The following is a 72089-nucleotide window of genomic DNA, read 5'->3' as shown; positions in this document are numbered from 1 at the left end:
TCTATGGATGAGTGGCATAGTGTAACAGGATGTATAGGTGTATGAGTACATATGATGAGTGAGTACATGTATGAGTGACTGTATAGGACTGTTGGTGAATGAGTGGATGTGTATGTGGTTCTTAGAATTACTGAAGAGGTTGTTGTAACTGGTATTGGTATGTCCATTGTTTTGAAAATGTTTGTCTCTATTTTTGAATGTGTGTATCAAAGGTTATATTAGGGTGAGAGGAGGTCTGCCACTCTATCACATGGATGACGTCATCAGTGATGTCATCAGTGATGTCATTTGAGATGTCATCAGTGATGTCATGAGTGATGTCACTGACCATGTCATGAGTGATGTAATATGTGACGTCATCAGCAGTGCATTGCGGGGCCGCGAGTTATAGTTAGCTGAACTAACTATAACGGGGGAATTTCATTGTTTTTTTACGAGTGAAATGTCCAGCTAACTATAACATGTGTGAAACCTTTGGTTTTTTCATTGAATACATATATATATATATATATATCCACACAAAAAGAAAATTAGTTTGTGCGCTCTCAGTAATGAACAGGTAAATCACGAGGTAAATAATCCAAGAGTTTAATGCACACTACGCGTTTCGGCGACAAGCCTTGATCACGTGTGACAATGTGTTACAAAACAGTCCTTGATAAAGCATTGAAAAATACGAGGTCATCACAATGAAGAAGGGACTACGTTCAAACATCGGTAGCGGCCATCTTTGAATGGTAAAATCAGTAAATCACATTGATATGAACGTAAACATTGCATACTCAGAGTAAATTCGAAAATCAAAATTACAATTTATAATAAATGATGCAATAAGGACCTAGCGCTACACTGCTGAACCAAATAAATTGTAAGGGTAGCATACAAGGTGAAGAGTAGTTGCCATAGTAATGATGCCCCACACTAATAACACGAAAAATGCGTGAACTAAAAAATGGGTCATGTGAATAACAATGTCCGGGCAAGTGCCCAGGCAACCTCCTGGTTATGCATTTGTCTCGGGCTAAATAACGAGAACGCATAATACTAAAATAGTACTGCTCTAACACATGAAATGTGCAGGTGATGACTTAGGTCAATATGACTTATCTTAAATCAAGAACGTGCTCATATGCTCTACCAAGGAACCGTCAGTGAAGAGGATTGAAGTGATGAGCTAGTGAAGGGTGAAATCATGGAGGAAAAGGGTAGGATGCCCATGCCGGTGAGTCAATGTGAAGGGCTCCTTCCTTCTCTCCTGTAAATGATACAAAAAGAATGAACATGTCAGTGCAACGAATAACATAGCTCATAATAGTAACACACTAAAAAAGTTATGTAGCATAACATACACATGGAATAAGAGACTGTTGAAATACAAAGAGGCAAAAACAGCTAAAAATTGCTGTAAATAGGTGAGCATGAAAACACTGTATGCTGGAAGAGTGACACAGCAGCTAAGCCAATGCGGCTAAGGATATACCAATACTAGCCTGCTGCAAATACAATTACATGGTTATTCATTGTTTTAGGTGGATTGACATTTCTTCGTCCATGTTCAATCCACCTGGGCACTTTGTTTGAAAATCAATGATATACCTAGATTCCCGTTGTCTGAGGTTAAGAGTTCTGTCCCCACCTCTGGGATTCCTAGGTATATGCTCCAAGATAAAATAGCTCATGTCGTTGATGTTGGAACCATGTTTTGCGAAAAAGTGACGGGCAACGGGGTATTTGGGGTCATTGTTGGTAATAGCCCTCAGATGTTCCATCACCCTCTTTTTGGCAGGACATGTGGTACTGCCTATATACCAGAGTCCGCACGTACATTCAATGGCATAAATCACGAAACAGGTGCTACATGTGAGAAATTGTTTGATCCTCTTGGACACTCCACCATATGTCAGATTGTCTTTGAATGTGCTGTTTCTGCAGGCTTTACAGTGGCCACATGGGAAAAATCCCATGAGGCCATGGCCAGTATTAGTGGTGCGATCAGTGATATCATTTCTGACTACTATGTCCCTTATGTTCCTATCCCTCTTGTAGGTTATGCTGGGCCTGTCAGGAACCAAATTGCCAACCACCCCATCTGACTTCAGGATATCCCAATGTTTGTCGAAGATGCGTTGGATTCTATGCGCATCAGAATTGTATGTGAGAATCACACGGACTGCATCAGCAGTATCTTCAGTAGTTTTCTCTACTTTGTCTTTGAGGGTATCTGCCCTATTATTCCCTTCTGCGCGTTCTTTCGCTTTCTTGAGAACCCAGTTAGGATAGCCTCTGGCTAGGAAACGGCTGACAATGTTATCCCTCTCAGCTAAGTAGGCATCGAGATTGTTGCAATTTCTCTTTGCCCTCAGCAGCTCCCCGTAGGGTATACTCCATTTGAGAGTATCAGGGTGGCTGCTGAGGGCATGCAGGATGCTGTTGCCCGCTGTCGCTTTCCGAAAAAGAGTGGTGCATACCTTGTTCTGTATTACTTCCAGTCCTACATCTAGAAAGTCAGTTTTGATGTCATTGATACTCCCAGACAAAACAATGTTGTAGCTGTTGGTATTCAGTTTCGTGATAAATTCCTCAGCTTCACCTCTGGTACCATTCCAGACGATGAACAAGTCATCAATGTAGCGACGCCACATGACAACTTTTTGGAGATCGGTTTCCAGGGTCCTGCTAGCTGTTATTTCTTGCTCCCAGTAGCCCATGAATAGATTGGCGAAACTGGGAGCAAAGCAGGAACCCATGGCAGTACCGTTCACCTGCCTGTAGAGGGCGCCATTGAAGGAAAAAATATTGTTCTTGAGACAAAAATCGATCATTTCCATTATCATACGGCTATGTTCCCTGTATCTGATCGGTCTTTGTATCTTTGTTATTCACATGACCCATTTTTTAGTTCACGCATTTTTCGTGTTATTAGTGTGGGGCATCATTACTATGGCAACTACTCTTCACCTTGTATGCTACCCTTACAATTTATTTGGTTCAGCAGTGTAGCGCTAGGTCCTTATTGCATCATTTATTATAAATTGTAATTTTGATTTTCGAATTTACTCTGAGTATGCAATGTTTACGTTCATATCAATGTGATTTACTGATTTTACCATTCAAAGATGGCCGCTACCGATGTTTGAACGTAGTCCCTTCTTCATTGTGATGACCTCGTATTTTTCAATGCTTTATCAAGGACTGTTTTGTAACACATTGTCACACGTGATCAAGGCTTGTCGCCGAAACGCGTAGTCTGCATTAAACTCTTGGATTATTTACCTCGTGATTTACCTGTTCATTACTGAGAGCGCACAAACTAATTTTCTTTTTGTGTGGATATTATCTTTGCTGGCGTGCTCCGCTGGCGTGTGCGCCACCTCTCTAGGGTCCCAGCAGATCCGGAAGGAGCTTTTCTGTTTGTGGATATATATATATATATATATATATATATATATATATATATATATATATATATATATATATATTCACTGAAAAAACCATAGGTTTCATACATGTTATAGTTAGCTGTACATTTCACTCGTAAAAAACCAATGAAATTCCCCCGTTATAGTTAGTGCAGGCAACTATAACTCACGCGACCGCAATCCTCTGCTGATGCTAATACTGTATTTAGACACTTATTTGCCCATGTCTTCTTCCATTAAATTTTAGCTATACATATATTACAAATATTTTTTTTTCATAAAGACACATATGTCATCAGCAGAAGATTGCGGTCGCGTGAGTTATAGTTGCCTGCACTAACTATAACGGGGGAATTTCATTGGTTTTTTACGAGTGAAATGTACAGCTAACTATAACATGTATGAAACCTATGGTTTTTTCAGTGAATTTGCAAGGTTTTTTAAATGCTAATTCCTAACTATAACGTGGGTGAAACCTATGGTTTTTTCAGTGAATTTGTACGGTTTTTTAAATGCTAAGTTACTTTACGCCATTCGTGGCGTGCGCGCCCAGTTAACGCAGTTCGTTCCGTGCGCGCACGGTGGTCACGCGGTGCGCTGCGCGCACCGCGTGCCCACGTTATGCGGGATGGGCCATGTACGCACGATGCGCTTCGCGCACCGTGCGCACATGGGGGACATATTATGCGCATCTTTGTGAAATGTATTTTTTGTTAATTTCATAGTTGTGATAGGCCATGCACAAATCCATTTGCACACGGGGTGGGGAGAATGTGGATAATTTATTTTTTAAAAAATTTTTACCGTACGCGTACGGTAAGCGTAATCGGCGAATTTCCGAAAAAAAAAAATTTTTTTTTTTGGGCTTGGGGGTTGTTTGGGGACCCCTATATCAATCCTGGGTGGTTAGGATCTCAAGAAACTGCCTCTTTACACATTTTTGGGCTTCGTTTTTGCTGCCCAACTCAGAGAGCGAGAGAGAAAATGGCGGCCGCCGCTTCCTGGTTTCGACCGATTCGAATGTTTACTAAGATCTAACAGCCAATCAGAATCGCGCTCGTGCACGCCACCGTACGCGTACGGTAAGCGCACCGTAAGCGCACCGTAAGCTGGCTCAGATATATATATTGGTTTAAAGGCTATTTTCTCAGAATCTACTGAACAGATTTACACCAAACCTACAAAAGGCACTTCCTTGACCTGAGGACTACCTCTCTGCCAAATTTCAAGTAATTCTGTTCAGCCGTTCGGGCTGTAGCTGTGTCTAAAGGTCCTATGGAAAAATGCATGGGAAAAACGCGTTTTGGGACCCCCCTTTTATCTCAGCCCCCGCTTGACGAATCCCCCCGAGACTTTCAGGGTAGGAGCGTAGCGTAGCGCCCCACCTATTTTGAAAAATTCGCGAGGATTCGTCGACCGGCGCCAAAGTTATTCAAAATAGAATGTTGCGGATTTCCTATGGAAACGTGGTCCTAACTATAACTACCTACTGGCGACCGCCAGTAGGTAATATATATATATATATATATATATATATATATATATATATATATATATATATATATATATATATATATATATATATATATATATATATATATATATATATAATACCTACTGGCGGTCGCCAGTAGGTAGTTATAGTTAGGACCTATTTTCCATTTGAAATCCGCAACATTCTATTTGGAATAAGGTTGGCGCCGATTGACGAATCTTCGCGAAATTGTCCAAACTTTTGGCCAGCTCCGGTCCGCTCCTATTCTGAATATTTCACGGTGATTCGTCAAGCGGGGGCCGAGAAAGAAGGGGGGTCCCAAAACACGTTTTCCCCATGCATTTTCCCATGGGACCTGTTGACTCAGCTACAGCTCAAACTGCTGAACGGAATTACACCAAATTTGGCAAAGAGGTAGTCCTCAGTTCAGACTCGTGCCTTTTGCTTAAATGGTGTAAATCTGTTTAGTAGTTCCTGAGAAAATTAGAGTTAAAAAGATAGATATATCTGGGCGGAGCCTAACCACACATCTCATCGTGAGATCTGATTGGCTGTCAGTACTTCATCCACGAAGTGTTGGCAGCCATCTTGGAACCAATATACATGATAGCACCTCATTAAAAAGCATTGCAGTTAATAGAAGGTTTTAAGACTTTAGTTTCATTATAAATCATTTGTTGATGGTACCATACTCATTTTAGGAATTGTGGTGTGTTCTAAGGTGATTTTACCATGTGAAAAAGCCTTCTGCTGTGATATCATGAAGCATGTTTGAGAGAAAACTATTTTCTCATGCTTTTCCCACAGAGGTTTGGAAGGTGATCTATAAGCTAAACTGAGAGCATATTTTCTGTAAATTCACATTATCTTTCTCAGTTATGTGAGAATGAAGTCTGACATTCTCACTAAAACATGCACATCCAACAAGGGCAGAGACTGTCAGTTGATTCCTTTGTGTTCTACTGCAGCTTCCCAGAGTGTTCTAAAGAACAACTAGAGCGCTAATAGTCCTACTTATAACAAACGTATTGCACACCTGAAGCCATCTTGATTGGAATAAAGTGGTAACTCTTAAAACATTTAATTTAAAAAGGAACAAAATGAGGAAGTTCATTTTGCATAGAAAGTATGATTAGTGCTGCAGAAAGAAAAATTAGGGCACATTTTGAGTGACTTCACAAATCCTCTTCTATTTCATTAAAAAATTCTGACATGCAGACTGAAACATGCACTTTCAATACCAGCAGCAGACTTCCCTGGTGAGCAGTAGCTTTACTACAGTGATCTAATAAGCAACTAGAGTGCTAACATTCTGAATTTATGGCAAATGTGTGACACATCTGAATGCCTTCTTGATGGAATCAAAGTAAAAAACTGAAAGTATTTCCTACTGAGGAGACTGTAGTAAATGAGGAAATTAGGAAACTTCATAACAAATAAGTCTCCCAAAATGGCCACCAGAGACAAAAGAGCCCAAATGTAGCACAAATATCACCCAGATGTAGCCCAAGTATAGCCCAATGACAGAATGTCCCAGAGTGTTCTAATGAACAACTAGAGCGCTAACAGTCTTACTTATGACAAAAGTATGACACACCTGAAGCCATCTTGATTGGAATAAAGTGGTAACACTTAAAACATTTAATTTACCAAGGAACAAAATGAGGGGGTTCATTTTGCCGTAGAAATTATGATTAGTGCTGCAGAAAGAAAAATTAGGGCACATTTTGACTTCTCAAATCCTCTTCTATTTCATAAAAAACATATTGACATTTAGACTGAAACATGCACTTTTAATACCAGCAGCAGACTTCCCTGGTGAGAAGTAGCTTTACTACAGTGATCTAATGAGCAACTAGAGTGCTAACATTCAGAATGTATGGCAAATGTGTGACACATCTGAATGCCTTCTTGATGGAACCAAAGTAAAAAACTGAAAGTATTCCCTACTGAGGAGACTGCAGTAAATGAGGAAATTAGGAAACTTCATAACAAATAAATCTCCCAAGATGGCCACCAGAGGCAAAAGAGCCCAAATGCAGCACAAATATCACCCAGATGTAGCCCACATGTAGCTCAATGACAGAAGTGTGCAAAACACTTATTTTTTGTGTATTTGCAGTTTTATATAGTGCAGACTTGTCAGGTATTGGAGTGCTTTACATGAGCATTGGTTACATCACACAAGATCAAATTCATTTTGGTTGTAAACATGGGGAGATTACGTAATTTGACCAGAATCACAGAATGTTGAGCTGAAGCAGAAACTCCAACCTGGTTCCCCAGTTGCAAAGTCTGCAGCTCTGGAAGTAACACCACATCCTCTCCCCTATGTGTGTTAAAAGGTAGGGGCAGTTGCAGTCGATAACCTTCTAAGTATTGCCCGGCGATAATCGCCTCTTATACCATCCGGTAATTAACCAACAAAGAGACAGGCGCCGGAGACTGGAAGGCAGGAAACAAAGTTTTATTCCGTCGGAGAACAACACATCAGATCAGACAGCAAGGTATCGTCACGAGGTGCTCTAACTGCATCTCTGAGGCCTGGCCTCTTATACACAGCTTTATGACTTTATTGCAGGTTTATCATACATGGCACATTCTTGAGATCGCTTTGATACATGAAAGAACATCCTCAGAATCCCCACTTCAAGCTCGTTCCCACGCATATCTACAGTGGAAGTCCCCACCCCACCCACAGTAGGAGATGGCTATCACACAGCTGGACATTCCGCCAATTCCCGGGGGTGTGTGCGACCGGTCGGGTCTCAGGGGGTGAGGGGCCTTGATCTACTGTAATCCCTTTGATGTGGGGTGTTTCCCTTACAGTAGGGGCAATAAACTGCATCCGCAGGGCTAGGTGATGGCCTGGGATCGGCCCGGACAATCGGGCGAAGAGGAAGGGGATTATCAAAGAGGTGTATGACCATATATGGAATGTCGGTCAGGCGTGGGATGTGGTTCCATGGCAGGGTCGCACAGAAGGAGAGGGTTTATGGCCCGTGTATGAGAGAGCGGGGGTGGCCGGCGTGCGGGGGGGATGTTCGCAGCGCCAGAGGGACGCGTTGGCGATCGACAATGAGCAGGGAGAGAGGCCATGGTGCCTAAAATGGCTGCCGTGTGTTTTTGCGTGTGGTGCTGGGGAAAGACAAGATGGCGCAGATAATGATCAGATGCAAACTAAATTTCCACAGTCCTCCCTTTTAACATATCTCGCCAGCTTGCTTAGTTCGGATCTATCCCCATAATATTACGCATTTCTACTTCATACAAAGCTTTCATACATTCGGCTTCAAAGTCCAGAGTCTTAGGACAGATACAGTTTGTAAAAAGTGAACACAGAGGTCGCAAGCATTGAATACCCAGGCAGCATCCACATAGTATCACGATTGGTATCAGGATAAACGTAAAAAACCTCCACCCCCAACATTTAATAGTGTCCCAAAACCAACTCCCAAGCGACCATCCTTCTTGCTCCTGATGAACCTCTGCGGAAAGTCTGTGGAGGTGTTCAATCGCCTTGTAGACTGAGGGTGAGTTATCCGGTACGTAGGTACAACAGCTGGATCCAATGATGCGGCATGCTCCTCCACGATCGGCCAGAACTACATCTAGAACGAGGCGGTTCTGAAGAGCTACCAGGCGGACGGCCTGAAGCTCAGCGGTGTTGTTGGTGAGGATGCCGGCTGTAATGTTCATTGTTGTTTCGACTGCCTGGGTTAAGTGGCGGAGGGCACGGCTGTTTGCCATTGGGCCCCAAAGTGGAACAAGTCCTTTTACTGCGTCCATGAACTGTGCTCCGGTGGAGTCGGCTTGCACAATGTCTTTGGCGCGTTTCTGTTGGTAATGGTTTGCTGGAGACACATATGTTGGAGGAAGGACAAAAGCGATGTAGCAGGTGCCTCCCCAACCTTTCGGAAGCCAGGTGTAGGCCTTAGTACCACAGACGAAGTACGTATTTGGGGAGGTAACAAAGGAGGGTGGATCAACTGAGTCCAATGTTCGGGTGATGAGGCAGGAGCTGTGGCCCACCAGCTGCGCCCCCAGGCCTTCGAGGCACACAAGTCCAGTGATGTTGATGACGGATAGGGCCACTGTTAGGGTGGCGGCCGTTCGTTTCCGGAGGTAAGAGAAGGTGGGTCTGGCTGGGTTGTTGAACACCTGCATTTCAACTAGGCCTGGGCGAAGCACTACGCTACGCTCGCGTAGTTTGCGAAGTTCGCGCTACTTCACGCTACGCGAACTGCACGTAGCACAGTGCGAACACGCGTAGCGTAGTGTTGCGTAGTGCTGCGGTCATTTTTTGCTTGCTCGCGGTCCTCAACGTCAAGTTGGCGACCGCGAGCAAGCAAAATGACATCCTGGCGAGACTTTTTCCTTGTTCGCGATCGCGAGCATGGAAAATAAACCTCCCGGCGAGATTCCCAACGCGAGAAGGTCAGGTTTCTCATTGCGAGGGGTCGCGTATGCTCGCGACCGCTCGCGATGAGAAACTACCAGTTCGCGTTGAGAAAGCTGCAGCTCGAGTAAAAATCTACTCGAGCAGCAGAAAACTACAGCTCGCACTGTGCAAGATGCCATTTTCAATGATTGCACAGTGCCGGTTGCTTGTCCGCACTGTGCAATCATTGAAAACAACATCTTGCACAGTGCGAACATGTTACTTCGCAGTTCGCGAAGTGCTACGCGTAGCTCGCGTAGTGCGAACTTCACTTTGCGTAGCTTCGCGAAGTGCTACTTCGCGAACTACGCCCACCCTTAATTTCAACTCGTTCTTTGGCAGGGATGTCCATGTGAAAGGAAGTGTTTGATCTCAGAGGACAGAAGGGGGCAGAAGTTTTTCCAGTTTTGTTCAGCCAGACCCCATGGTAGAAGTGTGACACAGTTTTGCCGGAAGTGGCATTGTCCCTGTAGCTTTCTTGCAGGAGGATTAGCCAGGCAAGGCAGGAGCCATGGACAGAAAAAGGTGAAGGGATAAAAGGGATTGAGTGTCCAGTGGCATGTGGTAGCAATCCACAGATCCAGCAATTAGTGGCATTGGCGGCAAGATTGTGTTGGTGGAGCAACTGCACAAAAGAGTTATTCCAGAACTCCTTATGCCTTTCTCGGAGTTGGGGTGAAAGTGAGATCAGATGGTGTTCTTTCATGGTGATAGGTTGAACAGTGGTCAGCAATGTCTTATGAGCGGGTGCGCTCTCCTCCATGATCCAGAAGGTGACCATGAGGAGAAGGCAAAAGAGAAGGGTAATAAAAAGTGCAATAGCCTTTGAGCTGTGCATTTTGTCAGTCTTTGGGTTTTTGTAGTGGATCTTCGGACGTCCGGTTGCTTCCATCATCTTCATGTCAGGTGCTTCCATCATCTTCAAGGGACTCGGTAGCTGGCAGAACCACAGACTTCTTTTAATTTCTCTTCTGGAGGCCTTTGGGGTGATTAGGCTACCGTTTTGAGATGTCGACTTAGTTTGTGGTCTGCTTAGCCGAGGTCTCCTCCTTTCATCGCAGGTTATACCGTTCCTTGGATGGCACAGTGGGATCGGGATATTTCATTAATTCAAGTGTCGCTGTATCCGGGTAGTAGCTCAGGGATGGTCGGTCTTTGTCCAGGGGTTCCTCTTGGGCGGTGATGTTGTCGGTTGCCGTCAGGGTCGGTAATATCTTCTTACAATGGTGTGCGTGCAGCCAATTACGCTTCCCCTCCACTCGAAGAGCTGTTCAGGTGGTGATTAGGACTTGTAGGGGGCCTGTCCAGTGGGGCTCCAGACTCTTGGTGCGCTGGAAGTTACGCACTAAGACAAAGTCACCGGGTTGGATGTCGTGCCCGGGGCCCCTGGAAGCATCGGGAATGGCTTGCAGCACCTGCTGATGGATAACAGACAACGTTTTAGTTAGGTTGTACAAATAGTCAGACATGAGGACGTCCGGGACGTCGTGGATGGATGTCGGTTTCGGTGCGGTCCAGAGGTTCATGGGCCGCCCGAAGACGACCTTGTGGTAATGAAAGTGACAAGACCAGAGGAAGTTCAACTGTCACTTTATTCAAGTCATCTGCTCTCTGACATGAGCAGGTTGTCAACATTCTAAGGAGAGCTTCGGGAGATACCAAGGTAAGAGGGACGGAGGGGGTGGACGGAAGGTACCAAGGAGGGGAGAAAAAGGGGAAGATACAACACATCTCCTTACCCAACATAACCAATGAACATGGAGGGAGCATTACCTAGCTACTCTATCCCCACTCCAAACTTGACCATCCTCCAATTCCACCACATTCTTCCCCCTCCCTTTGACGTTCTGAGAAGGGAAAAATTTACTCTGTCCCACTTTAACCCTAGTGGGTTTCTTTATCAGCACAGCATCATTAGCCAAAGGTTCCAACTCCTTCACCCCATGTTTCTTGTCATACCAGCCTTTGTAGCGGGATTGATGTTGCTGCACCTTAATCTGACTTTCAGACCTGTCATAGACAACCTTCTTACCCCCTTCTAGCCAGAGAGGGTTCAACTTGGTGCCTGGTTCTCTCCCTCTTAACATTACAAAGGGAGAGATTCCTGTTACAAGGTTGGGTGCAGTGTGGTAGGCCCACAAACAGTCTTTAAGCGAATCATTTACATTGAATCCGTTAGACATTGCCAGTTGAATATGTTCCTTAATCATACGGTTCATCCTTTCTACTAAGCCATTGGCCTTAGGGCAGTAGAGGGCCGTTTTCTCATGCTTGATGTTGTGTTCCTTTAGGAAGGTCATCATTTCATCTGATGTAAACTGCACCCCATTGTCAGTTACTAAAGTAGATGGAATACCTTCAAATGAGAACACAGATTCCAAAAATGCCACAAGATTCTTGGTCGTGGTGGAAGGGGTGAACTTGACATTGACCCAATGGGAGGTGTAGTCCACCAATACAAACATGAACCTTCTCAGTGGGCCTAGTGCATCCATGGGGCCAATAATGTCCATGGCCAATTTGGTCCATGGAACAACAGGTACCTCCACCGGTGAAAGGGGGACCTTACGTAAGGACTTGGATTTATCACTCTTAGCACAGCTAAGACAGTCTTTTACCTTTAACTCCACTCTAGAGTCCATCCTCGGGAACCAAAAGTTGTTCCTTACTTTGCTTTTGGTGATACTTCTTCCCAAATGGCCTTCATGGGCAAGGTCTACTATTCTGTCTCTCAAGGTCTCGGGTGGCACAACTTTAAAATTGCGGTAGATTCTGTCCTCCTGAATGGTAAGCTCATTCCTGACTTCCCAGAATTCTTTCAACTCTTCTGCCACATCCCCACATTTATCTGGCCACCCCTTTATGATTAAATTCTTTAGTGCCTCCATTATTGGATCTTTGCTCATTTCGTTATTCCATTCTTCTTTGGAAAAGGAAGGCAGATGAATCGCGAGAATGGGGGAATCCAAAAGGTCTTCCTCGGTGTTAGTTTCTACCGGGGACCTGGATAAATAGTCTGCTAGGACATTGTCCTTCCCCGGCAAGTATTCAATTCTGAAACTGAATTTCTCCAGCCCCAAGACCCATTTGGCTATCCTGGGTGATTCACAGAGGGATTTCTTGGCTGAAAAAATGTGCGTTAGGGGTTTGTGGTCCGTGCGGACTGTAAATTTACTGCCCCACAGGAAAAACTTGAAATGGTTGATGGCCCAGTAGCAGGCCAACGCCTCCCTCTCAATTACGGAGTAGTTCCGTTCAGGTGGACTCAAGGTACGGGAGGCGAAGGCAATGATGGTCTCCCCACCTTCCCCTTTTTGAGATAGGGTGGCTCCAAGCCCTTTGTTGGATGCATCCGTGCATAGGATGGTCCTCTTCCTATGGTCAAACGGTCCCAATGCACGTGAACCCACAATCTCCTTTTTTAGGGCATTTACAGAGTGAGAATGTATCTCTTTCCATATGAATTCACTCTTTTTCTTTAATAGTTCCCGTAGGGGCTCGCATTTTTCTGAAAACTTGGGTATGAACTTGGCCATATACTCCACCAACCCTAAAAAGGATTTTAGCTCCTCCTTGTTTCAGGGAAGAGGAGCGTTTTCCACTGCTTGAACTAAGCTCATTTTGGGTTTTATCCCTTCAAAGGAAAGATTGTGTCCCAGATAGTCCAACTCCATGACTTTGATCCTGCATTTTTCCTTTTTAACCGATAACCCTGCATTCGATAGCCTGGAACATACTTTTCTGAAAATGAGGTCATGCTCCTCCCCATCGGCACCATAGACTAGAACATCGTCTTGAAAACACATGCAGTTAGGGATGTCCTCCAATACCTTTTGCATCATTTTCTGGAAGACAGCAGCCGCTGATGCCAGGCCAAAAGGCATCCTTAGGAACATATAGGTGCCAAATGGTGTTGCAAATGCAGTAAGAGGTCTAGACTCAGGGTGAAGGTCTACTTGGTAATATGCCATTGAAAGGTCTATGACTGAAAAGAACTTGGCCTTCCCCATGGTACTCAACATTTCATTGATGTTGGGAAGCGGGAACCGTTCGACCCAGATGTTTTCGTTGAGACTGCGTAAGTCGATGCAAAGGCGAATGCCCTGACCATTGGCCTTAGATGCTATCACGATGGGGGATACCCACTCTGAAGCGTCAATGGGTATAATGACGCCAAGTTGGCAGAGTTTATCGAGTTCTTCTTTGAGAGGCTGTCTTAACAGTAAGGGAACTTGGCGAGTCTTATGTACCACAGGTTTCGCCCCCTGTCTGATCTTTATTTTATGCTGAAAATGTTTCAAAATCCCCAGCTCATTGGAGAATAGGTGGGGGAATTCGTCACATAGAGGTGACCCCCCCGTGGCGCCATTGACTACGTTGACTTGTTCCTTACCATTAGGATCCAGAATTACCCCCAGTTCTCTCTGGTGACGCCACCCAAGGAGGTTAGAACCCGAGCTGACCAGGTAGATCTTGCCCACTGTGGATCTCCCTTTGAAATTTATTACGGTCTCCACCATGCCTACCAATGGAATAGGGTCTTTGGTGTACCCCTGGGGTGTGATGTCAGGTTTAGAAATTTGCATACCTGAATCCCCTTTGATTTTCCTGTAATCTTCCATATTTAATAGGGTGAATGGAGAGCATGAGTCTGCGAACATTTCAATACAAGTATCGTTAATTGTAATGCTGCATTTAGGGTATTCAAAGGGAATACTACCACACGTACTTTTTACTTGGAATGTAAATCTTGGCTGCTCAACGTTGGTTTCATTGACGGCTTTGACTTGGGTGCTGTCACTGTCCCTGCACACCCTGGCTAAATGTCCTCTTCTGTTACATTTCTTACAGTGGGCATTGCGAGCTGTGCAAATGGGATTGTTGGCCAAATGATTGCTGCTCCCACATCTGTAGCATTTGAGGTCCGAGTGATCTTTTTGAGACTTACTGGATGACTCACCCTTACTTCTGACTTTAGAGACATTCCTATTAGGAGGTTCTGCCTGAACTGCCGCAACCACTTCTTCTGACACTTTTATTTCTCTCATGCACTTTGCCGTATGTTCAATAGACTGGGCAATAGACACCGCTTCCTCCAACGACGGGTTTTTGGATAGCAACTTCTCTTGGATTTTACTGTTGCTTGTGCACCTGACTAACTGGTCACGTATCAAGGAGTCATTGAGCTCCCCAAAATCACACCTTTGAGTAAGACCTCTCAAATTGGCAATGTAGTTTTTTACCGATTCATTTTTCCCTTGTGATCTACTGAAAAACTTATGACGTTCCAGAACTACATTTATTTTATCCCCAAAATGATTACCTAATTTTAGCATGGTAACCTCATACACATCAAGGTCCTCTTCTTCCTCCAACTCCGGTTCTGGGAGAGTCTCATATACCTTGCGACCATGTACCCCCATGTTGTGAAGGAGAATATGCTGTTTCCGTAATGCAGAAAATCTTTCCCCCCCCATAGCTATCAAATATGACTCAAACAGCTTTGTCCATTCCTTCCAATGGATATCAGGATCGCCACATTCATTGAGAAATGAGGGAGGTTGACATATTCCCGGGGTACCCATAATGAAAGGAGTAATAGACCCCCCCCCAAATGCAAAAAGAGGAGAACTATGGGAGTAGAATCTGGTAAGGTGCCTGGTAAAGTTGGTAGCCCCCAAGAGTTCAATTCAGCTTACTAGGACCAGGAACCTCTATAACGTAGAAAAGGCTTGAAATCCTGGTATTTTCGCAAGCACTCCGCCCACAAGTACAGTTCCCAAGGAGCACAGTAATGCCTTACAGGGCTGGAGCACCTTACAGGGCAGACGCAAAGTACTGTATGAATAACGCCGAGTACAACACTAATTGGCCCATGAGGAAGAAGTCACAGAATGCCCAACATGAGCAGAGGTTAACGTGAGGTAAAAAGTCAACCAGGTGGCCTTCTGTCCCTTTTTGCTACCTCTTTCTGACTGGATTTAACCCCAAAAACGAAAGGAACTCGCTGGGACCACCACTTGACGTACCTCGGTGATCCAGTCGTTTATCTGCTGAAGATCTCCCGGATGTTGCTGTCGATCCTGCCTTCCCCGGATGCGAGCTCAGCGCCTGCAGCTTGATGAAACCTGACGAAAACCGCCAGGAGCGACAGGACCCAGCGGAACACTTCTGCTTCCCGCCCTCTTGTGGGCGTGAGGAGGCGCGTCGACTATCAACCCCCCCGTCAGCTGAGGGAGCACAGGAGACTTCAAAGAGCTGACGCGGAAGAATTGCCAAGGAATCCTGACGAAACTTGCAGGGAGCGGCAGGACCCAGCAGAGCACTTCTGCTTCCCGCCCTCTTGTGGGCGTGAGGAGGCGTGTCGACCATCAGTCCCTCGTCAGCTGAGGGAGCGCTGGAGTCCACCAGGAAACTGCCGCGTAAGAATGGCCAAATGAGGTGCCCCACAGGAGGCTTATGACGCTGCAGTGCCGGGATCGCCGTCTGCCAGCCAACGATGAACACCAACCAGGGACAGACCTCGCTGGAGAGGAGAATCCAGACAACCGGCTCACTCGCGCAAAGCCCCTGGAACACCAGCGATGCGCCTCCGATGGGCGGTAGAGGCGTGGACACTCGCGTCACTGTCGAGGGAAGCACTTCAAAGACGCCAACCGGCTGCAGTCTTCGTTGGTTCGGGGAGTACCTTCACACGAAGGGAGTCGCCACCCAGCCACAGACCTCGCTGGAGAGGAAGTCCTGACAACCGGCTCACTTGCGCAGAGCCCCCGGAACACCAGCGATGCGCCTCAAATGGGCGGTAGAGGCGTGGACACTGTCGAGGGAAACCCTTCACAGGCGCCAACCGGCTACAGACTTCGTAGGTACGAGGAGTTTCTTCACACAAAGGGAGTCGGAACAGCCACAGCAACTTGCAATAACCGCTGACACAGCAACGCCGGCACGTAGACTGTCTTCCTAAAACCCTTGAATTTACGGAGTCCAGGAGGTACCCAGCTCGTCCCGCACAGTTTGAGAGCTTAAACGTAAAAGGGGAGATGACTTGTCCTGCCCCCCTCACAGGATCGTCGCCAGTGTGGTAATGAAAGTGACAAGACCAGAGGAAGTTCAACTGTCACTTTATTCAAGTCATCTGCTCTCTGACATGAGCAGGTTGTCAACATTCTAAGGAGAGCTTCGGGAGATACCAAGGTAAGAGGGACGGAGGGGGTGGATGGAAGGTACCAAGGAGGGGAGAAAAAGGGGAAGATACAACAGACCTCATAGGGGGTTAAGTGGTGTTTGGTAGGAGTGGAACGCATTGATAGCAATGCTAGCGGGAGGGCGTCTGGCCATTTCAGTCCTGTGGTGGCAACTATTTTGGCTATTTTGAGCTTCAATGTGGCATTATGTCGCTCAACCAAGCCTGCAGATTGGGGGTGGAAGACCGCATGGAACTTTTGTTTTACACCCAACCCCTTTAGGATGAGTTGGATAACTTCGGCTACGAAGTGGGGGCCGTTGTCGCTCCACAGAATTCGACAAAGGCCGTAATGGGGGAAGAATTCTTTCAGCAATACTTTTGCGGTAGTCATAGCAGTGTTGTCGCGGGTTGGGTAGGCTTCCACCCACTTGCTGAAGGCACACACGACGACAAGTACGTACTTCAAACCTTGGCACCTTTCTAATTGGATGTAGTCCATTTGTAGGACTTCAAAGGGGTGATTAGGGACCCCAAACCCTCCCCGGGGTACAGCAGTTCCTTTCCCAGGGTTGTGTTGGAGGCATACCAGGCATTGTTGGACCAGACGTTTGGCTGAGTCTGGGATCTTGTCATTGTGCCAAACTTTGGAGATGATTTCGATCATGGGGGCAGACCCTATGTGTGCGGGGGAGTGTGCCATGGTCAGCATGGGGATCAGGTATGAGTCAGGTAGCAACCATTTGTTCGAGTCTTTAGTTCGCCAGCAACCGTCATCATCCTTCAATCCCACCCGTGCCCATTCAGTCAATTCGTGTGGTGAGCTGGCTAATTGGATGTCCCTAATCGTTTCTCTAGCATCCTTCCACTTCTCAGTTTGTGACCTGGTCACGTATATGCGGGTCGTGGACCTATTTTCGGCTGTGGTTCGGGCAGTAATGTCAGCCAGAGCATTTCCCTGTCCTATAATGTCTGTCACCTTCTTGTGTGCCTGGCATTTGATCACAGCCAGCCGTGTGGGGAGGAGGACTGCCTCGGTCAAAGCGGAGACTAGATCTCCATGTAAGATGGGTGTGCCATGTGAAGTTAGGAATCCTCGCTCTTTCCATAGGAGCCCAAAGTGGTGAACTACCCCGAAGGCATACTGGCTGTCAGTGTAAATGTTTGCGGTTGTCCCTGCTGCTAGGATGCATGCTCGGGTGAGAGCAATCAGTTCAGCCGCCTGTGCGGATCGCTGTGTGATGCGGGCTGTCTAAACAACTGTTCGGGCCGTGGTAACTGCATAGGTGGCTGAGGTGGTGCCATCGGGGAGCTTGATGCATGAGCCATCTACCCACAGTTCTCCGTCAGGGTCCGGGAAGGCAGTATCTCGGAGGTCAACCCTACTCTTGGTCTGTTCGTCAGTGAGGGTCACACAGTCATGTATAGGGGACGCATTGGGGTCAGTGTCAGGGAGAGGTAGTAGAGTAGCTGGATTCAGAGTGGTGCATCGTTTCAATGTGATGTGGGGTGCAAGCAGAGTCAGTTCATAACCAGTCAGTCGTGCGCTAGTCAGGTGCTGAGTCTTGGTCTGGTTCAGGAGGGTGTCAACCGCATGGGGTACTAACACAGTGAGGGGGTTCGAGAGCACGATCCCCTCACTTTGCCGGATAGAGACAGCAGCGGCGGCTACTGCTCGAAGGCAGGCGGGCAAAGCTCTGGCTACAGGGTCAAGAGTGGCAGAGAAGTAGGCACAAGGGCATTGTTTAGGACCTATGGACTGGGTTAGAACAGACAACGCGCATCCCTCCCTTTCGTGGGTGAAGAGGGAGAAAGGTTTAGTGTAGTCTGGGGTTCCTAGGACTGGTGCTAAACAAAGGGCATCTCGCAATTCTTTGAAGGAGGACTGGCATTCGGGTGTCCAGGGGAGGGGGAAGGGGACGTCTTTAGCCAGCAGGGAAAGCAGAGGTTTTACAATGAGGCTGAAGTTTGGCAACCACTGTCGACAGAAGGAGGTGAGACCAACCAGGGACCGCACTTGCTTCTGAGTTTTGGGGACAGGGGTTTCTAAGATGGTCTGAATCCGGTCAGGTGTAAGTTTCCTCCCGTCTTTGGATAGGAGGTGGCCTAGGTATGTCACTTGAGGTTGGCAGAATTGTAACTTCTTCCTGGAGACCTTGTGACCGTTCTCCGCAAGGAAGTGGAGGAGGTGAATGGTGGCTGTAATTGCAAGTGGAGTGGTGTCGGCCGCCAGAAGAATGTCATCGACGTACTGTATTAACACCACTCCATCTGGTAGTTGGACTGCATCTAGTTGTCTCTTGAGGGCTTGGCTATAGATGCTGGGGCTCTCAGTGTAGCCTTGGGGTGCCCTACAGAATCTGTATGAACGGGCTTTTAGGGTGAAGCCGAACAGGTAGCGGCTGTCTGGGTGGATGGGGATGGAAAAGAATGCGTTCTTGAGATCAATAACGGTAAAGGTGGTGGCAGTGGACGGAATCAGGGTGAGGATGGAGGTGATGTCCGAGACCACGGGGTACTGGGGTATGACTACTTTGTTAACCTCTCGCAAGTCAACAATGAAGCGGTATGCTTTCTCGTCTCCCTCGCCTTGCTTCTTTACAATAGGTAGGATAGGGCTGTTGCAAACATTACTGACTACTTCTTCTACCACTCCTGCATCGACTAGGGACTGGATGATTTCCACCAATGCCTTCTCGCCTTCGGGCGATATCCGATACTGTGGAAGCTTTGGGAGCACTGCGTCCGGTCGGACGGTTATGTGTACAGGGTCGATCACCATGCGTCCTACATCTGAGTCGGTTTTAGCCCATAGATGTGAGGGTAACGTGTCGAGTAGAGACAGGTCAGCATCGGTTATAGAGAACATACGTCGTGTGAGGCAAGGCCTGAACAGATCTGGGTTATCGTGCAGGATGACTCGAACTCCGTCTGGGGAACATCTGATGGTAGCTCGGAAATGTTTTAGTAAATCAAGTCCCATGATAGCATCGGGGGTGTTGGAGGAGAGCAGGAATGTCGTGTCAGTGGTGTTATCTTCTAAGTCAAAGGAGATTGGTGCTGACAAGGGGTTAGGGGAGGGCGTTCCATCGAAGCCTATTGAGGTTACGTGTGAGCCAGACAAGGGTGCCCTAGGAATCAGTCGTTTAGATAACGCACTACGTGTTGCCCCAGTATCTACCAGAAAAGGAGACTTTGTGCCCAAGACCTTAGCAGTGACGTAAGGACCTTGCTGGTCAACACGGAGTTCGACTGGATCCCTCCCTTGCCCCTGGCGGTCCTATGCAAAGTCATGGGTGTTTTCGTAGTCGGACTGCTGGCATTGGTTCTGTCGGGGGCGATCAAAGGTGTTTGGTCTGCCTGGTCTATCGTTGGCGGTGTCGTTCGTGTACCCTCGTCCCTGTCCTCTACTTCTGGGGTCATGTACTATGTTTCTGGTGTCTCTATTCCTGTTCATTTCCAGAAGGACCGGGCACTGAGATTTCCAGTGCCCGAACCCTCTACAGAACGCACATTGGTTCCCGTCTAAGTCTCTTCGTCCAGCATAGGGTGCAGGTGTATGGTCTCTAGGGGGTAGCTGTCTAGGAGCGGTCTGTTGGTAATTTCCTTTAGGGGGCTCCCTTCCTATGGTCACCCCTTGTAACTGAGCTATCATTACTCTTTCCTTCAGTTCCTTTTTCTTTCTTTCGGACGCCCTATCGCTCTCATTCTTTTGGTGTTCGTAGTATTGGGCCATCTGAAGGATAGCTGCGGGTTTTGAGGCTGCCCAACTACTCTCGCTGGTCTGTAGCTTCTGGGAGACTTCTTGTGACAGACCCTTCACGTAATTCTGGACAAAGAGGTGGTGTCCGGTTGCAGTGGTCATGTCCTGGCCACTATAATCGGAAAACACTGTCTCGAATCGAGAGAAGTATTCAGACACATCCTCCTGGGGTTTTTGGCGACAAGCCGTCACTATCGACCAGTCTACCTTTCTTTCTGGGATTAGAGTCTTCAATTTCTGTACGATCTTGTCTGGGAGCTCCAATATGGCTTTTGGGGGTTTTTGTCCCGGTTCTCGCTGTTTATCTATGGTATCGAGTTGTACCCAGGTATATCCGAACGGCTCAGCGTGGTCGACTTTCCGGATTTGCTTCCACACATCAGCCGGCAGACATAACCCGAAGAACAAGTCGATATCTGCTAAGGTCATTATTGTTGAACCTAAGGCTGTACCTAGTTCGGTGTAGAAGGCAGTTGGGTTCTTTCTTAAGTCGGGTAGGGTTTTTCTAAAGGTCAAAATGTCTTGTCGGTCCCATGGCTGGTAGACCCAGTTATATACAACCCTTCCTTTTGCATCTTGGTGGTTGATGTCGTCGTGTGTTCCCTGTCCTCGTGGGGGGACCCAGTAGGGGGCGGCTTCTTTGATGGGCATCATGGTATCAGCCCTTCCTGCCTGGGGTTCAGTCGCTATGGGGGTCTCTGCTTTGGTTGTCTGTCTGTGTTCGTTAAGATGCCGGGAGACCTCGAGTGTACGAGTGAAGAGGTCCGTCACATCGCCCTCTCCTCCTTCCCCAATGTCTACCTTCCTATATAGGGTCGCTAAGCCTTCTGGACCCTTATCGTGGTACCTATCCTCATATGTATTCAGGGCGTGATGATGACAAAGTCGTACGACGAAGTGTCGTCTGTGGTTATCGGCATACGAGTTATACATGTCTGTTATATACTCCTCACTTTCCTTTCGCCCTACTAGTGTCCTTACTATCTTATCGAGTCCGGCTCGTTCATCCTTTGTTAGTCGATTTACTCTGGCGGAATCTTTTTTTCTCATTTCAGGGTCATCTGACGTTATTGCTAACGTTGTGTTCAGTACAAGAGGCTCGGCTGGCGCGGAGGCCGTGAGGACCGAGGCCCTGGTACTGCTTTCACTTGCGTTTGGGGTTTGTGGGTGCTGCACTATAGGTTGGGAGGGAGCGTATGGAGGGGGCATGTAGATGATCGGGGGACCCAATAGTAATTCGTCATTTGTTTGTTGCCTGGAAGGTAACTCAGGATAGAGCGCAGAGGAGGTCCTAACAGGGCACTGGCCTGATGTTTCAGACTCTTGTTTTAGTTTAGCTTCCTTTCTCTCCTTTATCTCTTCCTCTAACTTTCTAGCGGCAAGGTGAGCTGCCTTTCGTAATTCCCTTTCTGCTTTTACTTCTTCCCTCTTTTTCCGTTGCGTTGCTTCTTTGCGCCACATGCCGATACTGTCAAGCATAGTAGGCGTTGTTTTATTACTACGTAGAGCTGTTTCTAGTGTTTCTAGTTTGTGATCATCGAAGGATCCCATCAGTGGCCACTGACTCTCGGGGTCCCCCTTTGTATATTTATGCCATAGCTTGCTATAAGCTACGGCGACTAGTCCATATTTAGTGAACATGTCCTTATTAGGGGTGCCTTCCAGTGGAGCCGGATGGTTCACCTCTAATAAGCGGTCCGGGCAGAACCAACTACCAATCAGTGGGGAGAAGACAGGCATGACGGGTTACAACGGGGACAAAAGTCTGCACTACCTATCTTTTCACTGCTTGCAAAGACTAGACAGAATATCTCTATTCCACGTTATTTGCAAGCAGAGAATACCTCCAAAGAACCAATATCGAACAACTAGTGTTCGGACAATCAATCAATCAATGGGGAGATAAAAATAGGCACGACGGGTTACAATGGGGACAAAAGTCTGCGTTACCTACCCTTCACTATTTGCAAAGACTAGACAGAATATTTCTATTCTACGTTATTTGCAAACAGAGAATATCTCAAAGAGCACTATTCTTCAAAACAATCAATGTTCGGACAATCAATCAGTGGGGAGATAAAGATAGGCACGACGGGTTACAATGGGGACAAAAGTCTGCGTAACCTACCCTTCACTATCTGCAAAGGAAGAGAGAGTATTTCTACTTTTCTCCGTTTGTAGACAGCGAATATCTCAAAGAGAACAATCAATAAGCAATACTAGTATTTTCAATCAATCAATCAATCGTTTCGCAATTTGTCGTGTTTCACGACCTTACCCGGACCGCATGGACAGTTTCTCTTCCGCCTCCAGCGCCCGATCGTCCTCTACTCTCGGTATTTGCCGCGGCACTCCTGATGGTTCCCAGTCAGGACCGTAGATCACTCGAGAGAGGTCTGCTCGGAACCAGTGAAGTTCGGATGATCGGCTGCCAGACGAGGGTCTATCGGGCAGGAGCTCTCCCGATCGCTGCAGTCGTTCACTCTGTCGTTGGGACCTCTCTCACTGGATCCACGTGTCGCTGATGGGCCCCACGCTTGGGACGCCAATTGTTAAAAGGTAGGGGCAGTTGCAGTCGATAACCTTCTAAGTATTGCCCGGCGATAATCGCCTCTTATACCATCCGGTAGGCGCCGGAGACTGGAAGGCAGGAAACAAAGTTTTATTCCGTGGGAGAAGAACACATCAGATCAGACAGCAAGGTATCGTCACGAGGTGCTCTAACTGCATCTCTGAGGCCTGGCCTCTTATACACAGGTTTATGACTTTATTGCAGGTTTATCATACATGGCACATTCTTGAGATCGCTTTGATACATGAAAGAACATCCTCAGAATCCCCACTTCAAGCTCGTTCCCACGCATATCTACAGTGGAAGTCCCCACCCCACCCACAGTAGGAGATGGCTATCACACAGCTGGACATTCCGCCAATTCCCGGGGGTGTGTGCGACCGGTCGGGTCTCAGGGGGTGGGGGGCCTTGATCTACTGTAATCCCTTTGATGTGGGGTGTTTCCCTTACAGTAGGGGCAATAAACTGCATCTGCAGGGCTAGGTGATGGCCTGGGATCGGCCCGGACAATCGGGCGATGAGGAAGGGGGTTATCAAAGAGGTGTATGACCATATATGGAATGTCGGTCAGGCGTGGGATGTGGTTCCATGGCAGGGTCGCGCAGAAGGAGAGGGTTTATGGCCCGTGTATGAGAGAGCGGGGGTGGCCGGCTCGCGGGGGGGATGTTCGCAGCGCCAGAGGGACGCGTTGGCGATCGACAATGAGCAGGGAGAGAGGCCATGGTGCCTAAAATGGCTGCCGTGTGTTTTTGCCTGTGGTGCTGGGGAAAGACAAGATGGCGCAGATAATGTTCAGATACGAACTAAATTTCCACATGTGCAACATTTAATCAAGTGGTCAACTGCATAAAAAAACATAAAGATTACAAATAATTTAAAAGTTCTTTGTCGCTTTTTGAAAACCCAGAAAATATGTCCTCATTTTAGTTTTTTAGAGCACTAACCATAATTGTGATGCAAATAAGACCCTCTCATATATGTGATTTCTAAAGGAAATGCTCTAGGTATTACAGTTTTGATTACATCAAGATGACATCAGGCGTTCCACACTTTTGTAATAAATATAGAATGATAGCAATCTAGTTGTTCATTGGGATACTTTTGAGAGGCAGAGGCCAGGGGCACGGACTCTGAAAATTGTAGGCAGGTAGGAGAGTGCAGAGGCAACAATTTGACCACACTGGGCAGGCAGGAAGGGCAGTGGCAGCACAACAGACTATGGAGGGCAGTGGAAAGGGGGGCAGGGGCAACAAACCAACAATACAGGACTGGCAAGAGAGGCTGTGGCAATATAATAGACCATTGTGGGCAGAAGGAAGAGGCAGTGGTAGTACAACCATACATGCCAACAGACCTGTTTCAGCCAGGAAACGTCCAATGTTTTTAAGCTCAAATGGGTTTTATTTGATCTGTCTCCTGTCTACAATCTCCTCTTTTTCAATGTAACTCAAAGGGGAAAATCAATACCCCAGTTTTTTTTTAAAATCTCCCTCCTACCAAGTTCAAAATGTTTGCAAGTATGGTACATTGGATCATGGTAGGCAGGAGGAATTGGGGTAGGGACATGGACTCGGATAACAGAGGACAGGAGGGACATGGAGAGGTGCACCAAACTGACCCCACAGGGCAGGCATCAGGGTTTGCAGCAGCACAATACACCATACAGGGCATGCGGGAAGGGAGTGCAGCACAACAATCCATAGAAAGCAATAGGGAGGGGACAGGACCATGCACATGGACAACAGAGAACAGAGGGGAAAGAGGCAATGGTAGCTAGCTGACCATAATGGACAGACAGGAGAGAAAGCTGCAGCATAACAGACCATAAAGGGCAGGAGGGACGGATCAGGGGCATTACAATGGATCAGACAAGCCAGGAGAGAGGGAATAGGGGTCTGCACATGGAAACAGAGGGCTGGGGAAAAGGGGGCAGGGCAGGAGCAGCAAGATGACCATGGAGGTCAGGCAGGATGGGCACTAGAAACAAGACACACCATGGAGAGCAACAGTGACACTATGATGGCATACACACAGACCATGGAGGGAAGGTGGGAGGGGGTCAGGGGCAGCTAGCTGACCACACAGGGAAGGTGGGAGGGGCCATGGCAGCACAGAAGACCATGCATGGCAAGAGGGAGGGTTAGTGGCAGCACAATGGCTATGATGGGCAAGAAGGAGGGTGCAGGGTCATGCACAAAGGACCATGGAGGATAGAAGGGAGGGTCAGGACCTGGGCACAGACAAGAGAGTTCAGGGGAAGGGGCCTCACAACAGACCGCGTGGGGCAGGCAGGAGGAGCAGTTGCAGCACAACAGACCTGGGAGGGCAGAAGGGTGTGGCAGTAAAATGGACCATGGAGGACAGGAGTAAGGGGATAGGGGCATGGCATGTGGACAGGCAGGGTGGAGGTGGCAGGGACAGGTTACAGTCATCTGACAATGCTAGGCAGGTGGGAGGGGAGTGGCAGCTCAACAGAACACTCAGAGTAGATAGGAGTGGCAGGTCCATGGAACATGGTAGGCAAAAAGGATGGAGCAGGGGCATGCACAAAGACATCGGAGGGCAGGGGGAAGGAGAATAGGGGCAGCAAGCTAAGCACAGAGACTAAGCAGGAGGTCAATGATGGGCCATAGAATTGGGCAATGGAGGGCAGGAGGAGTGGACTGGTACATCATGCTAAATGGAGGGCAGTGGCAGCACATCAGACCATGTATGGCAGGAGGGAGGAGGCTAGTCCATGGATTCAGACAACAGAGGATAGGGAGGAGGTAATGTAAATGTGGGTGTACTTGTAAAGCGCACTGTGACTCCATGGAGTATCCTGGCGCTGAAGACCGCTGGGGAACCCGTCCTGGATTTCCCTGTGAGATGGTCCCTTTCTGGGTATCTTCAAAGTGAAACCAGGCATCCCTGGCGTCTGTGGGGGGCCGTTGTAGAGATGCGGCAAGCTTAATGCCCAGAGTTGCCAAGTGTGTTCCTGGTTAGAGTAGGTACCGAGGCGAGAATTATCGAGTCTGTTTTGACCCTGGTCCATGACCCTGCCGCGTTGGGAATTGAACCCTGGTCCCTGGCCTATTCTCTGCTTTCGGGTCTGCCGCCTCTAACCAGTGAGCCACACCTCTCCACTAAGGAGGTGGATGGGGCAGCAAGCTAACTGTTCAGAGAAGGTGGGTATTAAGAACTTTATTGTTTTTAAAATGTGTGTCTGTGCGAACTACTTAAAATATGAACAAGTATGCAGCATAATCTCACTTTTATTCAGGAAGAAGAGGACGTTTGTGACTGTGACTCTGGGCTCACTTGGCAGAAACACCCCCTGACCCTCCACCCCCCATCGCAAAATGTAATGCCCGTGAAAAGGGTAGGTGGACGCAGTGTTATATAGAACATAGTCCTGAGAGCACGATTGAAAATGAAAACTAGATATAGTATATGGTATAAACTATGCACCAAAAAGTGTGATATAAGATGAACTGGGGCGTGAAATATAATATGCAATACATTGTGCGCAATGACAGATTCATTGGAGAGCGCGAGATAGCACAGGTACTAGCGCGTGCTATCCGATATGCACCTTGGAGTGTAATATGCACAGGGCAGTGTTGTGTAACCTAGCTAGTATCTAAAGTTGTAATATAAAATATGTGCTGGGGAGTGTAACGTTGCATATGCACTGTGACAAAGATATGGATCCCAGATTGTAATATGTATGGCATAGCGCTGTGCGTTATAACATAGGCATCGAGTAAGGCATGTTAGATGGGGCAATATAACCCGTGCGAAGGCAAGTGTGGCATGACATATTCATGGGGTGGTGTTTCAATGCACATGGGCTAGAGAGTGTCATAGCATACGCACTAGCTGGTGGAATACAACACAGAGGTGTGTGGCACTCGGCGGGCACTGGTGGGTGTAACACAGCATTGGTCTCAGCCAGGAGCACGCTGTGACCCTCAAGTGAGGTTCGTCTCCTTTCCAGAGAGTAAAATAAAAAGTATTACACATCCAGCGGTGGATGTGTGTTTTATTAACAGTGAGGGGGGTTTCTTGTATAGTTTGGTCGAATTTTTGTTAAATCCCCTTTGAATGGCTTGGTGTGCGTGTGTATTAAATGTGCCCGTCAATAGCTACCCATGTTTGTATAAATAAACGACAAGAGTGTCTACTTGGAGAGTACCTACCGGCAGGGGCGCCGGGATTAGGCACGTTAGGGCGTCAGACACGTCAGAGCTTCACTAGCGGTGTAAATACATTCCACGTGGATTCATTGTATGCATAGTCGCCTTTTAATGAATATCATGCAAATCGTCATGATGATAGGTACATACAGTTTGTCTAGGACGTCCTAGGTGTTTCTATAAATATATATTTTTAAAAAATAATAAAAAACAAGGGCTGGGGGATGGGGTCTCCGGGGCCATAAGTGGCCTGAGGAGGGGGGCAACGCAGCCCCCCTCCTAAAGAATAAAAAAAAAAAAAGGCCATGACCCAGGGGTTCGGGTCCTCGGGTCCGATTAAGGCCTTGGGAGGGGGGCCACGTGGCCCCCTTCCAAATTTATTTCTTTCAACAAAAAAAATTAGGGTGCAGGCCCTGGGGGATGGGGTTCCCAGGGCCAATAAATTAGAAAAAGAAGGGGGGCCACACAGCCCTCCTTCTTAAAAAAATAAAAGACCGGCATCGCGCCGGAGGCCACGCCCCTTCCTTGCAGCACTCTGCAAACGCGCCCCCTGGCGAGTTGTAAATTGGGGATTTAAGTCCCCTTCAATACTGAGGGTCCCTGAGGGCCAAGTAGCCCAACAGGTATCTCCAGTATGCGCCAGGGAGCTGCGTTGCAGACAGGTGTTCTGAGGCCACCATTTTACACCTCTATGCAACGCAGCTCTGTGGTGCTTACTGGAAGTACCTAGTGGGCTAGTTTGACCCTAGGACCCTTAGGATTCAAGGGGACTTAATCTCTCAACTTAGAACGGCCACAGGGTGCATTTACACAGTGGTGGAGGGAGGGGACGGGACCTGAGTTGAGGGGTGCAAACACGCCCTGTGGCGCATTTTAAGTTGGGGAAATAATTCCCTTTGAATCTTGAGGGACCCTGGGGGCTAACTAGCCCACCAGGAGCTTCCAGTAAGCGCCACTGCTCTGCGTTGCAGAGAGGAGGTGCAGGCCGTGCCCCTTTTTACACCTCTCTGCAATGGCGCTTACTGGACGTACCTAGTGGGCTATTTTGCCCCTAGGGACCCTCAGGATTCAAGGGGACTTAATCTCCCAACTTAAAACGGCCACAGGGCGTGTTTACACAGTTGGGAAGGGAGGGTCGGGGCCTGAGGTGACGTTTGCAAACATGCCCTATGACAAGTTTTAAGTTGGAGAAATAATTTCCCTTCAATCCTGAGGGCCCCTGGGGGCTAACTAGCCCACCAGGTGCTTCCAGTAAGCGCCACTGAGCTGCGTTGCAGAGAGGTGGTCCAGGCCGTGCCACTTTTTACACCTCTCTGCAACGCAGCTCTGTGGCGCTTACTGGAGAAACCTAGTGGGCTAGTTGGACCCTAGGGACCCTCAGGATTCAAATGAACTTAATCTCCCAACTAAAAACGGCCACAAGGCGTGTTTACACAGTGGTGAAGGGAAGGGACGGGGCCTGAGTTAATGTGTGCAAACATGCCCTGTGGCGCGTTTTAAGTTGGGGAAATAATTCCCCTTCAATCCTGAGGGACCCTGGGAGCCAACTAGCCCACCAGGTGCTTCCAGTAAGCGCCACTGCGCTGCGTTGCAGAGAGGTGGTCTTGGCCGTGCCCCTTTTTACATCTCACTGCAACGCAGCTCTGTGGCGCTTACTGGAGGTACCTAGTGGTCTAGTTGGACCCTAGGGACCCTCAGGATTCAAGGGGACTTAATCTCCCAACTTAAAACGGCCACAGGGCGTGTTTACACAGTGGGGAAGGGAGGGGACGGGGCCTGAGGTGTCATGTGCAAACACGTCCTGTGGCACGTTTTAAGAGGTAGTTTTAATCCCCTGCCCTATTATATACTAGGGGCTTACAGAGGAGGTCATGCTAATCACAGGGGGACCCCAATGCATAGTGTTCCCTAGTGTATGTAGGTGTTTTCACTGTATTCTGAGTGTCTTTTAACATAGCACTGGCTCTAGGACTGGTTAGTCAGACTCAGTTACCACCAGTATCCGTCTGAAAAAGTTGAGGGTACAGGATGATTTTGCAACAAGGCTTCTTTCTGCTCTTCTGTTTGTTCTTTCTGAACGTTATCCTTCTTCTTGCACTTTACACAACGCCACTCATCCATAGAGTTACTCACACACATAGTCACTCATGCTAATAAAGAATCAAACATCCATTTACTTGCAAATACAGTTATACACACACCACCACACTTACTTCTACGGAAACTTACACATACTTAGTCTTTTAAACAATCACTTATAGAAACACATACTTATTTATACAGGAACTCTTCCAATCTCTCACTCTCACATATACTCACTTATATACACCAATAGTCACATATACTAGTTTAAAACATATGTAGTTACTCATAAAGACACTATTGAGACAGTCATTCACTCACTAACACACCCATGCTCACACTCATCCACCCATACAGTCCTGAACACATGCTGTCTTCAACACATACAAACAGTGAGTCACTCATTCATGCACCTATGCACTACGTAATACCCCCACCGAACTATACAGACACTCAGACACTCATACTGATGCTCAAAAAACCAACTAATAACCTATATAGACACTCATGTAGCTACTCACCAACCCATGCAGCCACTTATACACAAAGTGAGAGACTGATACAGATATTTACATATTTAAACATTACTAGCTAAGCCATGTATTCACTAAGATACACTTAATCAGTCAGTTATACAATCAATTTTTCAAAAACAAATCATCCATTTAGACACTTATATATCCATTTATTATTCCATCGACCTTGAGATATACATATATATATACATATATAAAACATATGTAATTTTCAGAAAAACACACATTCACTGGAAGATGTCATCAGTGATGTCATGACTGATGTCAATTGAGATGTCATCAGTGATGTCATGAGTGATGTCACTGACCAGGTCATGAGTGATGTAATATGTGACGTCATCAGCAGTGCATTGCGGGTGCACGAGTTATAGTTAGCTGAACTGACTATAACGGGGGAATTTCAATGGTTTTGTACGAGTGAAAAGTCCAGCTAACTATAATGCCCCTGAAACCTATGGTTTTTTAAGTGAATTTCGAAGGTTTTTTTAAATGCTAATTCCTAACTATAACGTACCTGAAACCTATGGTTTTTTCAGTGAATTATATATATATATATATAGAGAGAGAGAGAGAGCGAGAGATAAAGAGACAGAGAGAGAGAGAAAGAGAAAGAGAGAGAGAGAGAGAGAGATGTATTTGTGGTCAGGTTATTTCTATTATAGGAGTTTAGTGTGTATATTCAGTGCTAGCAAGTCCCAGAGTCTCAACCACCTGTAGAGAGTCGGCAATACAGAGTTTGCTACAAGATGTGTCATATGTCAGTTTTACAATGATTATTTGTGATTCAGCTGATGAAATTCTGTTTCTTATTTTACTTATCTACACTTCTGCAGCACAGGGTGATCCCAGCTGTTATAAGTCTCTCTCTTGTCCTATGTCCCTTTCCCCAAGACTACTGCTGATCAGCATAATGTCATTTCCTTTGTTGACAGTGAGTTCAGGAAATTACGAAATTAGCATTGCTCCTGTTGGAACCATATCAATTTCATACAAATTGTGGTTTCTACAGGTAACACGTCTTTTGGATTCTGTAATGACTTGGTTGCTTTTAAAACTCCATAAATAGGATTTTTCTTCTTTGGATATCTAAATGGTTGTCCATATTGACATATTGAGGACATCCTGATCTATTCCTAGTCAGACATAGATGTTCAGCATGTGCAAGAGGTATTGAAACAACTTAAAAAATCACCTTTATGCTAAACTGTTGTTCAGCTGGACAGTCAAAACTGTGTTCTGAATTGCAAAACTCTAAAAATAAAAGACATGCATAGATTTCTTGGGTTTGCTTACTTCTGCAGGCACTTAGTTTTGTGATTTTCAAACACCATCTTTGCTATAACATGACAGTGTAATAAGCAAGTGGATTTCCATTGGACCTAAGAAGCTGAAAGGAAGCCAAAATTGCTTAAGCCGCGCTCCGTCACTTTAGAAAGGCAGGGATGAGCCATATTTCCAATCATACGGCAGTTCCCTCTGTTTCTTCCTGACTGGCGCTAAATTCAGCTGCCTAGCGCCAACGCAGGCACCCTTGCACCATAGTGCAAGGGTGCCTGCGTTGAGGGAATGTGTATTCATGTGCAGGAAGGTGTCCCTTCCTGCACATAAACCATCCAGAATGGCGATTTGTGTGCTGCATTGTGCGGCACACATAGAAGTTGCAAATCGTCATGTCTTTAATGATTGTTTATGTGCCGGATGGGGCACCTTCCTGCACATGAACAACCATTCATGGCAATTTACTGTTTCTATGTGTACTGCACAGTGCAGCACACATAGAAACAGCAAAATGAGGAGAAATAAAGCATTTCTCCTTGTTTCACCATGTTCATTTTGGCACTGCTTCCCATTCACGCCACCCTTGTAAATAGGGGGCAGTGTCAAAATCAATGGGTGTTGTGGCAGAACGCCAACTACAATACCCATTACCCACCCCTTTCACACTAAGTGTAGCGTGAAAGGAAGCCTTATTTACAAGGCGGCATTAAGCCACGTTAAGCGGCTTAACGTCGAGTTGTAAATAAGGTGAAGCCCCAATCGCAACGGGAATGTCACAAAAAGTGATGCTCCTGTGGCGGAAAGGGCATGTAACTATGCCCCCAAGTGTTTTTCACAGCTCCACTGTTATGCTACCTGGACCCCATGTTGCTATACATTGTTGAGGCTGATGCCTCACATTTCATGGTAGACGAGTGACTGTGTGGCTGCACATTGCACATGTGACAGTTCAAATGTTAGAAATTAAGGGGTTTATTTACAAGCCTCTGTCCCCGCCGGTACGTCACTTTTTCCCATATTAAAAATGACGCACTGGCAGCGCAAGGGGCTTGTAAATAAGCCCCTAAGGGTTCTTGACAGCATATTCTTTTCTTTGAATCTTCTTGATCAGCCTCTGCAGATACCAGGACAGACGTATTCCCTTTATCTGCAACAGGATGGATAGTACAAGTGTGCTGGATTAGTAATCCTGCATTGTCCTGATGTTGACCATGAAAGGCAATATATATGAGTTAAAACATGTTGGTTTACTTCTGTAGGTGGGGCCTGTATGGAAACGGGTAGGATATTACAATGGGAGCCTTACTTCATACAAATAATTGTAACTCTCTCTTAAGCTTCCTCTCAAGCCTGTAAGGTATATTGAAGAAATATAACTTAATATGGATCTTAATCAATATCAATACAAATAACGGAAATTTGCAACCACATGTATATCTCTAAGCACTGGAATAAAAACAGATGCAAGTGCAAATGCATGTACGCTTCACTTAAATATTTTGGGGAAATGTGAAAATTGCAAGTGTAACACATTGATTCTCATCTGAAACATGTAAGACTTACACGATATTTTTAAAAACATTGTTTTTAGTCTTTTAAACATTGTGTGATATTGTGTTCATTTTAGTAAATCCACTTTTAACCTCACATTCTATCGTACCGCACCCTTACCGCTGTCAGACGCACATTCTCCCCGGTCCACCACCGATTTTTCGGATTGTGTGGAGGGAGTCACGTGCAACAAAAGGGGGCCGGCACTTCCGGTCCAACCCCCCAATCAGTTTCAAGCAAAACAAGTTAAAAGACGATGCCCAGCGCAACGCGCAGCAGACGCGCTTAAAGCAACGGTGAGAGCGAGAGCAAGAGCGCCTGCTGGTTACGTTAGAGGAGCGCCTGGCAAAGGGCCCTCTGTGTTATTTAAACCACTGTTTGACTGCTAGTTGGAGCGCCTGGTAAAGGGCTCCCAACGTCGCTTTCAGTAAGACTTACACGATATTTTTAAAAACATTGTTTTTAGTCTTTTAAACATTGTGTGATATTGTGTTCATTTTAGTAAATCCACTTTTAACCTCACATTCTATCGTACCGCACCCTTACCGCTGTCAGACGCACATTCTCCCCGGTCCACCACCGATTTTTCGGATTGTGTGGAGGGAGTCACGTGCAACAAAAGGGGGCCGGCACTTCCGGTCCAACCCCCCAATCAGTTTCAAGCAAAACAAGTTAAAAGACGATGCCCAGCGCAACGCGCAGCGGACGCGCTTAAAGCAACGGTGAGAGCGAGAGCAAGAGCGCCTGCTGGTTACGTTAGAGGAGCGCCTGGCAAAGGGCCCTCTGTGTTATTTAAACCACTGTTTGACTGCTAGTTGGAGCGCCTGGTAAAGGGCTCCCAACGTCGCTTTCAGTAAGACTTACACGATATTTTTAAAAACATTGTTTTTAGTCTTTTAAACATTGTGTGATATTGTGTTCATTTTAGTAAATCCACTTTTAACCTCACATTCTATCGTACCGCACCCTTACCGCTGTCAGACGCACATTCTCCCCGGTCCACCACCGATTTTTCGGATTGTGTGGAGGGAGTCACGTGCAACAAAAGGGGGCCGGCACTTCCGGTCCAACCCCCCAATCAGTTTCAAGCAAAACAAGTTAAAAGACGATGCCCAGCGCAACGCGCAGCGGACGCGCGCAGCGGGCGCGCCGCCGGCGCGCCGAAGGCGCGCCAAAGGCAAGCCCGTCTGCGCCCGTCCGCGACGGGCCGGGACCAGGGGCCATACCCCCTGTACAAACAGGCAGCCCCAGCCAAGGTAATACGAACCACCGCATACACTACTCCAGCGATGAGCTTAAAAGCCTCAATAATAAAACAATTGATAACCCAGCACGATGCACACGAATGGGACCGGTAAACACCTCAGGCCCCTTCGGCTGCATTAATTGCAGATGGGAGAGTATGAGCTGGCTCGAGCCCACTACAATAAATACCCCAAATTTTATCCTGAAATGCATCTACATCAATGCCAGATCACTTCCCAGACATGCTACGGACATGTGGGACATCCTGACTGAAATCAACCCTGACTTAGCTTTTATAACAGAAACGTGGCTTGATCACCACAGCGCCCCCGATATTGCAACTGCCCTCCCAAATGAGTATAAAATACTTCACCTGAACTGGACAGAAAAGAGAGGCGGGGGGGTAGCTTTATTATTCAAAGACTCCCTCTCCTGCAGACAGGAGGCAATCACACAGGTCAATAGTCATGAAGCTATGGCCTTCTCGGTATCCATAAACACCAACATTCTGCTCGGAGGAGCAATAATTTACAATCCCCCAGGCAGTACGTTGGATTTCTGTGCCCAGCTCCTTGCACAAATCATGCCAGTCTGCCTGAAAAATAAAAATTTCCTGCTGATAGGTGACTTCAATATACACTATGATAACGGTAACAATGCCCTTACTAGACAATTACTAGAGGATATGAAAATTCTACAGCTCACTCAGAGAATCGATAAGCCCACACATACAGCAGGACACACATTAGATTTAATCTTTTCTAATATAGACTCCATTGAAATTAACACTATAAAACCAATGATCTGGACAGACCATTCCTTAATCGAGTTTTCGTTTAAATTATTTTCCAAAAAATCAAAACCTCGAACTTGGATTTCATCTAAAACAAAGAGCTGGAAAAGATTCTCGATCGAAAAATTTCAGCAAGATTTTTCACACCCAAATACAACTATCATCGACCCGAATGACGAAGTAGAGTTACTCCAGTCTAACATTAGTAAGGCTCTTGATCACTGCTCTGTCACCCAACACAAAAAAAGATCTACTAGATCTGAGAAATGGTATGGACAAGAACTAAAAACAATGAAAAGAAAATGCACACTATACGAACATAGATGGAGACTTAATAAAACCGACGACGCCAGAGCCATCTACAAAAAAGAACACACACTCTATAATAAAGCTATTAGGAAGGCAAAGAAGGAATACTTCTCGCACAGAATCATAGAAAACAAAAACTCCTCGAAAGAACTCTTCAAAATTGTCAAAGAACTATGCAGTCCCATGGGTCTCTCATCCAACCTCCCTCCTTCTCAAGAAAATTGTAATAAAATCAATGATTACTTTTGCAACAAAATAGATACAATCTACACCTCATTTTTAAACACCAAGTCGATATACATAGAACCTCAGGGACCACCCTCCCTGCAGGCTAACTGCCTCAATTTTGGCCCCTTCTCAGAAGAAGAAGTGAGTAAAGTCATGTTAGAGATAAAATCAGGCTCCCCCTCAGACCCATGTCCTCATTTCATTTTCTCACAACTGACCCCGATAATATGTCCGGCAGTTACAAAAGCTTTGAACTCCTCCTTAAATCTTGCCGAATTCCCCAAAATCTGGAAGAATGCCATAGTGACCCCTCTATTAAAAAAAGTGGGAACTGATGTAAACAATCCTGCAAACTACCGACCCATTTCCCAACTCCCCTAAGTACTTGAAAAACTGGTCAACAGACAGTTGTCCCACTTCTTAGAAATCAATGATTTATTGGATATATCCCAAACAGGGTTCCGAACAAACAATAGTACGGAGACAACCCTCCTAGCTGTAACAGACAACATCAGAACCATGGTAGATCAAGGGAAAACAGTGGCCCTGATACTTTTGGACCTCTCGGCGGCTTTCGACACGGTACCCCACAATCATCTACTAGAAATCCTAGCAGCAAAGGGAATTCGGGAAAAAGCTTTAGGATGGCTACAGTCCTTCATCCAAGATAGGACGCAATCAGTACAGATGGGTGATTTTCAATCCCCTCCCCGGAACATCAAGTATGGGGTCCCACAAGGGGCCTCGTTAAGCCCCACCATGTTCAACATATTTGTGTCCTCACTGGCCAAAATAGGGCGAAAATGGGGTGTCGAGATCTGCTCTTATGCAGACGACACCCAACTGATGATCTCACTGGATGAGGAGAATGACCCCAAAGGCAGATTACTCAACTGCCTTACTGATTTAGCCACCTGGATGCATAGTCATTGTCTGAAACTCAACGCAGACAAATCTGAAATAATGCTATTTGGCAGACATTCCCAGCTATGGGACAACAGCTGGTGGCCTACTACATTAGGCACCCCCCCAGACCCGACTCCAACTGCCAAGAATCTAGGGGTGTCTTTAGACACAGCTTTAAGCATGAAAACCCACGTATCCACAACATGTGGTAAAGGCTTTGCACTTTTAAAAATGCTGAGGAGAGTCTTCCCCTGGATACCATTGGACTGCAGAAAGATTCTGGCCCAATCCCTACTAATGAGTAGGTTAGACTACGGAAACTCTCTGTTTGTAGGAATGAATGACTATCTTTTCACTAAATTACAAACTGTACAAAATGCCGCAGCTAAGGCAATATGTAATAAAAGAAAATTTGACTCAGCCAAGAGCTGCATGAGGGATTTGCATTGGCTGCCGATTCGACAAAGAGCTCTATTTAAGCTACTTTGCACAACATATAAAATACTACATAATACAGGCCCGTGCATCCTAAAAAACAAAGTCACACTCTATTTCCCATCCAGAAATCTACTTTCTCAATCTACTGCTAGAGCCAGAACCACACGCGTCAAAACCGCAAAGATGGGAGGGCGAGCCTTCTCCCACCTGGCGGCTAACAGTTGGAACAATCTACCAGTGCACCTCAGACTAATAACTAATTACCTATCCTTTAGGAAACAGCTAAAAACGTTCCTCTTCCCTAAACCCGACTAAAAACGTAATCATTTGGCACTTCCCCGCATTACCTACACACTTTTGTCTGCAACAATAGCGCCGTGATATCCCATTGGGATGATTGTTTGCGCTTTATAAGCACCCCATAACATTAACATTAACATTAAATCTAACATTTACACTATATGAGACAAATGTTTAGAAAATTTGAGACCAATAACAAAATTGAATTGAATAAAAACAAATAGCTAAAGTAAATGAAGGTGTTAACCCACCCCCTTCACACTTGTTACATGAACAAATCACATTATATTACTTAAAAGTGATCTTAACCAGTGTGAGGTACTGAGACCTGAGAGGACTGTGGTAGCTTTCCCAGCAAACCCTGATGAAATTCGTGTTTTTAGCTCTACTAATGAAGGATAATATCCAGAAACATGTGTATAGAGATTTACAGCACTAACCTGCACCAACTTTGGTGAAAAACCACAGCTAATATTCAAGTAAGCATTTACAGTGAACTACATTTACCACAATGCTAAGGGGCAGACTGTGCTGGGAGGTGTGGCAGTGTGCTCCCATCCCCCTTCAGCCCTGCAGGAGTGTTTGCACACTGTGATGAGACTTTACACTGAAGGCTCAATAAACAGCACATCTTGAGAAATGCCTGGCAAAGGCTATTGAAGTCCTGTGACTAGCAACAACAGTTGGTGCTGGGGTAACGCCAGCTCAACACGTTGTTATTTGGAGATGGATGGCTTGAATTAGAGTTTGGTGGTAAAAGAAAATCCTATGTTTTACATTTTTTTAAGGCAATGGCTGGATCTGTATAAGAAGTAAGTGACTGAATTTCCTCTACTATAGAATACATGTGGTTGAGAAAATCAAGCCCTGAATGTTTGCAATGGCTAGTGAGCGCTGAGCAAGAGCATCCCATGAAGTTCATACTATAGCATTGGGACTCCATTTGTACTTCCCCACTAGAGGCTGTTCTGTAAACTTTCTAGAATCAAAAATATCTTCTCAAAAGCAACCACAGTAAGTGCCTACACATCCTGCTTTTCATCTCTCTTAGTATTACCTTCTACAAAATGGAGTATTGTCCTCCTCCTTATGCTTCTTCGGCATGGTCACTCACTGAGCTGTTAACAGTTTGATTTAGAGAGGGGTGTTAATAGGTCGTTTGCCAATAAATTGCAAATCACCCACCTTCCTCTAGAGCCATCACCTCACTTTAAGTGCTTTAGAAGAGTAGGTGACGACGCAAGCACCAGCTCTGACATTGCAAAAAAACTGACGTCCAAAGGTGACATCACTGCAAATGCAGGTGAACCAGCCTTCCTATTTAAGGTGTGTCAAGCCATGTTCTTAGGTCAAAGTATTTGGCCAAGAGTTGTTCTCTGGCCAGATCACATCATGACCTGATGAAACAGGTTCAGTTTGAGTTACTTACAGTAAAGAGTCCATCCTCTATGGGATGATTCAAAGTTAGACACTACTCTTGGAATCACTGGGAGGAGAATCTAAGGAGCAGTACAAGGGACAGGCAAGGCAAGGAGAGAAAGATATCTCTGAATACCACTCACCTGGTGGAGCACTCTACAATTTAGGAGCTAAGTTCATACAGGTATGACAACCTTCCACTCTTTCTGATACTGTCCTTTCTGTGCAAAACAATGTACACACAGGGCTGACCGCAATACAGGAACGATTCCCCCTTTTCACTCTGCACGAGAGCACCATTGCACAGACACACACATATAGCACTGTGCTGCCTTTTGGCTGGGTACAGGCTATACAGATAACACATACAATGAAACACACACAGAAAGCACTCAGGGAGCCATAACATTCTTTTTCATCAGGGACACCCAGCCTCCTCAGTGAGGTTCAGGCCAAGACTTGTACCCCTCTTCTTAAATCAGCAATAAACACAGACTGGTTGCAAGCTCAGTAGGACACCTATGATACAGGAGTACCAATTTGGATGAATCCCTGCACCTAACAAAGCACCTAGCACTTTGTTGGTGAGCAACAAGCCATACTCAAACAGAGCACAAGTCAGGAGAGATGCAACACGACTGACATGAACTAGAAAAAATATCCAAACTGCCAGAATAATAGAATGAGGAACTGGTTGTCATTGGGACATTGTGTCACTGAACTTTCAGCTCTACATTCAATTTCCCACAAGCTGTGCTACCTCACCATGTATCCGTTCAGATGTTCTAATGGCAAGTTTTGCTACTGTCAACTCAAAGACATAGATTTCGAGGAGTATATTCTAGGGACTCATTGCTTGCATTGTAGAGCTAGTGTTGAGTTAGTAGTTCTGCACCATCAGTTGCACCAATTGAGCAGCAAAAAAAAATGTGTGTTTTTGCAAAATGTTACTGCTGCACTGGCCAGCTAGCGAAGTTGTTCTTTTTTCACTCCTAGTGCAAATGGGGAGAGGAATTGGCCTAACGGCTAGGGCACTCTACCCCGGACCTGGGGGACTGCGTTCGAGTCTCGGTAATGAAGCTGAACATCCTGTGATTCTGGGCAAATCACCTAATCGCCCCGTGCCTAACAAAGAATGAATGTGTGTCCTCATGTAACGTAACTGGTGGTATGTAAAGCGCTCTGATACCTGATTGGATTCGGGTCAAGTTCGCGCTATATAAAACTCTGCAAAAAACAAAAAAAATTAAGTTGCAAAGTGGCACCAGGGAAGGTACAAAACCCCATTTCATTGTCTATTCACACAAGTAGCACATTATTAATAGGCCTGGGTGGTGAACTCCGCTCCATTTGTGGGTTTTGCAGAGTTTTCTGCACTCTGCAGAGCCTGCTGAGTTCCAAAAGTTGGCGAGTGTGAGCGAGTAAAATCCAACGCTAGACCACCTCCAAGTGAGATCTCACAACGCAGGCGGTTGCAGATAGTCACGGCTGCTTGCGTTCAGAAACCATCCATTCGTGTTGAGGAGGCTGCCGCTCGAGTAGAAAGCCTTCTCGAGCCACAGAAAGAAGCAGCACCCTGTTGTGCTGCACAAGATGCCATTCACGCTGGACAAACACCAGGCACTAAAAATCATCTCGAACGGCGCAACCTAACACACTCCACTGCTTGCAGAACTCCGCCTGACGTGGCTTAGATTTTTGGCCACTTAGCGGAGTTCTGCTATCGAGGCCTCATTATGAATTGCAAAAATGTAACCTCATGTATGCTTTTTACAAAATGTCATTTGAAGAAAGCATGGCAACGGTCACAAGGCTTAATGTACAAGGCAACTGTTTCCACCTATATAAAGACAGTTTAATATTCATTTGATATTAGTTTATTTTATTTTATTTGATGAATGTATGAAGCAGAACACATCATGTAAACCAGTTGCAGAAAGGAAGTTTAGCTCAGGACCCAAAACGCATGTCAGAGAATGTGAGAGCTGTAACTTTGCCCAAGAACTGTTATCTGTAGCTGCCTGTAACTCAAGCCCATCTTTGGGCTGAAGACTTGTTTTTGTGTGTCCTGCTATGCACATCATCTTCTTACAGACAGTGCATTCCAGCCCTGACATGAAAAGAAAAGGAGCAGCTGGGCTCTCGGGGGAATGACTTGTATAGATCACTCTAATCCCACTCCTCTGTGTGTTTCTGAAGGCATGTTCGCCAGGTAGTTTGCTAAAACACTGGTCAATGCCTTTGCCAAACTTTGATTTTGGCTCCTATCGCTTTTTGAAAACACAATTTCAAACAGAACGAGTCAGAAGAGAAATGATGAGCTTTAATTTAACAAAGAATGTGACATGGGGGGAAGTTGGAAGAGATCAGTGGGGAGAGTTGGAAAGTCGATGTATCCTTTGGAAGAGGAAGCAACATTCCAGACAATAACTTAAGGTCATTTAGTCCCCTTCAGCAGCAGTTGGCCACTGCTCCTCTGTGCTAACACACAAGCACTACAGCAGACAGAGACAGTTCAAAAATAAGCGAGAGTACAGGGGAGGAGAACACAACACACATAATTCGTGTGTTATCAGTGAAAGGAAGGGGAAAGACCAAAATGCAATGTCTGATGTGCTTCCAAGAGAACGTCAGACTGCCTGTGCTTCAGATACCGTTCTGAAGGGAATCCCAAGCGCCACGCCTGGCTGCCTGGAGTAGCTTGGGGTCAAACTAAAGCAATGCATTCTTTGAAGGTGCTCTGGCATCCCTCTGTTTGCAATTGTTGGGATATGTAATGATGAACATTATTATGAATATTTAGCAGTATGATAATCACTTGGCGTGTCAATTGTCCCTAAGTGAAATAGGGCCACCGCGTCGGGACAAAGTTAGTTTTAAGTCTGGCCCAGAGAAGCTTTAACTGACCTCAGCCTTATGTTTTTAGTGAAGTTAATAGTATATACATTCATGGTGAAAAGTGGCCTTGTCCTTGCCTCTCTATAGGCCTAATTACAAGTCGGACCGCCGACTCAGGGGGCGCAGCAGTGGCAGTACAGTCACTTCCACACCAGCGGTCCAACCGCTCTGTCACAATTAGGGTGGTCGGACCACCATTGCTCCACCGCAACCGCCAGGGAGTGGCAGTCTTGAGGCCGCAATATGCTTGGCGGTCCACCGTGGTCCAGCCAAGCATATTACGAGTTTCCTCTCTGCGACAGTTGTGGTTTCTTCTCCATGAAAATAGCGGCAGAGAGGAAACAAAGGGGGCCCTCAGGGCAATGGGGTGCATGCAGGGATGTGGATGCACCCCAGTACCTGCATGGTATGGACTGCATAAGTCCATGCTGTGCAGGTACGGTTTTTGATGTTCCCACTGCGGTGCCTATAGGCACCACTGTGGCAAAGCCAAAGAACAGCCCGCCAGTGACAAAATATGTAGTAATCTGGCGGACGGTGTGCACACAGATTTGCCAGTGCGGGAGTAGGCCGTCGGCATGGCATTCCCGCTCTTGCACTGTCAAATTCGTAATCAGGCCCTATGTGTCATTGGTTGTTTGTATAGGCAATCACACACTGATCAGCCTCAAGGTCCCATACATTCACTGTGGAAGCAGGTGTTTTCTTTATGGCTACTTGTCTAGGCTTGCATATCTTGTCTTAGTGCTGGCTTGTCATTACTTGTTGGCACTTACACCTATGTTGAGTGGTGGAATGCTGCCTGTGCACTCTTTGTACCTGAAGGTTTGTGTTTTCACCTGCACTGTGAGGGACTATTTTATGCAGCACTTTTTAGTGTTTTTTCTAAGCATGAATTTATAACTTTTACTGGGATGTTGGCAACGTTTAATTTATTGTATCTTTCCTTTTCTGTTGGTGTTATATTGTGGCTTTTTCATACCGTTTAGTTAAAAGTCGTATAGAAATTCTGAGAAGCGTGCTGAAATCGTTAACTGTCGTGTGTTTGTTTTCGTTTGCCCGTATATATTTAAAATCATTTGCTTTAATATTTTTACTTGCGAACAAATCGGAATGCATTATGGTTTTGAAGTGCGTTCTATTTTTTTCCCATAGATGGAAATTGGAATTTCTGTTTGGGTGTCCTTAAAGTGCTGCAGTGCATTTCAATTTTGGCAATGTTTTGCCCTTTGTAAGAGCAATATAAAACGAATGAAAATTATTCACTATAATAATTTACCATGCTGTCCGGCTTTGAAGCGCCTATATTTATTGCATTAATGCACAAAATAATTCATTTCTTAATAAGGAGGAGCGTTCTCGTGATTTTATATTTTCGTCCTATTCTACTCTTGGGATATATTCTTTACCAGTGATGCGAAGAAACATTATTCCATTATGTGCTAGTTTTAGTAATCCTTAGCCGCAAAATTGTTCGCTGAGTTCCAGTAAGAATATGTCCTTTCAGGGCCGCTTTAGGACTATCGGTGCAGAGTGCACAATCTTTGTTGACACCCTCCAGTGACCACCTTTTTCATGGATTCTCACACTCCCACCCTTCAAGAGTGCCCCTCATCTCTCCCTAGCCCCTGCCTCGCATGGATTTAATTATTTTATGCATCAGAGCACTTTATATCACACACATATTATACAAAGAGAATGAATCATACAAGTGTGTAAACCGATATATAGGAAACGTTACACAAGACAAGGAGGACGACACGGTGTCCCAGTCACGTGTCATCCATATTGTTAGGCAGTGTTAGAATCCGGGATCTCTGGTTGGCACAGGTAGGTACTTGTGACAAGCAGGGAACCTTTCCTCTCGTCAGGGTAAGGGGTTACACTACTAAAACAACCCCTGCTCACCCTCTAGGTAGCTTGGCGCGAGCAGACAAGGCTTATCTCAGAGCGTTATAGGTTAAGCATTTGTGAACACATACAGTAACCAAGTGACAACACTACAAATCGACACCACACAGGTATTTATATTAAAAATAGGGATTCTTTAAATAGGATTATCACAAGACCATTAAACGATTAAAAATACACAATACGGTTGCTTAGTTGGTAGAAGATTGCTTAGTTTCTCTTAAGTTCTTAAATGCGACACTTTAAGTCAATGTACCTTAGATGCAACACGCAGGGCAACCAAAGTGTTGCAGTGATGCAGATGCGTTGAAGTTCTTGGTGCAAAAGAAATAAAGACTGGATCTTCCAGAAGCGTTACGCTTCTCCGATGTTGCGAGAAGGCTCGACTCGATGCGTCAGCTACAGCGGCGTCACCTTTGACGAGATGCGACGACAGCGGCCTTGCCAGCGGCACTCTTCTCCGACGTTGCGAGACGCTTCCGCTCGATGCGGTGCTGCAGCGGCGACACCCCTTCTGCGAGATGCGAAGACAGCGGCTCCGACGGCGGCACGCTTCTCCGTGGATGCGAGGCGCTTTTCTGGATGCGGTGCAATGCGACAACTACGATGGCTGCGATGGCGAAACGCTTCCTCCTCGATGCGAGACTCTTCTCTCGATGCGGTGCAATGCGACAGCTATGGTGGCTGCAATGGCGACACGCTTCTTCGGCGTTGCGAGACACTTCCGGAATGATGCGAGACGCTTCCGCTCGATGCGATGCTGACGCGGCGACACTCTCTGCGAGATGTGACGGCAACAGCTCCGACGGCGGCATGCTTCTCTTCCTTGCGTCGCGCTTCCAGCTCCTTGCGACACGCAGTCCCTCAGAAGGCCCAACAACAGCAGCAGGCACTTCCAAAAGACTATGGGGAGCTGGGGGTGAAGTCCACTGGTCCTGGGACTTCGTTCAGGGGGCAAGCTCAGTTCATGCCCTCTGAGATCTTTTTAAAGCACAAGTTGAAGCAAAGTCTTTAGTAGTCTTTCTCCTCTCCTTCAGCAGCAAGGCAACCACTGCAGGCCAATCCCCCAGGTCAGGGACAGTACTCCTCCTACAGCTTTCCCAGTTCCTTCTCCTCTGGCAGAGGTTCTTCTTGTTTCAGCAGGATCTAATTTCTTGGGAGCAGGGTCCCAATACTTATACCCCTAATTCCTTTGTTCCTCTGGGGTTGAGGGGCCTTTGCCCAGTCCAAACCAGTTCTTGAGCACTCTGTTGACATGACTTTGCCTTTCTATTCAGGGTGCAGGGCAGAGACATCAGCCGCTCCGCAGGAGGTGGAGCCAGCATTGTGGTAGCAGAGCACAACCCTATTCAGAGCCCAGGTGTACTCCTCCCACCCATCTGACTGCCAATCTTCCTATTCGCCACCAGGCTACCTAGCCCTGCCCCTCTGGGTTTCCCCAGCCCTGTCACTCACACAACCAGACAGGCAGATACACATCATAGCAGAGGTGGGCTGAAATGGTCAAGCAAGCAAATACCAACTTTCTAAAAGTGGTATTTGCAAACACAGAATATTAAAATAAACTTTACTAAAAGATGTATTTTTTTATTCTGAGTTCAGGCATACTAAACTCGAATTTCTACCATGTTCCCTGGGTCTGTTAGGATCATAGAATGTAACAATTCTAACAGCCCATTCTGGCCTATGGAGAACAGGTAGCCTTACAATAGTGAAAAACGAAAATGGCTGTAATTCACTATTAGGACATGCCACACACATCAGGGCTTGTCCTACCTTATGCTTACAATGCACCCTGCCCTTGGGCCTACCATAGGGGTGACTAATATGAAGTTAAGGGAAGGTTTAGGGACTGGCAAGTGTGTGCACTTACCCAGTCAGCATAACAGTACCAGACTGCACGCAGGCTCTGCAATGGCAGACCTTAGATACATTTTACCAGGCCGCTTCTGAGGGTGGCACAACCAGTGCTGCAAGCCCACCAGCAGCATTTGTATTTACAAGCCCTGGGCACTCCTGGTGCACTTTACTGGGGTCTGACAGTAAACCAAATAAGCCAATCATGGAATCCAACCAACATATACATTTTAAATAGGGAGCACTTGCACTGTGGCACTGGTTGGCAGTGGCACAGTGCTCTGAGCAGCTAACACCAGCAAAACACATGAGGCACAGCGACAAAAAAGTGGAAGGGAGACTCACGCCAAGGTGCCAGGTCTAACATGTGTCCCCTCCAGCTGAAAAGTGGGGAGAACTACCCTAACCCAGGGAGTTCCTCATTACTAAGGTGGAAAAATCTGGACAGACCGTCAGCATTGGCGTGATCTGTACCAGGGCGATGTTCCACCGTGAAATCCATACCCTGTAGGGAAATGGACCACCTCAACAGCTTTGGATTCTCACCCCTCAGATGCATCAACCATCTGAGGGGCCTGTGGTCTGTCTGAACCCGGAAGTGAGACCCAAACAGGTATGGTCTTAGCTTCTTCAGCGCCCAGACCACAGCAAATGCCTCACGCTCAATAGCACTCCATCTCTGTTCCTGTGGAAGTAACCTCCTGCTAATAAAGGCTACAGGTTGATCTAGGCCCTCTTCATTAATCTGTGAAAGAACAGCCCCAACACCATGCTCTGAAGCGTCTGTCTGAACGATAAACTCTTTGGAGAAGTTGGGAGCCAAAAGCACGGGCGCCGTGCACATAGCAGCTTTCAGGGCCTCAAAAGATTTCTGACAGGTGTCAGTCCAGATCACCTTCCTGGGCTGCTTCCTCGAAGTCAGCGCCGTCAAGGGGGCAACCATGTTGTCATACCCCTCGACAAACCTCCTGTAGTACCCGGTGAGACCTAGGAAGGCTCTCACCTCTGTCTGGGTTTTGGGCGACTCCCAATTCAGGATGGTTTCTATCTTGGGTTGAAGGGGTGCCACCTGGCCACTCCCAACTTGGTGCCCCAAGTACACCACTGAACCCTGCCCGATCTGGCACTTACTCACCTTGATCGTGAGGCCTGCCCTCCGCAGCGCCATCAACACTTCCCAGAGGTGGCGCAGGTGTTCCTCCCACGTGGAGCTGAACACTGCGATGTCATCCAGGTATGCTGCACTGAACGAATCCAGCCCAACCAACACCTGGTTGACCAACCTCTGGAAGGTGGCAGGGGCATTTTTCATCCCAAAGGGCATAACCCAGAACTGGTAATGCCCATCAGGGGTGGAAAATGCTGACCTCTCTTTGGCCCCATCGGTCAAGGCGATCTGCCAATACCCAGACGTTATATCAAACATACTGAGGTAGTGGGCAGCCCCTAGCCGATCTATGAGCTCATCAGCTCTGGGGATGGGGTGTGCGTCAGTCCTGGTGACTGAATTGAGTCCTCTGTAGTCCACACAGAACCGGAGTTCGGGTGTGGCTCCCGGCGCTGCAGCCTTTGGGACCAAGACCACTGGGCTGGCCCAAGGACTGCTTGAGGACTCAATTACCCCAAGGGCAAACATCTTGGAGACCTCCTCCTTGATGCAGGCCCTTACCCTGTCAGTCACCCGGTAGGCCTTGTGCCTCACAGGTGTACTATCCCCTGTGTCCACATCATGGATGCACCAATCAGTGACACCGGGAACCAGGGAAAACAGGTCAGAAAATTGTCCCAGCAGCTGGCGACAATCATTCTGTTGCTCAGGGGTCAGGGTGGAAGAGAGGATGACACCATCCACTGACCCATCTTGCTCCTTGACTGACAGGAGGTCAGGAAGAGGCTCGGTCTCCTCCTCCATCCCAGCATCTGTCGCTAAGAGCATGCCCACTTGGGACCTCTCCAAGTGGGGCTTGAGGCGATTGACATGTAGGACCCTTAAGGGGTTCCTAGGAGACTTCAGGTCCACCAAATAGGTAACCGGACTCTTGCGCTCCACCACCTCAAAGGGACCGGTCCACTTATCCTGGAGCGCACAGGGCTCCACGGGGGCCAAGACCCATACCTTCTGTCCAGGCTGAAGCTCTACCAGAGTGGCATTCTGGTCGTACCACTGCTTCATCTCCTCATGGCTGGCTTCCAGGTTTGCCTCGGCAAGTTCCCTGAAACGCCTAGTCTGGTTTCTGGAGGCCAGCATGTAGCTATATACATTCTGGGGAGGTTTCCTGGGAGATTGCTCCCAGCCTTCCTTGACCAGACTTAGAGGTCCTCTCACTGGGTGTCCGTACAGAAGCTCAAAGGGACTGAACCCTAGAGACTTCTGTGGCACCTCTCTGTAAACAAAGAGAAGGCATGGTAAGAGGACGTCCCACTTACGCCTCATGGGTCCTTCCAGGCCCATTATCATGCCTTTGAGGGTTCGGTTGAATCTCTCAACCAACCCGTTTCCTTGGGGGTGGTAAGGTGTGGTGAACTTGTAGGTTATACCACACTCTTGCCAAAGGGATATCATATACTTAGATATGAAATTGGTACCTCGGTCAGACACCACCTCTAGAGGGAATCCCACTCAGGAGAAAATTCCCATCAGCGCACGTCCCACCACGGGGGCCGTCACTGTCCTCAGAGGGATGGCTTCCGGGTACCGGGTGGCATGGTCCACCAGGACCAGGATGAACCTATTGCCCATCGCTGTCCTGGGGTCCAGTGGCCCTACAATGTCAATCCCCACTCGCTGGAATGGGGTACCGACCACAGGGAATGGTTGGAGTGGAGCCTTCTGCTTCCTTCCACTCTTCCCACTTGCCTGGCAAGTTTGGCATGTTCTGCAGTGAGTATCTGAACTATTGCGCATTTGGGGCCAAAAGAAGTGGGTGACAAGCCTTTCAAAGGTCTTGTCCTGCCCCAAATGTCCTGCTAAGGGTACATCGTGAGCCAGCCCCAGTAGGAAGGTTCTGAAGCGCTGGGGTACCACCAGCACACGGGCTGACCCAGGCTCAGCGACCTTAGGCTCAGAATACAGGAGGTCGTTCTCCCAGTAAATGAAATGTGTTCCGGACTGATCACCGTTGGCCTGGTCTGCAGCCTGCTGCCGCATACCCACAAGAGAAGGGCATTCTTTCTGCTCCCTGCAGAACTCTTCCCTGGAGGTTCCTCCTTCTTGCTGCCAAAGGGTCAGCTCAGGCAGGTCCCCCAGTTCAGCTATCTGTTCCCCTGTAGGTTCCAGGGCATCCCCCTCAAGGTCTGCTCCCTCCTGGACTGTGGGAACTTCAGGGGCCGGCTTCCCGCGTCCCCTGCTCCTTCTCTTTAAGGCCGGTCCCTAGGCCTCCCCCTCAGGCTCCAGGACCTCTTGAGTACCTCTACTGGCTGCCATGGACCGTGTGGTGACACACGCCCAATCCGGCATACCCAACATCTCCAGGTGAGCACTCCGCTTCACCTTAGCCCAAGGTGAGCTCTCCAAGTCGTTCCCTAACAGACAGTCTACAGGCATGGCGGGCCTCACAGCTACCTGAAGACTACCAGAGACCCCCCCTCACTGAAAGGGAACCTGAGCCACTGGGCAGTGACTCTCGGTGTTGTCGGCGGCAACAACCGGATAGAATGCTCCTGGGACAACCTGCTCCTGAGACACCAGGTGGCGCTTGACAGCCGTCACACTTGCTCCTGTGTCTCTGAGAGCTTCAACCCTATGGCCATTTATGGTCACCCACTGCCTGTATTTTTTAGTGTTCTCAGGCAGCTGGGTTTGGGGGACCACTTCACGGTCTCCTAATGAGACCAGGGACATCTCTGTGGGACCCCACCCACCTTGGACAACCATCTCCTCCCCCAGGACTACACTAGTCACCTGCCGGGATGGAGCACCAGTGGGTGCTGGTTTACCAAACAATGGACACTTCACATAAGAGGCAAAATGCCCCATGTTACCACACTTGTAACATCTGATGGGCCCCTTCTGAACAGGTGTACCTGTCGGGGCCCCAGTCGGTTTCTGTGGTGGGGGAGGCTGAGAACCTTTCCCTTGGTTCCCTTGGGGATTACTTTGGGGCCTCTTCTGGAACTCCCTCTGTTTACCCTTGTCCCCCCCACTCTTCTGCAGGGGACCCTGCCCACCTTTGGCGGAATCTCCCACTTGACCCTTGTGGACCCTGGTACTGACCCAGCGGTCCGCCTCCTCAGCAAGCTTCGTAGGGTTAGTCAGCCTACTATCAATCAGGTGCTGGCGTAGCTCAGGAAAACAATTACTAGACAAGTGCTCCCATGCCATTAAATCAAGAAGCCCTTGAAAATCATTAACTTTGCTACCCTTTACCCAACCATCCAGTGCTCTGCAAAAAAAAGTCACATATTGAACATACGTACTGTTTAGAATCTTGGTGCAGCCCCTGAACCTTTGCCTATACAACTCAGGGGTCAACCCAAACCTAGACATCAAAGCAGCCTTCATATGGGGATAGGAATTATAATCATCTGAAGGCAAATCCAGCAGTGTATCCGGCCCCTCACTGAGGAACCGTCCCCACAACCCGCTCCCCAATCTTTCTCAGGGACCCGGTGGGAAGACATGGCTACCTCATATGCCTTAAACCACTGCCCTATGTCATCATTCTTGAAGAATTCCTTAACCACATCCTTGGGTATGTACACCCTTGATTCTGTCTGCACTGACGGTGTGCTGCCACCAGAGGGAGTAGACTCTAAACTCTTAGGGCCCGATTCACAGAACTAACTTAAGACAAAATCCTAAACTTACTACCATTTTGGTACTCACAGAAGGCACTTACTCATTTTGGTATTCACAGAAGGCACTTACTCATTTCGGTATTCACAGAAGTTAGGAGTCCTAACTTCAGGACTCCTAAATGCCTTCTGTGAATACCGAAAGTCTTAAAATTAGGATTTTTCTCAGTTTAGTAGTAGTATAGTTAGGACTCCTAACTTTAGGACTCCTAAATGCCTTCTGTGAATACCGAAAGTCTTAAAATTAGGATTTTTCTCAATTTAGTAGTCCTAAATTTAGGACTCCTAACTTTAGGACTCCTAAATGCCTTCTGTGAATACCGAAAGTCTTAAAATTAGGATTTTTCTCAGTTTAGTAGTAGTATAGTTAGGACTCCTAACTTTAGGACTCCTAAATGCCTTCTGTGAATACCGAAAGTCTTAAAATTAGGATTTTTCTCAATTTAGTAGTCCCAAATTTAGGACTCCTAACTTTAGGACTCCTAAATGCCTTCTGTGAATACCGAAAGTCTTAAAATTAGGATTTTTCTCAGTTTAATAGTAGTATAGTTAGGACTCCTAACTTTAGGACTCCTAAATGCCTTCTGTGAATACCGAAAGTCTTAAAATTAGGATTTTTCTCAATTCAGTAGTCCTAAATTTAGGACTCCTAAATGCCTTCTGTGAATACCGAAATCCTTAAAATTAAGATTTTTCTCAGTTTAGTAGTAGTAAAGTTAGGAGTCCTAACCTTAGGACTCCTAAACTGAGAAAAATCCTAATTTTAAGGCTTTCGGTATTCACAGAAGGCATTTAGGAGTCCTAAAGTTAGGAGTCCTAACTATACTACTACTAAACTGAGAAAAATCCTAATTTTAAGACTTTCGGTATTCACAGAAGGCATTTAGGAGTCCTAAAGTTAGGACTCCTAACTTCTGTGAATACCGAAATGAGTAAGTGCCTTCTGTGAATACCAAAATGGTAGTAAGTTTAGGATTTTGTCTTAAGTTAGTTCTGTGAATCGGGCCCTTAGCTTTCAGATCTAATTCCCACAACAATGTTTCATGCTCCATTTGTATTCTTCTCTCTTCCAGAGCCAGCTTCTTGCTCTCTAGCTCCAGTTGCCCATTCAATATGAGTTTTGCTATTTCCATTTTGTGCATCCTACTCTCTCTTCTATCTGCCAGCTCCTCTGGAGATATACTCTTACTAGACACACTGCTACCAGCAGAGGAAGGGCTTCTCCTTCCTCTTGAGCCCACTAGCTCATCCAGTTGCTCATCTGCAGTATCATCATCAGTGGCCTTCCTTGCTTCTACCCAGGCCTTCAGCGCCTTGTAGAGCTGTGTCTTGTTTTTACATCCAGTTGTAGAAACATTAAACTTCTTGCAAAAGAATTTCAGCAGTGATAACTTGTAGCTGTCTAGTTTCTCTTCTTCCCATTCAAATTCTGTACGGACAGAGACTATGGATGCTGCTTTCTCCACCATGGTAAAGCTTGGCAATGCTCAAATATAGACAGTCCAAAAAGAAATCTACCAACAAGTATTGGTTGCGTTTAAGGTCTGCACTCACTAAGTAGTGTTCACCAATCACTGTACATGAGTCACAAATGCAAGTCCAGAATCCTCACCGCTGACCACCAATGTTAGAATCCGGGTTCTCTGGTTGGCCCAGGTAGGTACTTGTGACAAGCAGGGAACCTTTCCTCTAGTCAGGGTAAGGGGTTACACTACTAAAACAACCCCTGCTCACCCTCTAGGTAGCTTGGAGCGAGCAGACAAGGCTTATCTCAGAGCGTTATAGGTTAAGCATTTGTGAACACATACAGTAACCAAGTGACAACACTACAAATGGACAAAACACAGGTATTTATATTAAAAATAAGGATTCTTTATATAGGATTATCACAAGACCATTAAACGATTAAAAATACACAATACGGTTGCTTAGTTGGTAGAAGATTGCTTAGTTTCTCTTAAGTTCTTAAATGCGACACTTTAAGTCAATGTACCTTAGATGCGACACGCAGGGCAACGAAAGTGTTGCAGCGATGCAGATGCGTTGAAGTTCTTGGTGCAAAAGAAATAAAGACGGGATCTTCCAGATGCGTTACGCTTCTCCGATGTTGCGAGAAGGCTCGACTCGATACGTCAGCTACAGCGGCGTCACCTTTGACGAGATGCGATGACAGCGGCCTTGGCAGCGGCACTCTTCTCCGACGTTGCGAGACGCTTCCGCTCGATGCGATGCTGCAGCTGTGACACCCCTTCTGCGAGATGCGACGACAGCGGCTCCGACGGCGGCACGCTTCTCCTTGGATGCGAGGTGCTTTTCTGGATGCGGTGCAATGCGACAACTACGATGGCTGCGATGGCGACACGCTTCCTCCTCGATGCGAGACTCTTCTCTCGATGCGGTGCAATGCGACAGCTACGATGGCTGCGATGGCAACACACTTCTTCGGCGTTGCGAGACACTTCCGGAATGATGCGAGACGCTTCCGCTCGATGCGATGCTGCAGCGGCGACACTCTCTGCGAGATGTGACGGCAACAGCTCCGACGGCGGCACGCTTCTCTTCCTTGCGTCGCGCTTCCAGCTCCTTGCGACACGCAGTCCCTCAGAAGGCCCAACAACAGCAGCAGGCACTTCCAAAAGACTCTGGGGAGCTGGGGGTGAAGTCCACTGGTCCTGGGACTTCGTTCAGGGGGCAAGCTCAGTTCAAGCCCTTGGAGATCTTTTTAAAGCACAAGTTGAAGCAAAGTCTTTAGTAGTCCTTCTCCTCTCCTTCAGCAGCAAGGCAACCACTGCAGGCCAATCCCCCAGGTCAGGGACAGTACTCCTCCTACAGCTTTCCCAGTTCCTTCTCCTCTGGCAGAGGTTCTTCTTGTTTCAGCAGGATCTAATTTCTTGGGAGCAGAGTCCCAATACTTATACCCCTAATTCCTTTGTTCCTCTGGGGTTGAGGGGCCTTTGCCCAGTCCAAACCAGTTCTTGAGCACTCTGTTGACATGACTCTACCTTTCTATTCAGGGTGCAGGGCAGAGACATCAGCCGCTCCGCAGGAGGTGGAGCCAGCATTGTGGTAGCAGAGCACAACCCTATTCAGAGCCCAGGTGTACTCCTCCCACCCATCTGACTGCCAATCTTCCTATTCACCACCAGGCTACCTAGCCCTGCCCCTCTGGGTTTCCCCAGCCCTGTCACTCACACAACCAGACAGGCAGATACACATCATAGCAGAGGCGGGCTGAAATGGTCAAACAAGCAAATACCAACTTTCTAAAAGTGGTATTTGCAAACACAGAATATTAAAATAAACTTTACTAAAAGATGTATTTTTTATTCTGAGTTCAGGCATACTAAACTCGAATTTCTACCATGTTCCCTGGGTCTGTTAGGATCATAGAATGTAACAATTCTAACAGCCCATTCTGGCCTATGGAGAACAGGTAGCCTTACAATAGTGAAAAACGAAAATGACTGTAATTCACTATTAGGACATGCCACACACATCAGGGCTTGTCCTACCTTATGCTTACAATGCACCCTGCCCTTGAGCCTACCATAGGGGTGACTAATATGACGTTAAGGGAAGGTTTAGGGACTGGCAAGTTTGTGCACTTACCCAGTCAGCATGACAGTACCAGACTGCACGCAGGCTCTGCAATGGCAGACCTTAGATACATTTTACCAGGCCGCTTCTGTGGGTGGCACAACCAGTGCAGCAAGCCCACCAGCAGCATTTGTATTTACAAGCCCTGGGCACTCCTGGTGCACTTTACTGGGGTCTGACAGTAAACCAAATAAGCCAATCATGGAATCCAACCAACATATACATTTTAAATAGGGAGCACTTGCACTGTGGCACTGGTTGGCAGTGGCACAGTGCTCTGAGCAGCTAACACCAGCAAAACACATGAGGCACAGCGACAAAAAAGTGGAAGGGAGACTCACGCCAAGGTGCCAGGTCTAACAGGCAGTATATTTTAGGAGTGATAAGGAGAAGCACAAACTCAGGATTTAAAACGTAACACATGTTTGAGTTTGGAATCACTAATAAGAATGTATTTCTACATGAAAGAATCTTTTTTTATTTTAGCAATGAAAGACTGTAAAAAAACATAGGGGCAGATTTACAAGCCCCCTGCGTCTCATTTACGCCGCCGTTGCGTCACTTTTGTAAATGCGGCACATCCATGGTGGCGGAGCTGTGGCGCAGAATAACTGGCGCATCCCTGCTGATATGTAGGGATGCGCCAGTTATTGTAAATATGCCCCATAAGGTTCTAAATCTATGCCTTACATTCTGCATGGAGTCTTTCCTGCCCTTTCATAGTTTACTGAGCTTTATTAGGAGGATTGTAATGTATATACTGCAAGTAACAAAAGGATCTCTTTGACTAACGCAGTAGCCCACTAAATGACTTTGTGGCCTGCATGTTACATTTGCTTTGCAATGGGCACATGTACCCTCTGCACTACTTTATGATGAATCAAAACTGCCACTGGATACACCACAGATCTTTTCAGCAGGTACATTAACCACCAGAGTTATCTTGGGCATTTTCATTACTGCCTGAAAGTTGCTGGGTACAAAAGGAACTTTCCAGTAAGTGATTTTGATTCAGTAAGATATTTCAAAATACAGCTCATCTCAAGCTCTGGCGCCGAATATATGATGCTACATAGCATGCCATTACTTCGCATGCTTTAGTGCGATGTTTTTACTTTGCAAACGGCATTAGTACGCATAATATTACTACGCTTACCATAACTTCTTAAAAGCATGAATAATCTAACAAATGTATTTTAATGTGCAGACCATTACTTCGTATTCCACTACTATGTGTACATGCCCCTACACTACGCATACATGACGACACTACACTGAAACCTTTAACACTACACACCACTACTCTTCCCGAAACCCTAACTCACTACCCCAGCACAACTCCACATACTACAAAAACACAACACTACCCTGAACCCTAATATGCTACTCCCAACATTCCCACACTACCCAGCACGACCCACCTACACTACCCTTAACCCTAAAACACTAACCTACACTACACATACACCACAACACTACCCTAAACCCTAAAACACTACCCCAGCACGACCCCCTACTCTACACATACACCACGACACTACCCTAAACCCTAAAACACTACCCCAGCATGACCCCCTACACTACACATACACCACGACACTACACTAAACCCTAAAACACTACCCCCATTACGACCCCCTACACTACACATACTCCACGACATTACACTCCAACCTTAAAAACTACACATACCCCTTAACACTACCCTCAACCCTTAAACTGTACCCCCAGCACGACCCCCTACTCTACAAAAACACACTACATCCCCTTTACCTTACTCTCCTTGTGGTTCCTCTCTCCTCCTGGGACCTTCCTCACGTCGTCTCCGAGGGGCGGTGCACGTCGTTGTGAGGAAACAGCCTCAGTTTCCTCACAACGACATGGATCGTTTTCTTTTCAAGCATACCATTACTTCGCATGCGTAGTAACAACGCTTGCGATGTAACAACTTGCGTACTAATGGTACGCGTTGTAACATCGCAAGGGTAGTAACGCTTGCGAAGTAATGGTATGTGCAGTAACAGCCGCGCACTAAAGGCTGTTTACCCTGGCGCCAGGTGCGGTTGCACCGGTTGCATCGCCTACAGCCGGTTCTGGTCCTGGTGAAGCACTGTATCATTCTGATGAGTATTATTCACTTCAACTTGAAAAAATGACAATGTTGTTTGCATTTGGAACACATTTCTTTTTTAATTCATGCACAAGATAATTAATTTCTTAATGTGGAGTAGGCAGAATGCATTGATGTATTTCTGTTTTTGTCCGATTCTACTTTTGGAACATATTTAAGGAACACTATGGTGCCCTGGAGTGTATATGTTTTTATTTATTGACAGTTCTCTCTAGGTCTGCTGTGTGGTTTTCTGATATGTTTCCACGTTTGGCTACAGGATTACATTTCTGCATTTATTTTCAGAGTAAAATATCTTGCAACTTAACCGCTTCATTAGAAGTTGCCTCATCACATTAAACTCTTTTGCTGTTCCTAAGTGCTGAATAAAACAGATCAGTATTATGTATTGGCACTTCGTCTACATATTCAAAATGCTACACTTTGGAATTATTGCTCCACAAGAAATGCCAGTGAGTTACATCCTTTGAAGGGCATTGCTTCTTCACTGTAGGTGCTAGAATAATATTGAAATATATCAAAAGTGTTGGCTGCAATGCTTGAATTAAACTCAGCTACTGGTAATTACTCGGGCTGCATCGCAATCCATCGTTATTTTGCACACCATTCCACCTTAGTTTGGACTGAGCCATATGCAAATCAGCCTTGATCCTGCTCCAATTGGAACAGTTCAGCCTGAACTGCCAAGCCATGGCCTCCCTGAACCCGAACACCAGGGGCCCAAGACCGGTTTCACCCTTATTAGGGCCCATCAGTCAGTTCTTGTTTGGGTCCAGTGGCACAGTGTGCATGGGATCCACGTCTGGGCATACCAGTCCCCTACTTATACCCTCCTTCCTGTAACTGACAAAGCAAGGGAACCAGCAGTACCTGGTGCACTGGCAACATCACAGAGCCACACTGAGCTGCAATTGGACAGGTGTTAAAGTGTGATGGAGGCCAGTGAAGCTGTTGTACGAAACCAATCAGAGTCAATTGTGCATACCCTCACTGAGATAAGGGACTCCCTGAGAGAGTTTGTGTTGATGCAACTCCGGAAGGCGAGATTGAGTCGGTGCCATAGCATTCAGTTGAGTCAGGATTGGAGGGCAGTACAATGCAATATTGGAATGAGTCGGTAGTCAGTGCAAACGTCAGAGCACAGCAGATTATACACTGTTCCATCAAAAGCATAGGAGTGCAATGGCTCAGGGTTAAATTACCCTACTGTGGGGTATCCTGGAAGTGAAAGAGTGGAAAGATTACCTGTTGGTCATCTACATTGTCTGCTGTGGAACAGGAATGACACCAGCCTTTCATCTTCATACATCTCCTTGCCCGCCCACTCCGCACAGGAGATGTCCTCTGTGAGACTTATAGGGGGAAATCTTTCAGGGTCAAACAAGCATAGGGAAGGACGAAGAAGTAACCCTAGACCCATGTGTGAATCATTGTAAATAAAGTGTAGATGCCATAGTAGATTGAGTAGTATAGTGTTAGATGAGAAGTGGAATAGATTGAGATGGATCAAGGTAAAACTGTATTGCCAGAAAAGCAGAATATTTGTAAACAGGTTGGGAGGTAGGACATGTCAGCTTGGCATTGGGGGGAGTATCAATCTTGTACCGAGGTAAAGGGTAAATTGAGAAAAGAGAGGGGGTAAGATAGTTCTAAAAAGGAATTGAGAGGTTTAAGATTAGAGTTGGAGGTAAGAAAAGACATTTGGTTGGAATAATTTATGTTATCATGTCTTGTGAATCTCATACTTTTGTGGCATTCTTTTTTACATTGTTACTATGTTATGATTGGTAAATGTATCATGATTCTGTGACATTGACATCCAAACAGTGTTGGCCCTATCCCTCTTGTGCACCACCCTTATTGTAACATGAGTGCTTGAGTCCCTATGGACCTCATCATTCTCCCTGACATAGTTACCTATTACATCACTGCTACATCACACTGGTTGTAACACAGGAGTGACTACCAACACAACTGTGTGACATAAATTCCAAGGATCCACCGAAACAGTGAAGTCCTGGTGTAAATCCTTACAATAGTGTATAGCCACACAAACTTGTATCACATGTCCTGTGCTGAAATGCAAAACTCGTTCCAATGAAGTACCTGATTGATGGACAGGGCTTAAGAGGAACAGTTTCCCCATCAGTTTGCTGTGACAGTTTGTACTAAGGGGCTGATTACGAGTCTGGTGGTCCACGGATCCCCATAATCGTGGGGGCGCAGCGGTGGTGGTCTTCCCATCACCCTATTACAAGATGGGCGGTGGGACTACCACAGACCCGCCACTACCACCAGGGAACCGCAATTCCCTGTCAGTGCTGCAGTGGTGTAGAGGCATTAATGTGCTTGGCGGGCCCGCTGCGGTCCCGCCAAGCATATTCAGAGTTTCCTCTCCTCCAGGGTTTACGTGGCAGTTCCTCCTCCATGTAAACCCTGGTGGAGATGAAACAAAGGGCGACCTTCTGGGCCACCTGGTACCTTTGCGCCCAGTGGATGCACAGAGGTGCATGCACAAAAGTTCCTGCACGGCATGGACTTTTCATTCCATGCCGTTGCGAAACTGTTTTTGCCATTCGCATTGCTGTGCCTGTTTTTAGAGGCACCACCGTGGGAACGCCCACAAAAAGTGTGCAGACAGGAGGAATCTCCTAATCTGGTGTGCGGCCTCACCCCAGGTTTGGCGGTGCGATGGTGGGGCGGACCCGGCGCTGCACCACCAAACTCGTAATCGGGCCCTAAGTGGGGTTAAGTTGTGAAAACGTATTGGAGATATGTCGTATTCATGACATTGTGGAACCTTGGTTTCTAGGTTCTATTGGGAATGCTATGCTTAGGGTTCTGATATTGTCAGCTGAGCATTGTGGCTGGTGAGGGGAGGTCACGCCAGCCATGGCAGGCTGAATAAAGCTTCCACTGAAAAACAAACTTATGGTTTGATCGGGCTTTTCTTACAATAAGATACAATGGGGAGGAAGTGATCTCTGGCATGGTGTGGAGACTGCCCAGTTGGCCCAGGTTTCTCCCACTAGCCTGAACATGGGCCACACCCAGTAATGCTTGGAAGTGGGAATGGTCATCTATATGGAGATGGTAGGCTACAATGAATAATGCATTGCAGTAAGAAGGTTTAGGATGGGGGATCATGTTCAATATATGTGACTATATTGTTGAATGTGGATCAATAGGTATCTGAAGATGGGTGGTGGCCTTCTTATCTGTATAAATTCGGCCTCTGTCCTTTGTAGCTGGACTGTAGGCTTCTATTGTAGTGACAGATATGCATGCATGACTAGCCATTGTAGTGCTTGTCAGCTGATGTTATGCAGGACATGTGCAAGCTCCTCGGTGGTGCTTATACTGATGTTCAAAAATGCACCATTTCAAAGATGCAATTGAAAAGGGTAAAAGACTTGGTCAGCATGTCCTCTATTCTTACTGCTCCTATTTGTTAAGAATATTTTGGGAATGGAGTTGTAAATACCACACTGCTCAATTGTTGACTCCTCTTCCAATCACCCCTTCAAATCAGCCTTGGCAAATGGTGATTGGCTCAAACAAGCCAACAAATGGAAGGGGCTGAATCAAATCCCACTCTCTATGTTGTTGTGTGCTTTGATGCCATAAGCTCAGGTAGACAGCTAAAGCTTTCTGTCGTAAGAATACAAAATTGTCAACTTATTTTGTTTAGTGGCCTGTGTTTTAGTGTTCCATGAACACACATTAATTTTTACATATTTTATTCTAAGACATTAAATAAAACTGCCTAAATTGTGATGAAAGGTTTTATTGGACAAGAAAATGCTTTAGGAAGTGCTCATTGTTTCCTGTATGTGACAGTTTCCAATACAAGGAGTATGAAAAAATGTAATAATAATAATTCTTGAATTGCAAAGCGCAACTTATCGCCTATAAGGGTATCAAGGTGCTGAGGGCCATCAGGGAGATTAAGTGAGCTATTGTCCAGAGTCACATGATGCTGAGATGAGCTGCCGCCGGCACCCCATTGATTGAACCGTGAGCCCAGCACTCCGGAGTCACCCACTCTGGCCGCTGCACCACACCTCTCCCACATCTGTAATATGTGACATCACAAAATATGCATGCATACAGCTTCTTCGTCTTTAACACTGCATGGCACCAACATCCATAATCTGATCAGACCGCAGTTGTTTGCTAGTGTTGATGATGATCCATGTCTAGCCAAGTGGCATAAGACCAAAAGCAAAGCCCCGCAGTGGTTGTTGTAACTCATTTTTATGAAGATACCATTAACCACAACGCCCTCGGATTGGTCAGTCAAAGACTCTTACCTCGTTGAGTGAAGCTGTTAGATGGATCATTGAGTGAAGTTTGTTATTAAATATAATCTAGGGAAATTCGTAATTAATGAATGCATGGCTTAAATTCGTTTCTGAAAGCTAGAATTGTCTATGTTTAACAGGCAATAAAGTCATATATTGGATGAGGGCATTGTATCACCAATTCATGAGCGTGAAAGTGGGTGCTTATCAGCAAATACTATTCTTAGAGGGGTGCTTCACTAAATGCAAATCAAATTTTGTGAATACTCAAAACACTATCATTTAGAGCTGGCAAGTAATGCTGCGATGAATACTGCATAGAGACATTATTGTTAATGTAAGTAGAATCATCAGTAAAGCCACAGTTCTTAGAGATCACTAACCAGACAATAGCTGCATTACTTCAAGAATACTGCAAAGTTTAACACTTAGAATCACACTCATAACGTGACACATATAGGGAGGTCATAGGGAGGGATACACATTACACTTTAGTGTAATACTTGATATAATTCATAGCTGCAGGTCTAAACTAGTAGAAGTTGTCATGATGTACTTGTTTTTGGATTGAGTCTTTCTTACTGGGGGAATTTTGGCTGGCAAGTGGTTACCATCTGATTTTGGATAGGTAAATTATTTTGCTTGTGGATCTGTTAAACCTCTTGAACAACGCAGAAGCAGTAGGGATGTTTTGACCTGGCCCTCTCTGCAGGGTCACCACCAAATGCTTAGCATTTTACCCTCCACTTGTTGTTGAATTAGTGTTGTTGGCATTAGGACTCTGTGCCCTTTACCACTGTTAACCAGTGCTAAAGTGCTTTCTCCCTAAAACGTGGTCAAATTGGCTTATACCTAATTGGCATATTTAATTTACATGTAAGTCCCTTGTAGAGTGGTATACCATATAACCAGGGTCTGTAAATTAAATGGTACTAGTGAGCCTGCAACACTTATTGTGCCACCCATTTAAGTAGCACCTTAAAACATGTCCCAGGTCTGCCAATGCAGCCTGAAGGCAATGTTAACTTGGCATTCAAGCCCCCTTGCCAAGCCTTAAACTCTCCTTTTGTTGCAAATAAGTCACCACTAAGGTGGGCCTTAGAAAGCCCGTAGGGCATGGTGGTTGATAAATTGTTTGGCACTTAATTTCAAGTTTTACATGTCCTGAAAGTGGAAAACTCCTAAATGTGTTTGTTACTACTGTGAGGCCTACCCCTTCCATAGAATACCAATGGGGATTCCTTATTACATTTAATAAGCTGTAATTTACAATTAGGAGCTGGTAGCTATGTCATGATTGGTGTCTTTGAAGTTGTGGTGAAGAGCCCTATTTATTGGTAAAGTGGGATTTTTGGTAATAATTGTAAAAATTACATATTTAGAAAGTTGGCATTTTTCTGCCCTTAGCCATTTTGTGCCTGCAGCGGGTCACATGACTGAGTGTAACAGATAGACTTTGTGAATTCCTCCCAGAAAGTCACACAATAGAGGGATTAAGTGTGCCTGAATGAGCTATCTGCTGCATGAGGGGGTGGAGCTGTGCACAGCCCCACTTAGAACTGCATAGCCAGTGCTCTGCCTTCACACAAAGGGTCTAACGACCCCACATTGTTACTGCTCGCAGCTTGGGCCCAGGGCAGGGGAGGCAGGAAATGCCATGCTCTTCAAAGCCACTGTCTAGAAGCTTCTCCCACCTCCCAGAACCAGGGCTCCGAGGTATAATTGTAGAACCTAAGACACCCACTCTTCAGTATTTTATTTACAGATATTTGAAATCTTTCGACTGATTCTTGCACTGGGGGCTCATAGCGATCAGCCCATTCCACTGTTAGACAGTTTCAGCAACAGCAGGTTTCCCTGTGGCTCTACCTTCACCATGCAGCTCCATCAATATTCCCATTTCAAACTTCGGCTTTTTCAACATCTTGACTTTGCCTATATATACATCATGAAGAGTGTAGATCAACTGACAAGCCTTCTCATTTTCCTTGCCAACACTGACTGGGATCAGTTTGTTGACCACTTCTTTCAGGTCAATTGTTTGCACCTCAAGAGTCATAATTTCCATAATTTTCTTGCAAATCTGATGGATCTGCTGATGCTGGGCATAGAATGTAAAGCGGATCTTGGTGAAACTAACACAGAAGAGCCTGAAAAGGTAGCCATCAGTGGTCTTCACATCAATATGAGCCTCAATCGTAGTCTGCCATTTTTTAACCATGGAGCACATTTTGTCCAGGGTGAGGTTCATTCCGTGGAAGGTGGTGAGGCAGTTCTTGCCTTGGACATCGTCTTTAATGAGTTTAAATGTCCAGATTGCCACTTCATCATTTTGGAGATTATCAAGACTCACTTCAAAAACACGACCTTTAAGACACTCAGATGCTATTTTGGTTCCCTTGTTTCGAGTGACTAGAGTCTTCCCAATGTTGCGGATATTGAACAATGCTGGTGCTTAGACATCATACCAGTCTTTTTTGGAGAAGTGGTCAACAATCCTCTTTTTGCGCCTTACTTGCCTCTTTTGGTCAGCCGTTTTTTCTTGCCGACTGCCATGTTGGAGCTTAGTACACTTATAGACCTGTGGATACTCTGCCAGGAAGATGGACTGCTGTGCTGCTGAAAGAACTGTCACTTTGCTGGACCTCTGTTCTGAAGGAACTGCTGCCTTGCTGTGCTGACCTGCTGCCTCATGCCCTCTTGCCTGGAGAGAAACAAGTGGACCTGCAACTTCATCTTGAACCCAAGGCTCCCAGAGTTACTCCCAGGGCTAGACAGCTGGCCTCCTGATCTGAGCTTCAGGAAAATAAAAGGCTTCCCAACAACCTGCAAACGTCCCGGGACACAGTTGCATTGTGTTCCTGACCGCAAGTGATGTCCCTCAGGTCCTGGACCCTTGGTGTGACAAAGGGACCTTAAATCAAGCTTTTGGGCTCTTTGCAACTGTAAACGGGCCTGTTCGCACTGAGACCTCGCCACTCGCACTGGGATTCAACATGAAGCTCCCCAGCCTGGCTCTTCATGCTCCAAACCAATGTGAAGCTACAGCAATGCCTGCCCTGACACCATCTGGCTCTTCACGCTACGCCAACAGCCTCTTGCATTGCTCTCTCTGCTTCTCGCGGCCCTCTACAATGCTAATGGGACTCTTGACACAAATTTAAAAAGATACATTTCAGTAGGCCTAACCTGGTGACTGTAGCCGACCTGCACTCCATTGCAGTGGTCCTGAACTTTTGACTTTGACCCGGTTCAATGTGACCAGATAGACCTAGATGGTGCTTTGTGCTTTTTGGCGCTATTTTGACTAAAATGTTTTTAAAATTCATAACTCTGGTTCTACTCATTACATGTTTTGTAATTTTAGTGTCAAATAATTGATAAAAATGTATTCTATTTTTCTAAATTGGTTTGGCATTTTTCTTGATTTGTGTTTTCACTTTATTACCGATTGTGTGATGCATAAATATTTTACACATTGCCTCTGAGTTAAGCCTGACTGATTTTGTGGCAAGCTACCAGGGTTTAGCACAGGTTAATTTAGTGACTTTTTGTAGTTCACCCAGCAAGTGATTGTGGCTGTTGCTTGACCACAGCTCGCACCCCAGTAAACCAACAACGAGGGCCTCCTTTATGAGTTTCCGTCTTAGGGCAGCGCCACCCTATGGCAAAAGTAAAGGGCAGGAATGTGCCGTATTTATCAGATATTGCACATTCCTTACCTTTTCCCCAGTGCTGGTGCTCAATGGGCTGCTGTGCGCCAACACAGGCACCTTTGCATTATGGTGCAAGGGTGCCTGCGTTACGGGGATGATTTTTTTTGTGCATGAAAGGAAACGTTTCTACACAAAAACAATCTCAAGAGGCATTGTCCTCCTTCTATATGTGCTGCAGATTGCAGCACACATAGAAAAAGGGAAAAATAAGGATATTTCCCTCGTTTTGCCTCCCTTACGCCTCGCCAGGGGAGGCATACGTTTTTGGTACTACCTCAGAGCTACAATTTCTCGTACATCTGGGGCAGTGCAAAAAAACCTTGGATGTTGCTGGGAACCCGACCCCCATCCCCCCCACCCCCTTCCACCCACACAGCCCCACCAGCAACACCCATTGCACGCCCCTTTAATTAAGAAAACTGCATTAAAGGGAACAATATTTACAAGGCAGATTAAGCCAAAACAAGTGGCTTAGGGCTGCTTGGTAAATATGGAGCAGGCTCCTGTGCCACCAGAGCGTTACAAAAATGGACACAACTGAGGCGCAAGGGGCTGATAAATAAGCCCCCCAAATTCCAAAAGAATGTTTGTGTTTTGTCAAGCACACATATCTCCATTTGCAGTGCCACCATACATGACAGCAGCATTGGTAGAGCAGTGGAATTCATAGGAGTGTTCCAAGGCACGTGCATCAGTTTTAGCAACAACATGTACTTGGTATAAGTCGGGAGTATAAAATGTGATGAACAGCACCATTCAATTGAAAACTCATTAAATGTTTGGAAGCAGGGCCGTAGGCATGGACACATTGTTTAACTGCTGAAAGAATTGAACCAGAAAATCGAATAAGGTGTACATCCTTTTCATATATATGCAATACCTACCTTACAAATGATTTGATGAGAAGCCTAAAGCAATGTTTTGGTATTAGCAAAACCTCATGACTTCTAAACATGTGTAGTTACAATATGAAACTTTAGTAACATGGCTTTTCGACAAAACTGCTGTAACTTAAGCCCTTTCCAGCGGGTTCTTCACCTTTTCACCTCTTCGGTATTTCATGATGTAATGCTAACCCCAATTAATTGTAGCTTTTCTAAATTAGAAACATATTTTACTTTTGTTACCATGGGAGTATGTACATATTTACCTTTAAAAAGGTTTGGTTCAATTAATATATTTTGTTGGCATAGTGTACAAAAGGGAAGCAAACTTTTAATGATCTGGAACCCAAACTCACACACCGGAAACATAAAAAAGATGCTTTTCCCAGGAAACTAGTAATAACGCGAGATTAGACATATGGCATTCATGATGTTAATATGTTTACAGATCTGAAATGTGCAAACATCTGCAAGTTCACCGGGTTACAACCCTACACAAAGGAATTCAAATTATTTGCTGCATAATACAGTCAAATAAAATAAGTCAACACAAGGTGAGTTGTCGAACATTAGATAAGACATTTATTCAAACTTTTACACTTTTCTTTAAATAAACTAATTTCTTCCATTTCTTATTGTGAGCTTCCATTAGTTTGATGATGTAATGTTTTCTTTATTTTGTGATAAATACCTTTCTAGCTTTGCCTTCCAACATATACACACATCTCTTCCAGTGGGCAACACAGTTATAAATACTCACGATTACCGGAATTTCAGAAAATAAATAATTTTGAAAAGTCTGTGTTTTAGAGAATTTATAAATGCAAGTTCTAGTTTATAGAAGTTTGTTAGTTAGGTCCAGTCTTGCAATAATCTAATGGATTTGAAGGGCATTCTCGGCCTTAAATTTGTGAGTATTTAATATTATTGCTATAATGTCGTTATTTCATTGATATTGTGAGTTACATCACAGGGAACCTTATTTATTAATTTCCCTATTTTAATATGATGTACTTAATTTTTAATAATGTATATATTGTTGCTAGTGATGTGTTTGTTGATTTACGGAATTGACCGTGTACTTGTTTTATTCAGTTTATTTTATGTGTGTTATAGAAGTTGTATATTTATTAGTAGTGGCTGTAGGTTTAGTAGGAGATTTAAATGGAAGGGTTTTTATAAAAAATAGTTGTGTATTTTTTCTGCTGTATCATAATTTTTATATAAAATATGCATGTTGAATTTAATTTGGTTTTAGTCAATATAATAATAATAATTTATGATAAAGATTTTAAATGTTATGCCATAATTTATATTTCTGTATTTGTTGTAGTTTGTGATTTTTTCCCCAGATTTTTACAAATATTTTGAATACTAATTAAAACAAGCATTTGCAATGCAATTGGTCTCACATTTGGGACCTAATATATATTTAGCTATGCAGTACATTAGCCCGGGTGCTGAAACATCTACTGTTCTTTAACATGGAAGAAAAGTAAGCCCCAAACTGCATGACATACCAGGAATGGGAGCACATGGAGAGAAATATTGCCTTTCAGCTGGAAATGGTATAGTCCAAAGCTATGTTTTTAATATAAACTCAGGGCCTTTGGTGGTCATATCACTGAAAATAAAATATTTGAAAAAACAATTATTGTCTACGGGTGCTTATGGAAGACAATTTCTATGGACTGCAATCTAGATAACGCTAAAGTGATTCTGGTATTTTACTGACCTCTGCTGGTCGTTTTCTAATAAGGATGTTAAATAAAGGCATTGGCATAGCCAATAGGTCTCGCCTTTGGGAACTTATAAGTGTTTAGCCATGCAACACTTGATGTTGTTGCACCAAGGATATTGTACTGGATAACTAAAGGTACCAAAGGCGAGACCTATTGGCTATGACAATGCTTGCTTTTTTTTTAAAGGATAAGCAGGGCTATCAGGCTCCGGGTGCCACTTAGAGGTGTAGAGAGAGGGGTGTAGAGAGAGAGAGAGAGAGGTGTGTAGAGAGAGAGAGGTGTGTAGAGAGAGAGAGAGGTGTGTAGAGAGAGGTTTGTAGAGAAAGGTGGGTAGAGAGAGGTGTGTAGAGAGAGGTGGGTAGAGAGAGGGGAGAGGCGGTAGAGAGAGGTGTAGAGAGAGGGGTAGAGAGCAGTGTAGAGAGAGGGGTAGAGAGAGAGGTGTAGAGAGGGAGTAGAGAGAGGTGTAGAGAGAGGGGTAGAGAGCAGTGTAGAGAGAGGGGTAGAGAGAGAGGTGTAGAGAGAGGTGTAGAGAAAGGTGTAGAGAGAGTGGTAGAGTGAGGGGTAGAGAGAGGGGTGTAGATAGAGGGGTAAAGAGAGACGTGTAGAGAGAGAGGTGTAGAGAGAGAGGTGTAGAGAGGTAGAGAGAGGTAGAGAGGTAGAGAGAGAGGTAAAAGGAGAGGTAGAGAGGCAGAGGGAGAGGCAGAGAGGTAGAAACAGGTAGAGAGGTAGAGAGAGAGGTAGAGAGAGAGGTAGAGAGGTAGAGAGAGGTAGAGAGGTAGAGAGAGGTAGCGAGAGGTAGAGAGGTGGAGAGAGGTAGAGAGGTAGAGAAAGGTGGAGAGGTAGAGGGAGGTAGAGAGGTAGAGAGAGGTAGAGCAATGGAGAGGTAGAGGGAGAGAGGTAGAGAGGTAGAGAGAGGTAGAGAGGTGGAGAGAGGTAGAGAGAGAGGTAGAGAGAGGTAGAGAGAGAGAGAGAGAGAGGAAGAGAGGTAGAGAGGTAGAGATATAGAGAGGTAGAGGTAGACAGGTAGAGAGGTAGAGGGATAGAGGTAGAGAGGTAGAGAAGTAGAGAGGTGGAGAGAGGTAGAGAGGTAGAGAGGTAGAGAGAGAGGTAGAGAGTTAGAAAGAGGTAGAGAGAGAGGTAGAGAGGTAGAGGTAGAGAGAGAGGTAGAGAGGTAGAGAGAGTTAGAGAGAGTTAGAGAGAGAGGTAGAGAGGTAGAGAGAGGTAGAGAGGTAGAGGTAGAGAGAGAGGTAGAGAGAGGTACAGAGGAAGAGAGAGGTAGAGAGAGAGGTAGAGAGGTAGAGAGAGGTAGAGAGAGGTAGAGAGGTAGAGAGAGGTAGAGAGAGGTAGAGGGAGAGAGGTAGAGAGGTAGAGAGAGGTAGAGAGGTAGAGCGAGAGGTAGAGAGATAGGCAGAGAGAGAGGCAGAGAGTGAGGTAGAGAGGTAGAGAGAGAGAGGTAGAGAGGTAGACAGGTAGAGAGAGAGATAGGGAGGTAGAGAGAGGTAGAGAGGTAGAGAGAGGCAGCGAGATAGAGAGGTAGAGGTAGAGAAGTAGAGGAAGAGAGGTAGAGAGGTAGAGAGAGGTAGAGAGGTAGAGAGAGGTAGAGAGAGGTAGAGTGAGAGGTAGAGAGAGAGGTAGAGAGGTAGAGAGAGGTAGAGAGGTAGAGAGGTAGAGGTAGAGAGGTAAAGAGGTAGAGGGGTAGAATGGCAGAGAGGTAGCGAGAGGTAGAGAGGTAGAGAGAGAGGTAGAGACGTAGAGAGAGAGAGGTAGAGAGATAGAGAGAGGTAGAGAGGTAGACAAGTAGAGGGAGAGAGAGGTAGAGAGAGGTAGAGAGAGAGAGGTAGAGAGAGAGAGGTAGAGCGAGAGAGAGTTAGAGAGAGAGCGGTAGAGAGAGAGGTAGAGAGAGACAGGTAGAGAGAGAGGTAGAGCGAGGAAGAGAGAGATGGAGAGGTAGAGAGGTGGAGAGAGGTAGAGAGGTAGAGATAGATAGAGGGAGAGGTAGAGAGGTAGAGGGAGAGGTAGAGTGAGGTAGAGAGAGAGGCAGAGAGGTAGAGAGAGAGAGAGGTAGAGAGACAGATAGCGAGAGGTAGAGAGGTAGAGAGAGGTAGAGAGGTAAAGAGAGGTAGAGAGGTAGAGAGAGGTAGAGCGATAGAGAGGTAGAGGGAGAGAGGTAGAGAGGTAGAGAGGTAGAGAGAGGTAGACCGAGGTAGAGAGGTAGAGACAGAGGTAGAGAGAGAGGTAGAGACAGAGGTAGAGAGGTAGAGAGAAAGAGGTAGAGAGGTAGAGAGGTAAATAGGTAGAGAGGTAGAGAAGTGTAGAGAGGTAGAGAGGAAGACAGGTAGTGAGAGGTAGAGGGGTAAAGAGAGGTAGAGAGGTAGAGACAGAGGTAGAGAGAGAGGTAGAGAGAGGTAGAGAGAGAGAGGTAGAGAGAGAGGTGGAGAGGTAGAGAGAGGCAGAGAGAGGTAGAGAGGTAGAGAGAGGCAGAGAGAGGTAGAGAGAGGTAGAGAGGTAGAGAGGTAGAGAGAGAGGTAGTAGGTAGAGAGAGAGAGGTAGAGAGGTAGAGAGAGGTACAGATATAGAGAGGGGTAGAGAGGGAGAGGTAGAGAGAGGGGTAATGAGGTAGAGGTAGATAGAGAGGTAGAGAGAGAGGTAGAGAGAGAGGTAGACAGAAAGAAAGGTAGAGAGAGGTAGAGAGGTAGAGGTAGAGAGTGAGGTAGAGAGAGAGGTAGAGAGATAGAGAGAGGTAGAGAGGTAGAGAGAGGTAGAGAGAGGTAGAGAGAGGTAGAGAGGTAGAGAGTTGTAGAGAGGTAGGGAGAGGTAAAGAGAGAGAGGTAGAGAGGTAAAGGGAGGTAGAGAGGTAGAGAGAGGTAGAGAGAGAGAGGTAGAGCGGTAGAGAGAGAGGTAGAGAGAGAGGTAAAGAGAGAGGTAGAGAGAGAGGTAGAGAGAGAGGTAGAGAGAGAGAGGGAGAGAGGGAGGTAGAGAGGTAGAGGAGAGTGGTAGAGAGGTAGAGAGAGGTAGAGAGGTAGAGAGAGAGGTAGAGAGGTAGAGAGAGAGGTAGAGAGAAAGGTCAAGAGAGAGGTAGACAGGTAGAGAGAGATAGAGAGGTAGAGAGGTAGAGAGAGGTCAGAGAGGTAGAGGTAGAGGTAGAGAGGCAGAGGAAGAGAGGTAGAGAGGTAGAGAGATAGAGAGAGGTAGAAAGGTAGAGAGAGGTAGAGAGAGAGAGGTAGAGAGGTAGAGAGAGGTAGAGAGAGGTAGAAGGTAGAGAGGTAGAGAGGTAAAGAGAGGTAGAGAGAGGTAGAGAGAGAGAGATAGAGAGGTAGAGAGAGGTAGAGAGAGAGGTAGAGAGATAGGTAGAGAGAGAGAGAGAGGTAGAGAGTGAGGTAGAGAGGTAGAGAGAGAGTGGTAGAGAGGTAGACAGAGGTAGACAGGTAGAGAGAGAGATAGAGAGGTAGAGAGAGGTAGAGAGGTAGGGAGAGGCAGAGAGGTGTAGAGGTAGAGAGGTAGAGGAAGAGAGGTAGAGAGGTAGAGAGAGGTAGAGAGGTAGAGAGAGGTAGGAGAGAGTAGAGAGAGAGAGGTAGAGAGAGAGGTAGAGAGGTAGAGAGAAGTAGAGAGGTAGAGGTAGAGAAGTAAAGAGGTAGAGGGGTAGAATGGCAGAGAGGTAGCGAGAGGTAGACAGGTAGAGAGAGAGGTAGAGAGGTAGAGAGAGAGAGGTAGAGAGATAGAGAGAGGTAGAGAGGTAGAGAGAGGTAGAGAGGTAGAGAAGTAGAGGAGAGAGGTAGAGAGAGAGAGATAGAGAGAGAGAGGTAGAGAGAGAGAGAGTTAGAGAGGGAGCGGTAGAGAGAGAGGTAGAGAGAGACAGGTAGAGAGAGAGGTAGAGCGAGGAAGAGAGAGATGGAGAGGTAGAGAGGTGGAGAGAGGTAGAGAGAGATAGAGGGAGAGGTAGAGAGGTAGAGGGAGAGGTACAGAGAGGTAGAGAGAGGTAGAGAGGTAGAGAGAGAGAGGTAGAGAGACACATATAGAGAGAGGTAGAGATAGAGGCAGAGGGGTAGAGAGAGAGAGAGGTAGAGAGACAGATAGCGAGAGGTAGAGAGGTAGAGAGAGGTAGAGAGGTGGAGTGAGGTAGAGAGGTAGAGAGGTAGAGAGAGGTAGAGCAGTAGAGAGGTAAATAGGTAGAGAGACGTAGAGAGCTAAAGAGGTAGAGAGGTAGAGAGTTAGAAGTAGAGAGAGATAGAGAGTTACAGAGGTAGAGGTAGAGAGGTAGAGGAAGAGAGGTAGAGAAGTAGAGAGAGGTAGAGAGGTAGAGAGAGAGGTAGAGAGGGAGGTAGAGAGGTAGAGAGAGAGTTAGAGAGGTAGAGAGAGGTAGAGAGGTTGAGGTATAGAGGAGAGGCAGAGAGGTAGAGAGAGAGAGGCAGAGAGAGAGATAGAGAGGTAGAGAGAGAGAGGTATAGAGGTAGACAGGCAGAGAGAGGTAGAGAGAGGTAGAGAGGTAGTGAGAGGTAGAGAGAGGTAGATAGGTAGAGAGAGGTAGAGAGAGAGAGGTAGAGAGAGAGAGGTAGAGAGAGAGGTAGAGAGAGGTAGAGAGAGGTAGACAGGTACAGGTAGAGAGGTAGAGGTGGAGAGGTAGAGAGAGGTCGAGAGGTAGAGAGAGGTAGAGAGGTAGGTAGAGAGGTAGAGAGAGAGAGAGAGGTAGAGAGGTAGAGAGAGGTAGAGAGGTAGAGAGAGGTAGAGAGGTAGAGAGAGGTAGAGTAGAGAGAGAGATAGAGAGGCAGATAGGTAGAGGTAGAGAGGTAGAGGTAGAGAGGTAGAGAGAAGTAGAAAGGTAGAGAGAGAGGGAGGTAGAGACTGAGGTAGAGAGGAAGAGAGAGAGGTAGAGAGAGGTATCGAGGTAGAGAGGTAGAGAGGTAGAGGTAGAGAGAGAGATAGAGAGGTGTGTAGAGAGAGAGAGGTGTGTACAGAGAGAGAGAGATAGAGATGCGTGTAGAGAGAGGTTTGTAGAGAAAGGTGGGTAGAGAGAGGTGTGTAGGGAGAGGTGGGTAGAGAGACGTGGGTAGAGAAAGGAGTGGAGAGGGGGTAGAGAGAGGTGTGAAGAGAGGGGTAGAGAGCAGTGTAGAGAGAGGGGTAGAGAGAGGGTAGAGAGAGAGGTGTAGAGAGAGGTGTGGAGGAAGGTGTAGAGAGAGGGTAGAGAGAGGGGTTGAGACAGGGGTGTAGATAGAAGGGAAGAGAGGGGGTAGAGAGAGAGTGAGAGAGAGAGGTAGAGAGAGGTAGGAAGGTAGAGAGAGAGGTAGAGGGAGAGAGGTAGAGAGGTAGAGAGAGGTAGAGAGATAGAGAGAGGTAGAGAGAGGTAGAGAGGTGGAGAGAGGTAGTGAGAGGTAGAGAGGTAGAGAGAGGTAGAGAGGTAGAGAGGCAGAGGGAGAGGAGAGAGGTAGAAAGAGGTAGAGATGTAGAGAGAGGTGGGGAGGTGAAGAGAGCTAGAGAGGTAGAGAGATAAAGAGGTAGAGGTAGTGAGGTAGCGAGGTAGAGATGTAGAGGAATAGAGGTAGAGAGGTAGAGAAGCAGAGAGAGAGGTAGAGAGGTAGAGAGAGGTAGAGATGTAGAGAGAGGTACCGAGGTAGAGAGAGGTTGAGGTAGAGAGAGACGTAGAGAGGTAGAGGTAGACAGAGAGGTAGAAAGAGAGAGTTAGAGAGGTAGAGAGGTAGAGATAGGTAGAGAGGTAGAGAGAGAGGTAGAGAGAGAGGTAGAGAGAGAGAGGTAGACAGACAGATGGAGAGAGGTAGAGATGTAGAGAGATGTAGAGAGAGGTAGAGAGCGGTGGAGAGGTAGAGAGGTCGAGTGAGGTATAGAGGTAGAGAGAGGTAGAGAGATAGAGAGAGGTAGAGAGGTAGAGAGAGGTAGAGGGAGAGAGGTAGATAGGTAAAGAGAGGGAAGAGAGAGGTAGAGAGTTAGAGAGAGAGTTAGAGAGAAGAGGTAGAGAGAGAGGTAGAGAGGTAAAGAGGTAGAGAGGTAGAGAGAGGTAGAGAGATAGAGAGAGAGAGGGGTGAGAGAGAGGTTGAGAGCGGTAGAGAGGTAGAGAGAGGTAGAGAGGTAGAGAGAGGTAGAGAGGTAGAGGTAGAGAGAGAGGTAGA

The 72089-nt window shown here is 46.3% G+C and overlaps 1 pseudogene; it reads right to left on the bottom strand.

Moving 5' to 3' along the window:
- Positions 1–32010: 32010 nt before the first annotated feature.
- Positions 32011–62184, bottom strand: LOC146816758 (small ribosomal subunit protein eS1 pseudogene; annotated as a pseudogene).
- Between the last annotated feature and the right edge of the window lie 9905 nt (positions 62185–72089).

The sequence above is a fragment of the Triturus cristatus genome, chromosome 6 (assembly GCF_964204655.1).
Source record: "Triturus cristatus chromosome 6, aTriCri1.1, whole genome shotgun sequence".
In the NCBI taxonomy this organism is placed as follows: domain Eukaryota; kingdom Metazoa; phylum Chordata; class Amphibia; order Caudata; family Salamandridae; genus Triturus; species Triturus cristatus.
The sequence above is the reverse complement of the archived record's forward strand: the minus strand, read 5'-3'. Positions and strand labels throughout refer to the sequence as shown.